General features: G+C 37.8%; 2 protein-coding genes across 5 annotated transcripts; both read left to right on the top strand.

Moving 5' to 3' along the window:
• The first annotated feature begins 11,039 nt into the window (after positions 1-11,039).
• On the top strand, positions 11,040-16,359 carry wu:fc23c09. The gene is made up of 4 exons (XM_067391891.1): positions 11,040-12,666; positions 12,934-13,016; positions 13,348-14,308; positions 14,428-16,359. The coding sequence occupies exons 2-4, from the start codon at positions 12,950-12,952 to the stop codon at positions 15,521-15,523; spliced, it is 2,124 nt and encodes a 707-aa protein (XP_067247992.1). The 5' UTR covers positions 11,040-12,666; positions 12,934-12,949; the 3' UTR covers positions 15,524-16,359.
• Positions 16,360-24,019: 7,660 nt separating this feature from the next.
• dcn (decorin) lies at positions 24,020-68,133 on the top strand. 4 transcript variants are annotated; one of them, XM_067391893.1, is made up of 9 exons: positions 24,020-24,170; positions 49,116-49,250; positions 56,245-56,506; positions 61,958-62,070; positions 63,086-63,299; positions 64,919-65,032; positions 65,122-65,215; positions 66,303-66,441; positions 66,840-68,133. In XM_067391893.1, exons 3-9 carry the CDS (start codon positions 56,260-56,262, stop codon positions 67,038-67,040), a joined length of 1,122 nt encoding a protein of 373 aa, XP_067247994.1. In that variant the 5' UTR covers positions 24,020-24,170; positions 49,116-49,250; positions 56,245-56,259; the 3' UTR covers positions 67,041-68,133. The 4 variants fall into 4 exon arrangements, with proteins under 4 accessions (XP_067247994.1, XP_067247996.1, XP_067247995.1 ...); XM_067391895.1 differs by lacking the exon at positions 49,116-49,250; XM_067391894.1 differs by lacking the exon at positions 24,020-24,170 and having other exon boundaries at positions 48,915-49,240.
• Positions 68,134-72,089: the final 3,956 nt, after the last annotated feature.

The raw sequence follows: 72,089 nt of genomic DNA, 5'->3' as shown, positions 1-72,089 counted from the left end.
GTGCAGTAGGGAGAGTAATGGGTAGGAGAAGCTTGTTTATGTAGTTTTATTCTTTAGTTGAGCATCTGGTTGAAAGTGTGTTATGATGTGTTGTGTATACACTCTGGAAGATGCCTACACACTAAAACATGTTCATGTACCTACAGGAAGGGTCTGGTCTTGTTTAAATTGAAGGGACCAAATGTCTCCAAAGTAAAACCTGATATCACCTGCATTGTGGGGACCACACATGGAAAATGGCTTAATAAATGACCTAATAAAAGTCTAACTATGCACAAGTTTTCTGTTAGAGTTAGGTTTAGGGAAAAGAAAATATCAGTATAGAAATGTGTGTTTGTGTATGTACTTGGCTATAGGGACAACTTTATTTGTGGCCATTTTGTGGCATTCTAAATTGTTATTCTTTATATATATATATATATATATATATATATATATATATATATATATATATATATATATATATATATATATATATATATATATATATATATATATATAAAGAACATAAAGAAAATATATTTTGTTCTTTATATATAGAGAGAGTTAGTAGAACTTATAATTCAAATAAAATCCTTGATATTTCCCTGTTTAGATAGATAAGTAAATGTTTGTGTTTGTGTGTATGCCATTGCTCAGAAGGAAGGTTTCCAGACAATCCAATTTAATCCACTCAAAAGACTGGATTACTACTGTGTCTGTACATAAACAGACACACATATACTCAGTGCATTATAAAATTACATTGGCTTTATATTTCCCCCAAACTGGCACAGCTCATAGGAGATTTGAGGGTCTGGTCTTCACTTTACCACACTATGATGAGAGGGGACAGCCTGCTCTCTCTTCATTATAAGTGGATTGTCTGGGGTTCCTGAAGCAGAACGGACTGGCCCCTCAGTTTCTGTCAAGACTGTGTGTAAACAAACTGTCGAGCATGTAGAAGCAATCTTATATATTATTATAGCATATGTTTTGTTTTAGTGAATCAGTTTGTTCACATGGTTCATGTAAATGAACCAGATTAAAATTAAATTTTCACCTATTTGAAATTCACTGCTCATGTCCATAACAGCAACAGCCAATGACCAGCACTTAACATCTGACCATATCTTTTTTTGGCTAGTAAAATTGGCACATTTTCCATCAGTGCAAGCAAACAAGCCGAGGCTCTACAACATTAATCATCAACGTGTCAGCCGGTGGTTCGATCTGAGACAGGTTGACATGGAAACACAGTAACTTATCTAGATTGAGAGAGACACTCATCTAATTTAAACACCCTTCAGGATGGGGAGAAAGCAGCCTTTGTTAGGGGACAAACCAATTTGACAGTGTTATTATTGAAATTCCCTCAACAGGTTGGATTTGACAGTTATTTATATTTTGTATCCAGAGTGAAAGACAGTAGATTGCTGGTGGGGATAGGTTTTGTTCAGATAGGTATCAGTACAGGCTTTAATATGTGTACATTTTAAGCTGAATAGGCCCTTGGTTTGCTTGCAGAATACTGTGTACACTGACCTCATAAAAATGATTTCCAATAATGAAATGATAAATAATAAATCCCATGTGTTTTAACCTTCAAGTAAAAAGTTTTTTCATAAAAATGTATATTTTTAACAAATGTTATTCAGAAATAATGTTTTTGAGTCACACCACATGACATATACAACCTTAACTAACCTTGCTTTGCCATAAAAAGGTCAAATTACCTGAAATTTAAAGTTGTTTGGACCACATAACTTTGGATGCAACACATGATTGTGATTTATTTATTTATTCTTTTAAATATTAATAAGCAGTGAAAGAGATGTATTAACATTTTTTTTTGTCTTAGAAATAATCAAAAATGACTTTTCATTCTTTTAATGAGACTCTATTTTCAGTGTGATATATGGGCAGTTGATATCAACTTCCCTAGCATTTTGTTTGAAAATCTCATTACATGTATGAATTAATAGCTAAAAGTAGATATAAATGATATAAAGATATAAAATGTGTAGAGTATAATTTACACACAAACACAAGAGTTTTCTGGACACTGAAAGGGTTAACATTGATCTTTCCTAACCCTCTGAAATCAGTTTTATCTGCTTTTGTACAATTCAGTATGACCTAAAAACATATCATCATCCGTTCGAGAGAGACGCAAGCTTATGAAATGAACATCTGTACACAGCAGACATGCTCCTGTAAGCCGTACCCAGACGTATTGTTTTCGAAGTTTGCAAGGAAAGCTTTTAAAATGAACCCTTGGGAAGGGTGGAAGCGTGAAGGTGGTTTGCTTTTGAAAATGTGCATTTCAAGCTCTATTAAAATGCAAATATGATCTCTGAACTTTTGCATATCTCCTTTTGTGAAACACATCACAGCACCTTAAGAAAGATGAATTGTCTTTTGGGAAACTCAACTCGACAACTTGAAACCTCTCTCTCTCTCTGAGAGAGTGCACTTTCACACAATGCTAAGCATCTGTTTTTTTCCCTACTCAAGGGACTGCATGATTGGTTAAAAGAGCCACTATGCAGCCAATGAGAGGTCTGTTGTCATGCAGTCTTGGTCGTCTTTGGCGTCACCTATCAGCCCCCCCACAGCCAACCTCCTTCCTCCCCCAAAACACACAAATACAAGTGTGCCAATGAGAGCTGTCATGACATAATAACACGTCTCGCCAACCTTACCCCCCTGCAGATACGCACGGTTTAAGCCTAGATCTCACCACCAGACAAATCAGCAGTGTCTCTAGAAGTCTGCCACATGCTTTCCTCTAATGCGCTCATGGGTGGCCCTTTACCCTTGTTCTCTAGAAAAGTACACTGCAATGTATAGTATATGTGTATTTTATATATTATTAAGTTATTGTATAATTACTGTAGTTGTGTCATGAGTTTTCAAACTTTTTGATGCCACTAGATAAGTTTCAGTCCACCTATTTTTATACGAATTTTGGGATATCACATAAAAAAAAAAAACCCTGGATGGAAACGGCAAGTTGCACATAAATTCTAAAAATGTGCATAAAAAATGTACACGCTCCATTGAAGTGGATACATTTTTTATCTGTTGAGAAAAACTACGGTGAAAACATTTACAGAATAATCCCTCGATGCACCACAAAAAACTCACGTGACTTTGTGGACTAAATAGTGGATGGGAAATGCTTGAAATCTGAAATGTCTGTGCCAAAGTCTATCAACAGAATGATTTGGTATAATGACCTTCCAAAAGAGTCTCACACGATTGCGTTCCCAAACACCAGCATCCAAACGCAAGAAAACATGACAGCATTTATTGCATTTCAGCTGTGCACTCTGAGACACAAGTCATTTATGATGAAGGAAAAAAGAGCCACAGTGGCGATTGCAGCAACTTCCATTTTTATTACGGATGTTTTTGTGTCAGTTTTCCAGGAAGTGACGATTTGTTCTCGTGAACACATGGGATGAAAATGCTGCTTTATTCGCAAACATTTTATGCGATATTCTAGTTTTGCGCACAAGCTAAATGCATAACTTTGGATGGAAAACATAGCTACTGATACTTTCTGGTCCACTGTAAATCTGAATAAGTTGGGTTAACTCAAAAAATTTGAGGTAATCAGTGAGTTATGATGTTCTCAATTTTAAGTAAGCAGAACTATCAAGTTTTGAGTTTGTAGTACTCATGCTAGGGCTGACCGATATATCGCATGCGATTGTCACGTGCATTTCGTCTGTAAAGCCGGTTCCCTGATTACTGCTAAATCGCCATGACCTGCTTTCAAACGGAGCGGCATTTAATAGACAGAACCGTAGATCACTGACAAGCTACGCAATATCGTGTTCATATCGCAGATGAATCGCCTTCGATAATGAACGCAATATTGCGTAGCTTGAGAGTGAACTATGTAAGTTAACTTTTTTATTTTGAGTTCTTGCAAATCAAATGTGTTATTTATTTCACTGTAAACCCCGAGTAAGTTGTCAAAATTCGAAAAAGATGAATTTTAAGTTTTAAAAATTCTTAGAAATTTAAGAAATTTTGTTCAGTTGAGTACTTACAATATCCCAAATGTTTCCAACTATTTGTAAATTGTGAGAAAATTGCTATTTTAACCAAGGATCCGGGATGTGTGTGACTGAGTCGCCTGTCAATGGCATCATATCGGCGTTAACCTCGGTTTCCAGTGATACTCTAACGCCGCCGTTATTATAAAGCGACGAGAATATTTTTGGAGTGCCAAAAAAACAAAACAAAATATCGACTTATATAGTGATGGCTGATTTCAAAACTGCGTCAGGCAGCATCGGAGCATAAATGATTCAGTGTATCGAATCATGATTCAGATCGCGTGTCAAACTGCCAACGGCTGAAATCACGTGACTTTGGCGCTCCAAACAGCTGATTCGACACACTGATTCATCTGTGCTCCGATGCTTCCTGAAGCATTGTTTTGAAATCGGCCATCACTAAATAAGTCATTATTTTGTTTTGGTGCTCCAAAAATATTCTCGTCGCTTTATAATATTAATATTGAACCACTGTACTCACATGAACTGATTTAAATATGTTTTTAGTAACTTTATGGATCTTGAGAGAGGAAGAGTCATTACTCCCTATGCAGGCCTCACGGAGCCATCGGATTTCAACTAAAATATCTTAATTTGTGTTCTGAAGATGAACGAAGGTCTTACAGGTGTGGAACGGTATGAGGGTGAGTAATAAATGACAGAATTTTCATTTTTGGGTGAACTAACCCTTTAAGGTAGTGTAAATTAAAACAAATGAGTTCATAAAACTCAAAACAGTTGAAATAGAGTTTGAACTCAAAAGAAAAATAAAGTTCAAAAAGTTAATTTGACTGAACTAATTTCTTTAATTTAAGTTTGTCCTACTCAAACCAATTAAGTATTTTAAGCGTCAGAGTTTACAGTGTAATATGATGCTAAAATGTATAAAGCTTTAAGCTGTATAGCAAAATATGAAGGCAGCTATGTATTTTCATTCATAAAGATGCATTTATAATTTGAAAAATAAAAATAGTATAAATGTGTACAATATTATCTAGATATGTAACAAAGTTTACAGAACACTATTTTATAACTACCATTAGATGAATACATTTAAAAAATAAACATAAAACTATGGCTGTCTGTAGAATAGACAATCCTTAAAGCAAAATGAAACGGTAATGCTGTCAAATTTGGCAAATGTTTATTGTATTATACTTTGTATAATTTACATTTAAATTCTAATAGTTTTAATAGAGCTTCTCCTCTGCTGTAGCTCTTAATTCAAAGATGGTGCCATTAGATGCATTGTGTAATATAGTTAGCTTACTCTTAAGATGATCAGAATTTTAATTTTGGGAGAACTTTTTCTTAAAATATTTATTTTCTTAGTAAAATCACATCTGTTCTGAGTGCATATTTTAATCATTGCACTCTGAGGTTGTGTGTGTGTGTGTTTGATTGATCGGGAAATGCAGCATTGATACATGCGTCATGAAGCATATGGTGTGCTTCTGTCAGCTGAGTCCAAATAAGACGTGCACACACACACACACACACACACACACACACACACACACACACACACACACACACACACACACACACACACACACACACACACACACACACACACACACACACACACACACACACACACACACACACACACACACACACACACACACACACACACACACACTCTCACTCTCTCTCTCTCTCTCTCTCTCTCTCTGTACATATGGTCCTTTGAATATTCATGCAGTAGGTTATAGCCAAATTTAAAATCACAGTCTAACTTGACAGGCTTTTAAACAGCACTCTGGAAATCTGTCTCCATCTCTCTATCTTTGTATTTTGCATTATCATCAGAAGATCACCAGCTGTGTCTTAGTCTCTAGCGTCCTACAAATGTGCACAAATCAATACAATGCCTACATGTGTCTGTCTGTGTGCATGCTTTTAATAATCCTCGCAGATAGAGAGCTCCATTACTGTTCTTTTACATCATTCTCATTCTTACATGTTAAAGTGGAGCCAGGAATGCAACTTCCCATCATTGTTACAAACCTTAATGGTTGTCTGATTCGATCTGGCTATATATATTTCATGTTTTAAGCATAAATTAAATTCGGTTATATTCTTAACAAGTTGCTATTCCCAAAAGATAAACAGATATATACATGTATATAAATAGTATTTTAAAAATATAATGTTCTCTGACCCTGCAGTTTATATTGTTAGGAGTCAAGTTATAAATTTCCCATTCGTCAACAACAGGACGCATGTATCTCATTTTTTCTTTTAACACATCTCCTCGCTTTTTTTTTTTTTTAATTGCTTTCAGTGCTTTTCAAAGACTTTGAGCTCCTCACATGTTGACCGATCCACATGTCCAATGAAAACATAAAGAGGGCAGTAATACGCTGAGATATTCTAGGCAGGGTTAAGACAACAGGGCAGAGGCCTGTCGGGGCCCCGCTTCAGGCCTCATAGATCACATGAAAGAAGGACGAATCCGTGAAAATATTTGGATGTTCTAGACGAGCGAAGTGCCTGAAAGTCTATGTTTGTGCTGGTGTGACTGGCAGCGTGCGGTCAGTTTCCGGTCATCCAGGAATAAAGTGAAGTGCTTTTCAAAATCGGTTCTTCAGTTTCTACTTTAGATACCTTCTGGTGATTGGCTCTAGATTGTGAGACCGAGCCACAATTAGCGGTGAGCTGTGATTAAACATTTACACAGGCTTTTCTGACAAGAGACATGGACAGCAGACAGACTGTCCTGTTGTTAGTGACATCACAGTGACAGACGGTTGATAAGGCTTTATATGCGTATAAAGATAAGGCAAGCATAGAGTTCATTTGCTCTGTACTGTATGAGCGTGACACAAACAAATTGATCACTGTCTGCGACCTATGACCTTTTAAACCCCTGACCCCCAGCAGACAGAGAAAAGGGCAGATGGGTCTTTGGTTGAGGGGAGGGGATATCCTATTCTCAGTCAATGTCATTGTGTTCTCACTCTGGCTCCTCTTCCTGGGTTTCCCTTCTGTTTTCAATAGAAGAATCACTAGTTTCAGCAGAAACTTGACAATTTCTTTTGAAAATAATACCACATTCCAGTCAGGTTGTATTCAAAACCAGAAAGCATGTCTTTGGTGGTTAAATTACTCTGTGAGAGAGCCAGGTGTTCCTCAGCATCAGGTCATATTGAGCTTTGAACCACCTAAGGTGGACACGATCTGGAGTGGGAAGGTTCCTTTATGGGCTTTTTGACCTCAAACATTATCCGTCCATCACTTTATGTTCAATAACAATTGTGATACTTTTGTATCAGCACAAAAACCTGCATCTTATAACCACTTAACACTGAATGCACTAAAAACTTTTTCACCTTAGAGGGCCCTATAATACACCCGGCGCAATGCGACGCAAGGCGCAGAGCAAGTGTGTTTGCTAGTTTGCGTCCGGCGCTGTTCGCGTTTTCCCGTTTAGCGCCACGTCCTTAAATTAGTAAATGCATTTGCGCCAGTTAGTGTGCCCATGGGCGTGCTGGTCTAAAAAAGAGGTGTGTTCAGGCGCATTGCCGGCGCATTGCTATTTTAAGGAGCTAAAAATAGACTGCGCCATAGACCAACTCAAACCTGGTCTAAAGTCTAAAGTCAATGGCGCAATATTTTTTTGTTAGAGCGCGTTGGTAGAAACTGCGCCTCTGGGCGCGTCCACAGTGCGCGTTAACTTTGCTTATTACACACAGGGATGCGCATCACACAAACATGCCAAATATTAAAAACAAAAGGATTACAGTGTAAAAGAATATTATTGTGTAGGCTACAGAAATAAAAAATGTAATGATGAATAGTCATTGCGTGTATTAGAATTAGGCTACCTATTTTCAATTCAGCCTATTACTTCTTATAATGATGAACGAAATTGGCTAATTAATTGAACAATTGTGCCAATACACACACATATATATTAACTGACTCATCGCGCGGGGCTATTTGAAAGTCTGCATTTGCAAGCCCACTTTAACTTCGCGCACGAGCAGATCGGTTTCTTCACTTGAAAAGCGTTCAGCTTTTCCGCCAACAAATACCGCCATGTAAATGGCAATCCGCCATGGCGCGAGCGCATCTCGCTCTTAAAGGGAATGGGAGATGACACTCTGATTGGTTTATTGAACGTTACGCCCATTACTCATTAAGAGAATACGGACAACCCATTTAAAAAATGCGTCCCGGCGCATAGACCGTTTTTCCGTCGTTAAAATAGCAAGAGTGGATTTGGACACGCCCTGAGTGCACCTGCGCCGTGCGCTTTACACTTTGCGTTTAGATCGTTAAAATAGGTCCCAGAGTATTTGTTCTTTTCTTTTTGTGCAAACATGTTTTTTTTTTAAATATCAGAATGTAGTGTTATAGTATCATCAAAGTCCCTTTAAGACAAGTCATTTCACTCGGCGGCCATCTTTGAAACGCCTCTCGGGCATCCTGGGCATTTAGTTTCTAAACGCCCGAATCATGACAAAAAAAATAATAATTTACAGGCTGAATCAAGCTAATGCGCATGCGCAGACCTTCTTCGGAGGCGTGCTTCTGACTGTTTCTATAGAAACCGGTGATTCTAATTGACGCGATGACTTTACCAGTCGTCGATTGGCTCTTATTTAGAAGGCGGGACTTATTCCGCCATATTGTGCATTACACTTTCTCCCATTCAAAACAATACGAGTGACACGTCTTGTGTTATTCTATAGTCTTTGGTATCATAAGTATTATACTTAAGTTTTATTTACCGTAATCAAAAAAGGTGCTATTACTGCATACAGAACTGTCATTAAAAGAGATGTTTGTGTATATTTTTATTAAAATTGACAGCAGTGGTTCATCAAATGATGATACAGTGATAGAAAAGAGCCGAGCATATTCAGAAACATGGTGTAGTGATGTAAGTTTTCGATATTTTAAAGACCCGACTTTGGTGTTGAGAATTGTTGTTTGAGCAATACTAATAAATCCCAGTAAAGTATGCCAGATATCGATGGTCTGCTGTGTTCTCCATAGCCTATCGCTCAGAACTGGTGGGCAATTCTAGTTTAAAGTAATTTTTAGCGGTCATAACTTCTGTAAAGAAATAGCACAGACACTGGACAAAGACGCACTTTTCTAGTGTGCATGTGTCAAGTTCTTGAGTTTGTGCATGCTATCGTGTTCAGTACTAATCATTCGCGTCAAAACCGAAGTATTCTTTGGGTTTACATGTTTGACTATTCGTATATGCTCAGCGTTCCCGTCAATGCTGAGTTATACTCTGGGCTTATGTGTTTGGCTGTTCGCAAAAGCTATGCATTTGCGTCAAAACTGTAGTATACTCTGGGATTTAGCATTTAGCTGTACACATATGCTAAGTGTTTGTGTCATAATTCGAGTTTGGACTTACGCGTTTGGCTTTATGTATATGCTAAGCAATAGCATCAAAACTGAGTTATACTCTGGGCTTATGCATTTGGCTGTACGCAAACACTAAGCTAAGCGTTCACATAAAAACTTAAGTTTACATTGAGATTAAGCATTTGACTACATATACACCAAACGTGTGTTTCAACTCAAGTATGCTTTGGGCTTATGCATTTGGCTTTATATATAAGCTAAGTGTTCATGTCAAAACTGAAGTAAACTTCAGGATTAAGCATCTGACTGTATGTATTCGCTGAGCGTTTACATCAAAGCTGAGGTATACTCTGGGCTGAATTGTTTAGCTGTATGCATACGCTAAACGTTTGCGTCAAAATTGAAGTATACTTTTGGCTTAAGCGCCTTGCTGTATAAGTATACGCTAAGCGTTTGCATCAAAACTGAAGTATAATTTGGGCTAATGTGTACATATACGCTAAGCGTTTGTGTCAAAACTGCAGAATACTTTGGGTTTTAATGAATTCACCTACATGAGTCTAGCTGATTAACCTTCAGGGTACACATTTAATAGTGAGTTGTTGTGGAAACTTCATCGCAGTGGGGGTTTGGTTATCGAGTGGATTGATGGATAAGTGTTTATGTAGCCTGCACACACTCAGACTCACACAAAGTTCAGTCAGTTAGTCCATTTGAATGCTAAAACATTTGTTTTTGTTTCAAATCTAAACTGTCGAATTGGAAAATCATCCATGAGGTTTCTATTAGCTGTCTTCAATTTGATCAGGTAAAGTATAGACTGTCAGCTTTAATTTTAGGATATTTGCATTCATAAACAACAAGCCTTGTTGAAATTACAGTCCTTTGAGACAGCTGGCTGTTCAGCTGTCTCCTGACCAGGTGTGTGTCATTACAGCGTTAGCACATGCACAAAGGAGAGCTAACAAAAGGTTTAGTGTTGAGTCTAGGTGTGTCATTGATGTCTTTCAACAGATGTGAAGTGTTTACCACTGACACCATCTTAAATGAGTAGCTATAATGGTATAAGGCCTACAAATTCATGCTCTAATATATGCTCTTCTTAAGATTGCATGTGAGATGACAACATTTATTCTACTCCCACACTGTTGCCATTTTCCAAACAGTTAATTGTCACTTTTCCCAAACAGGTGGTCTGTCCCGGACAAGCTGCCCCAGGTTCTTTCCTCATCCCAGCAGATAGTAAGACTAACACTATCCTTTCTTTTCCCGAATCTGTGTTGTTCCCTTCCTCTGTCTATCTAGAGCTCAGGGCTCCTGCATCAGTAGTATTGACATATTTCTCAGTGTCCTATTGTTTTCTATTTTTATGTGTGCTGATTCCAGTAGCACTTCATAAACAGGTAGCAGGAAAAGTTTGTTGGAGAAACGATCCGCTTCTATATACACTTCTGACCTGAATTCTTATGTAACACAACAGAGTGTTCAGCCTTGGTGAACATTGAAAAAGTTAAATGGTCCTCTACCATCCCCTGGTGGTTGTTTGTAAGAACGTCATTCATTTCAACAACAAAAAAAATTGCCTTTAAAAAAAAATTCTTCTTATTTGTTATATATAAAATAATAATTATTATTTTTATAACTTTTTTAATGTTTTAATGGATGTGCATATATTTTTTATATATATGATGTGATGGGTAATTTTTTTTTTTTTTTTTGTCCAAAGGCCTTAATAATAATAAAAAACAAAGATATGACATCCAAAGTATGTAAGGTAGTACAACTAGATCTCTTTTACTGAATCCAAAAGGTTTAATTATATTTTGCAACATATAAATGTATTTTAAAGATTTTGAGATGTCAAAAGGTAATTCGGTTTAACTGACCAAAGGCCAATACAGCCATTTCATCTGTGATTAAAATATCTTAAAATGTAATAAATGTATGTATTTTATATTCTGGCATGATATAACATCATATATCAACATAGTGCAAAATGGTATTCAAATTATGTGTAGAAGTCGTTGCTTTGTTATGAGAAAGAATGTCCAGAAAAATGAATTTCATTGATGTCATTCGGAGTAACCAATATAAAGGGACCATTTTGGATCAAGTCATGCGGTCATTATCATGTGACAGGATGTGACATCATTCAGATGCCTGCAAAGGACCATATGGTTGTGAAGCAAAGTTACTAACTCTCTTTTAACTATTTGAAAAATTAATGTTTTCACTTGTTCATACACATGTCCTACGGTGTAACTAAAAGTATGGTGACAAATTTTGTCCATATTGTAAAAATCCATTACATTATAAATCTCCATTACGTTTTTTTTTTTTACACTTTTAAAAACCTTATTTGTCAATGACCCATATATATATTTGCCTGCCAGCTCACGCGCTCCTCTCTTGCTGCTTGGTAGTGACAGCAAACATCTTATTTTAATCATATTTTTATTTTCTCATCTGCATCTGATAAAGCTCCACTGGGACAAACAGTGGGAGTCAAGAGTCTTGCAGAAATGCCTCAGAATTTCTGAGAAAAGTTTTTGCACCATTTGTTTGCACTTCTCTCTTAGTTGGACGTTTTTTTTTTTTTTTTATCTATTGCAATGAAATTTAGAACAGTGGTAAAAAAAAAAAAAAAAAAATGTTTTTTACAGTGACAGATTCTTAAACTTTTACATTTTAATTCTCAGTCTTGAATATTTTATGCCCTTTAGCTTAACTTTCTTCAACCCAAAACTTTTGTCTCACCTCACACAGCTCTATGTGAATAAATATGAACCTATTGTAAGGTCAAATGTCACAGACCCTTTTAGTGAAACACTTGTCATTGTGGTGCCAGTGGGTCGGGACTGGTGTCTGTGAAAGTAAGACAAATAATGTGAATCCTAAAATGAATCCTGACCTTTGACCTCTCTATCCGGTATGTCTATCTCCATTCCCCTGAAATGATCAGTTTAGATTTTTCTGGATCTAGTGTGTGAGTGAGAAAATTCCTGTAATGATAAGTGTCTTTGAAGAGAGCTATTGCTCAAGAGAGTATAATTTTCCTGAGTGTGTATGGGGAATTTGCATTAGGGAGAAGGAGAGTCTTTAAATGCATCCATTAGTCCGTATGCGCATCTATTTGTTTGTGTATATGCGTACTGAGTCCGTCTCAGTGGTGTAAAGACAGTCTGTGCAACACAGGAAGCCAGCATGTCTTCCATATCTGAAAAGTACAAGGACTTATACATCTGAAGGACGCCACATACTCACCTTGAACACACTCCAGGTAAGCTGTGCCTGCCGGGCCGATCTCATTAAAAAAAATCTTTAAGATCTGGATTTATTGCTCACACGATCAGTTACGGCTTGTAAATGGAAGCCATTCAGATGCTTGCTGGCACCTTTATTATGGTTGTCAGCCATTTCATGAGTGTAACATTTTTATTTCAGTCTCCAAGTGCTTGGTTAATCGCCACAGACCTTTACGGCAGACGTATAAATTTAACGATCAACTTTTTACATGTTAATTAGAGAATGTTTTTTTTCTCCTTAGCCATTTTTAGCCAAAAATGAAGACCCTAATGCTGCTGTTTTGGATTTTTGCTGTGCCTGTACACACTTTTGTGATTCAGCCGAGTAAGTGTTCCTTCTTTTAAATGGATATTTACTCATTATTAAATGAATACTTTCACATATTATTTTGCTAGATCTGTTTTTTTAGGTTCGGTACAGAATTCCAAAATGCACGTAGACTAATAAACATGCATTATGTTCAATTCATATATGTAAATGTATTTGTGTTATGAAAAAAAAAAAAATCACTCACAGTGCAGTTATTTAGTCTGAATGATCCTTCTTTTTTAAAGGTATTATAGTTGGAAATGTCCTAAAAGCAACTGAATCATTTATTTGTTAAGGGTATAGTGTTCATAAAGCTCACAAAGGTGTATTACTTCTTATACTGTAGGTGTAAATTTGACAGTCCTGCAGAATGTATCTTCAGAAGGTGACCTTTGGGCAGAGCAGAGACTTGATCGGTTTATGGAGAATCTCAGCATTGAAAAGGATAAAAGAAGTGAGCAAGAAGCCACGATCCAAGAGGCGGATGAAGATACAGTCACGGTTCACAGTAAGACAACTAAACACCATGGTATGAAGAAAACAGAAATGGAGAAACAAACAAGTCGGCAAACAGAAAGTGATGTAATAAAGAAGGAAGTCAAACAAAAAGAGGATCAGCAAGGACAGAATATGTCAGATGCAATCTTAACCAAACCCATCCTCACTGCATGGAATACCACCTATTCACAAGAAGTGGAGGGTAAGGAACATCTACCTCCAACAGTCAATCAATATACCACTCCGCCTACCATGGCCACCACCTCCCAACCTGTCCTGCACTTGCTTACAGAGTCAGTCACTCTACTTCCATCATCCCCGTCCACATCACAAAGACAAGCAACTGCTGAGACCGAAACTACAGTTGAAACCACAAAACTTCACATTGTAAATTCAACTGCTGAGGCAAAGGGAACCACCTTACTGGTAAATGAAAGCAGCACAAATGATGACCTCAGAGTGGAACTCCATGTGATGAACAGCTCTAAACTCCACCCACTAGAGGAAGTGAGTGTTGATGTCAGAGTAATGGCAGCAAGGGCAGGACCCACTGCAAAGGCCCCTCCTAGTACTTTTATGGCCAAACCAAAAAACAAAGCAGCAAGTGCCAAACTTAAAGCCAATAAAACATTAAAAGCGAAGAAAAAAAAGGCAATCAAAGGAAAGGTGAAGAAGACAACCAAAGTTTTGAAAAAAGCAAAGAAAGTGAAAAAGTTAAAACGAGAGCGGAAATTGAAGCCAACAACACCTTCGTATTTTCCGTACTTTGAAGATCACTATTGTCCCTCTGAATGTTTCTGCTATGGGAGGTATGTTTCTACTCAGTCTTAAACCAACATGCTTAAGAATTTTCCTACTGAGTATTGCACTGGATAACCTCAGTTAATATGCTGTAATTAGACATGTAATTTGATCTCTTGTTTTCTAGGGTTGTGCAGTGTTCCGACAAAGATTTGGACAATGTGCCTTATGGAATTCCTTACAACTCCCGTTACATTCTCTTAATGAACAACCACATCGATAGCATTCAGTTGAACTTGCTCTCCGAGTACGACTCCATGGAGTTCCTGGTGTTAAGCAACAACCGTTTAACAGATGCGTCGATCGAAGGTGCCTTTGAAGGTATCCAGAGCCTTAAGAGACTATACGTGGAGCGGAACCTTCTCGGAAGCATTCCCACCGACCTGCCAGGTACTCTTGAGGAGCTACGACTGGACAGGAACCAGATAAGTGTGATGTCTGATGCAGCTTTCGGACGCTGCCCAAGCCTTCTGATCCTCAGCCTGAGCAACAACAGCCTAGGGAACAAATCTATCCCTCCGGGAGTTCTTCTTCCCTTGGGCAAACTTCGAATACTTACGCTTTCCTACAACCAGCTTTCCTCTGTTCCGCTGCAGCTGCCCCTCAGTCTTCGAGAACTCTATCTTAGAGGCAACCGCATTCAAAGTCTCCAAGGCGACATGTTCTGGGGTGAGGCGGAGCTAGAGGTTCTGGATCTAAGTGCAAATAGATTGACCGATAAAGGACTTGGGAAGGCAGCGCTACTGAATGCCAGTAACCTTGAAAGTTTAAATCTAGAGGGCAATTCTTTGAAGCAGGTTCCTCACCATCTACCCCGCACCATAAAGACCCTCAACTTGGAGGGAAACTTCATATCTAGCATAAGTAAGGATGCTTTTATCTCAATGCCTCAGTTGGAGCACCTAGGACTGGCAAGAAACAAGATTACCAAGGTGGCCCTTGGTGCCTTCCGGGTTCTTCCACTTCTGCATCAGATAGACATGAGTCACAACTCCTTACAACAGGTACCACGGCAGCTCCCATTGTGGCTGCACTCGGTAACATTTGCGAACAACAAGATCCGTGCAATTCCACGTGATGCTTTCTGTTGGGGTCGAGGCAACGAGTCTGCCCTTAGCGGCCTGGTCAATGTGCATCTGGAATATAACATGATAGATCTGGGCCACCTGGACACGTTGGCCTTCCGATGTCTCCGAGGCTTTCAGGTGGTGCAGTTTTACTAAACTAAACTGTTCGTGAAGCCCTGGAAATGGTCATCATATGGCTAGAAGTGGAATTTTTCTTTCATGTCTGGACAGAAGATTTTTAACAGAGCCAAGAAGCTGCATCTGGTACCATGATGGAGAAAAGTGGTGAACTTGTTTTTTGATAAAGACAAAAAGTCTAAATGTGATGAGGAAACAATATAGACTGCATACAGCAGAACCTGATTTCAACAAGTGCAACATGTTCCTGGATCAACATCTTTGTCAATCCAGTCAACTTGAGGAACAAGTTTACAGTTTATGTCAAGTTTAGGCTTACAACCAGGGTTATGTGCTTCTACATCAGTGTTGTTAACCTATCATTTCCCTCTGATTGTAGGGATTATTTATGGGTAAGGTTAGCTTTAGGGGTAGGGACATAGTCAGGATTAAATTTTCAGACAGGAATGTTGTTCCAGTATCAAAATATGTTTACCCAGGAACTGGTCTAACTCTGCAAAATCAGGACATGCCTGCAAACGTCATATAGGGCACAAATTGTATCCAGGCACTGATCTATAGGCCTTACAAAACCGGATTGAGTAGTGTGTTGCTTCTGAGTCCGACACATAAAGACTGTTAGTGCTTATGGGGACATGGATTTGAGTCCGGCCTAGGTCACCATCCATTCCTGGTGCCCAATTTCTTATACCTTCCTGTTGCTGCTTCACTGATTTTTTTTTTTTTTCTTCAAATAAAAGCCAAAAAATAACCAAATTTTAATGTCTGTGTCTTGGGTCATAGTGTATTTCATAAAGTGTATTACCTAACAAAATTGACAGTCTACTTTATCTCTCTTTCTCTGGACAATGTTACATCAGCCCTGATTTGCCAAAGTGATTCTTGACCTTTTATAGCTCAAGGTCACGCTGCAAAGATAAACTGTTGAAAATTCATGCTTTTATAGCTTTCAACAAGGAAATTCATCATGACAAGTTGATAAAATAGTGTCAGCATGTTTTGCATTATCCATAGTAAAAAAATGTTTTTCTGAAAATTGCTTGTTTTATTTTTCTTAGTAAATGCTTGGCAGGGTTTGCTGCTTGGCTGTGGTTATTCTTGCCAGATTTGAAGTGAATAAAAGCACATTATTCAGAATTTGGCCTGAGGTTAACTTGGCTGTTTCTTTCTCTCTCACAAGGGACTTATACAGTCCATCTATGCCAATGACAATTGCGTAGATGGATTGCGAAGCAATTCCAAAATGCGTGTGTGTGTTTAGGAAAGAAATACACTGAAAACAAACATGGTTAGTTGAAAGTTTTTGAGTGTTTTCTTGACTGCTCGAGTTTATGCAGTCAGGATGAATCCAGAATTAAGGAGAATACTACATTGTGAGAGACATTTGTACTTGGTTGTATTCACCAATAGATGGCAGAAGAGTATATTTTTAAAAATGCTGCACGATACATAACTTTGCATCATGCTTTTTTTTAAGTATTTCTCCTGGTTATACCAAAAAGGAAATGCAGTTCATGTGTTCTATTAAAACATTTGAAAGTAGAATTTTACATTTGCATCTCAAATCTTGAATATTTGTGGATATTCATTTCCACAACTTGTTAAAACAGGTATTATGTGCCTGGTCAAAGATATGACAAAATTTGACAGGGTGCTGCCAAAGTCTTGAGGTTACTTTCAATTAAGTGAGACTATTTAAGCAAACCATATGAGTGTGTGCAAGTGGAGAATGAGTCAGGGAATACAAAGAAAGAGAGGTGAAGAGGGGGAAGGGGGTGACAAATTGAGAGAGAAATGAGATGGAAAAAAGCAAATAGCAGCTTCATGTGTAGGGTTGGTGAATTCCATCTGTCTAATAATGCAGGAAAGCTACGTGGCACAGGGAGACAGCTGGAGAAAGAGAGAGAGGGAGAGAGGGAAAGAAGGGAGGAAGACAGAAAAAAGAAGGTTTCTAGGAAGGTTAAGGACTCTTCCAGAGCCTCCCTACAGTCCAGCAGGACCCTGACCCCTATAATTTATCTTTTTGTCTTTTCACATTTTTAATTTGACTGTTTTTCTTTATACTTGTTCAGTTTATCATACTATAACCAGCCCAATGTGCACTTTTTTTTTTCTTTTCTTTTTTTTTTTACTCTTTACAAATAGAGGGTGGGTAAGCTGTGACATGTTTTACTTAAGCTGTCCACTAAGCAAGGAAAAATGAGATTGCTGATTCTCGTAATTATTTGTCAGGATGTCTTCTATAAAGAATCATCTATAAGAAATATGACTTCTTAGTGACACAGTTTACCAGATGTGGTAAGATGAATCATTGCTTAATATCTACAATTTGTATTTCAAATACATTTATCAACATAAAAAATGATAACAAAAATATGATTGAGTAATGCATCCCATTCCAAAATCCCACACTATTCATATATTTATAATTTAGCCTGCAGGGAATGGTTTAATATTCAGAATATTTAAATGTATTGAAACAATATTCAACCTTTCTGTGTAAAATATAATATATTTTATATATTTTTGTGGTGTATAGATACATTTTAAGTCTGGATAAAGAACAAAACCCACTTTATCTGCCTTGAAAATTTTACGATTTTTATGAATATGCTCAATTTGATAGATCAAGGCGATACAATTTACCTGTCACTTCTTACCCCGCCTTTCCCCTACAAACATTTAAAATAAACACAGACATTTCTTTAATTGTCACTCTTTCTCCATATTTCCAGGTAACATTTTGAATGTTTGAATTACAGTGTTGGATCTGGCAGTCCACAATGCATGTAGGTGTGTGTGACTGTGGCAGTCCTTGCATAATGTGAGCTACTATAGGAAATATAGGGACAAACAGGTTCTTGGGATCTGGCCTCAGATTGCAGACATCTTCAAATCTTTTGAACCCAATCCAGGGTAGGACACTGACTGTTGCATTGCCTTAAAATTCCATTGCTTGAAGTAGATCAGCATAGTAAATATAAAATTAAAGGAAATTCTGAAAACTGTGAGGATCACAATAACCACAAAAGTCTCTTCTAATGCTAATGCTAGCATCTGTGATTCCATTAGGATTCAGTCTAGCCTGTGGCGTTTAATGAACAGAGGACCTGAACTTAGTTACCAATGAAGAATGTCTGCAAACACAAAGGCAGGAAATGAAACCCCACCCTGGAAAAGGAAAAGGAATAAATGGATAGAGACAAAGTGTCTGTCCAGGTCAATAAACAGAAAATCAGGTCAACACATGGTCAGGAGGACCTATAAGATGTGGGTCACATGGAGCTAGGGAGGCATATATGAATGAGCGAAAACTCTTAGTTTGACCAATCTTTCTGTTCTTTTGTGGTGTTTCCAACTTCCAATGATCTTTTCTTTAAATTTTCAATTATTTGCATTACTGCTAATATTGTGTATGATACATTTCTTGGGTTTGTCCTCATTATTTAAGTCGCTTTGGATAAAAAATGTCTGCTAAATGTAACAATCAGATCATACTTTAACCGCTGGATAAAACTCAACTGTAAATTTTATTCGTCACTTTGTTTATTAAAGTAATCTGATTACTTGAAAAGCAAAAGATAACTGTAACATGATATAAAATCACTCGCCATACATAATGTGCCCGCTTGATTTATATAAATGAATGACTTTACAAATTTGTAGTGTGGCCCTTGAGATTGAGCAGAGCCCCTGCTCAAGTGACCTCTGAACAATCCAAAACTGAGTAACTCTGCTATTACTGCAGCCGAAGTGAGGTGGCGCTTGAGTCAGTGGAGAGGAAAAGGAGAGAGAGAGACCGAACAGAGGGAGGAGAGAGAAAGGGGGAGGTGGCGACTGAGCAAGAGTCGAAGACAGGACCATGGGAGCCAGACGGACCTCTGTACACTCACACCCACACTTGTACATATGGACACATGTATGTATTTGCACTTACAGCCCCTGATCTCTCTCACCATTACTTTTCCTCATCATCCCTCTATATTATTTCACCCTCATCGAGACAAACACTTTGGTGTGGACGCAACGTGTCTGCAAACGGGCAAATGGAAAGTCTCATTTAAACATGTACAGGCTCCACAAGAGGGCCGCTGTGTTTACTATCTTTCAAATTAGTGGTTCACATGTGGTTTTACATAGAATATATACAAATGCATGCAACTATATACATATAAATGAAGCAGTTTTCTCTGTCCTGGAAAGCTCCATGCAGGCATGTGGTCAAGCCACGCCTCTTCTCTTCTCCACTGTGTCTGTATGTGTATGATACAGGATTGGTTCGTCTCAGGTTATTTGTACATTTTAACTGAACAAAGACATTAAAAGACCTTTTTCTTAGCTTGATCATGATTAGCTACGAAATATGTAATTATACGCTATGCCTAATGTTTTATCATCTATTCTCACATATAGCAAATGGATATTTTCCGGCCTTAGAGCCATTAACAATGCCCTTAAAGGGTCATATGACTGCCAGTGTTAAAGGTCAAAGGTCAGTATGCTTGTTTAACACCCTGTCTGGTTTTATCCCTGAATGTTCTTTGTGAGGCCGGATTATGAGACCCCTGAGCATTCAGGTGTTGTCTTCAGGGTTTTTATAAGAATTCCATGTTCCTATAGTGTATTTCCAAAGCTTTATTATGTTGTTTTTCTACTAAAGGATGGTACTATGAAGAAGAAAAAAAAAAAAGAAAACCAAGAAAAGGTACTTTTCAATATAAAACTGATCAGGACAGGGTTTTGTTTGACCATGTTTGTCTTATTTTCTTTGTCCCCGTCCATTTTTTATTTATTTAGATATTCTCCCCTGTCATCACATTTGAATCATACAAAGACCTTTTAACATGCAACACATGGTGCTAGCTAAGGTAAGAATCATGATTACAGTTACTTTTTACTTTTTGTGCAAATTCTTAAAGTGGTTTCTTAAAGCTTCATGATGTTTATATGTCTATGTGGTGCTTTTAATATGTCAACGCCATTGCGGAGTATTTTCTCCTTAAAACTGCAGTGAAAAAAGAGTCTCAAACCTGTGGTTTGAAATTGCTGGTGTTTGTGACCTCACAAACTATCTTGTAACCAATCACGTCAACGTACCGGCGAGCTTTAGCATATCATTAACAGCGAACTAGCAGAGGAGTCTCGAGAGAAGCCAGGTTTTTCTCGTATATTTTTCTGTTGATATGAAAAATTGTGTAGATTTGGCAATATGGCACATGATGTATATTACGATGTTATGATGAACTATATGCCTTTCTCCACTGATGTTCTGAGTTGTTTAAAGTGTTTGTAAGGACACTGATTGTTAGAAGGCAGCTGACTCTGACATGGCAAACAGGAACATGGTTTGTGTAATATTAGCAACAGATTAGCATTTTGATAACGTAGTCAAGCAAAAGGCTAATCAGCGATACCACTGAGCGTTACCATTGTGCAGCGTTTACCTCAGTAAGTTGACCGAGTGGATCTCTGAGCTCGTGCGAGTGAGTGGAGATGGGGCTAATTTAAATATTCATTGATCCACGTATATTAAATGAGGCAAGGGTGTAGAGTTACATTCAAGCTATTTTAAAGGTGCCATCGAACGTTTTTTTACAAGATGTAATATAAGTCTAAGGTGTCCCCTGAATGTGTCTGTGAAGTTTCAGCTCAAAATACCCCATAGGTTTTTTTTTTATTAATTTTTTTAACTACCTATTTTGAGGCATTATTAGAAATGCACCGATTCAGGCTTCGGCCCCTTTAATTAATCGCACTCTCCGCCCCCTCCTGAGCTCTCAACTCTATCATTGCTTAAAAAAAGTTCACTCAGCTAATATAATCCTTAAAATGGATCTTTACAAAGTGTTTGTCATGCAGCATGTCTAATCGCGTAAGTATGGTATTTATTTGGATGTTTACATTTGATTCTGAATGAGTTTGATAGTGCTCCGTGGCTAACGGCTAATGCTACACTGTTGGAGAGATTTATAAAGAATGAAGTTGTTTATGAATTATACAGACTGCAAGTGTTTAAAAATGAAAATAGCGACAGCTCTTGTCTCTGTGAATACAGTAAGAAACAATGGTAACTTTAACCACATTTAACAGTACATTAGCAACATGCTAACGAAACATTTAGAAAGACAATTCACAAATATCACTAAAAATATCATGTTATCATGGATCATGTCAGTTATTATTGCTCCATCTGCCATTTTTCACTGTTGTTCTTGCTTGCTTACCTAGTCTGATGATTCAGCTGTGCACATCCAGATGTTAATACTGGCTGCCCTTGTCTAATGCCTTAAACATGGGCTGGCATATGCAAATATTGGGGGCGTACACCCCGACTATTACATAACAGTCGGTGTTATGCTGAGATTTGCCTGTTCTTCTGAGGTCTTTTAAACAAATGAGATTTATATAAGAAAGGACTCACTGTATGTCATTTCCATGTACTGAATTCTTGTTATTCAACTATGCCAAGGTAAATTCAATTTTCAATTCGATGGCACCTTTAAGGCATGAAGACATTTTTTTTTCACAGGAAAATTTTTTTAAATATGTCATTTTGGTGATCAAAGATGAGTTTTAAGAGATAAAATTATTGACTAAAGGGGGACTTTACTCTTAAGTATTAAACTTTGAAACATGATGTGTACTGGACCCTGAATCATAAGTCAAATTGTACAGCTTTTTGGGTGGTAACTTTGTAAGTGATCAGACATACAGTTTTTTCTTGACAGACAATCAACTTTTGACTTGGGCCAGTAAACAACGACCTAGCAAATACCCAAAACATCCTAGCAACAGCTTAACAATGTGCTAACAATCAATCTGAGCATTTTAGCAAGCATTTAGCAAAACTTTGGCATTGTGGTGGCGAGTTTTTCTTCAGGAAATGTAAAAATAGACTTATAAAATAGTCTTGTGCAATTCCTGTTTTCCCCTCTCTCTCTTTTTTTTTGTTTTGTTATTACCCTGACTGGACAAAAAAAAAAAAAAATGTTGTAGAACACAATGTTTCCTCCTTGAGCAGACATTACCTAAGCACTCCAAAGCTGATGCTTGTCCTCCCATTTTTCTGTAATTTTTTCCTTTTAATGCTCTCTTGTGTACGTCAATGGGAATAAGGACGGTGGCTTCATTAACTGAGGGGGAAATGCTGGTGTAGACACTCATATGGTTTATCGTATGCCACTAGGAAGTTGGGTAAGCGTTCATGACGCAGCTTTTTCTAGGCCTGTAGACGTTCAGTAATATGATCTCCAGCTGTGGCAGACCAGTTTGTAAACTTTACTGTGCTGTTTGCTTGTGAGGAGGTTTACCGCACTGCACATATAGTGATTCATAACACTCCTCACAACCTACAGCTTTCAAAACTGTGACGTTCAAAGATGAAGCCAAGAAATCAGAGACTTCGTAAACACGGACCCGTCAGCGATGATGAGTTTACAGCACTTTTTATTGGTGCATCCCAGAGTGTATTACAGTTTCAATAGATGCATGAGTTTCTGTTTAGGCAAGTACGAATCCTTCAGAAGAAGGCAGGATGTGTTCTAGAAGATAATTGTTGTTTTAATGCGTTTTCTGCATCACATCGAGGCAGCCTGGAGGGCTCTTTAATAATTGTGTGTGTGTGTACAGTCATGTTGCGCACAGAGGCTTTGATATGCCATCTGGCATTTAAAGGTGATTTTAGCAGACTCATCATTTTTCATTTAGCTTTCAAACCTCTCAGCATGATCCATCTTGAATCTTTGACTCTCCTCTTTTTAAGTGCACCCCCTTTTGTTTTTTCAATAATTCAAAAAAAGAGTCTAAGGTCATACCATTCAAAAGTTTGTGGTCGGTAAGATTTTTTTTTCAATGTTTTTAAAGAAGTCTCTAGTGCTCAACAAGGCCACATTTCTTTGATCAAAATACAGTAAAACAGTAAAGCGAAATATTGTGAAAGATTCCCTGAAATCAAGGCATCATTGAGCTACGCCTTTGTTTTGAATAAGCGACCTCTAGCGGCAAAAATCTACATATTGTGCCTTTAAAAAAATCTTTAAAAACCCCAAATGTTTGAATGGTATTTATATATAGCAAACCATGGTCTGCTATTGCAGTTACACTGCCGTGCTGCTTATGTGCTGCATACGCATGCATTTTGAAACAGACCTTATTCTTGAGCTCCTCCTTTGTGGACAGGAAGCCACATCTGTTTACCGTTATCACTCATTAGGATCACATAAACAAGTGAACTCAAGATGCTGATCAGTTCGTGGATCAAGTGTCTGTATTAAAACATGTTGAGCTGAACCTTTCTTTGTGCTGCTTTGAAAATTTAACACTAAACACATGTTAGTTTAATCCTTAATTTGGCTGCAGCATTAATTAGAAATTGTATTAATCAATATTTTTGTGTTAAAAAAAAACATTCTTACAACAAGATAAATTTACAAGTAATCTCAAAAAAATATTCCGAGTTTTCAAACAAGATACAATTTTGATTAATTTTTTTTTTTTTTTTTTTTGCGGGCTCAGATGGAGAAATAAACAGAAGCAGATGTGTTGTGTGTCGATATGAGATCAGCCTCAGGAAACAGAGCCAAACGGAGATGAGATGAGAGGAACGGCAGAAGCGCGCTTAAGCAGGCACTCTGTCACGCCAGACACGCCGCTGGAGTCGTAGTGGGTAAGCAGGACAGAGTTCACACACCGATCAGTCGAGATGAGAGTTACACTGCCAGCTTGAGAACTTCATTGAATGAGCTGGAACACACACATGCGAGCATACGGTCTTTCATACGCGGATTGAAACTTATAATTGGTGATGTAGAACAGAAACAGAAGATCTATGATTCATCAGTCAGCACAGCCAAAAGTACTGGGATCCAAAGTGTCAAAAATACATGCACACATACACTGACAAAAAAACTGGTGTAGAAACAATTTTCAACAATTTTCATATTTTCTGCTAGTAACTTTCACACACAGTTATAACCAGCAAGTTAAATTAAACATGATGAAATTTTGAAGTAGTAAGAGTGAAAATTTTTTTACAGTGTATTCATTGTGAATGCCAAAAAAGTGATTAGATTTGCAGATATGTTACTAAGAAATCATGTATAGACCTTATTTAGAGTTGCACCATGACAGAAAGTAAGGCTGTGAGGGATAGACTTACCGTGTTTTCAATGGCATCTGCTGTAAAAAGCTGTTTTAATAATTTTCCACAGCTCATGTCTCCTGGAGTTTTTTGCATACTGATATTTCTACTGATGTTTCATCAGCAGAACAATTTAAAAACACATTAAATGACAGTACAACCCACTGAAGATATGTATGTCTATCCCTCACAGCCTCGCTGTCATTCTCATTAAAAATCAAAGATGGCGCTGCTCTGAATACGGTCTATAGAGTACCCCAGGGATGACGCGTTTTTGTAGGCCAACCCGGAAGTTAGCGGCGCACGGGTTCCCTCGGTTGAAAGCCTATGCATTTTTCCCATAGACTTTTGGAAAATTGCAGAAAATAAGCTCTGTGTTTAACAAAGGGTTATGACACTTACACGTTTTATCTATCAAGATAATCTTTACAAGTTAACAAAACATTTATAGATTTTGAAGCCGAAATAAAGTCGTCAGGTATAAAAGGCTAACAGTAGGCTATAAACGGACTACAGCACACCATGGTCGCCGATCAACGTCGTCACCACCAAGCTTCCTCAAACTGTATTTAAAAAACAACTCTATTTAAAAACATGCTCACTGATTATGATCTGCGCTGTTATGAATACTTATCCACTTTTTCACGAGAAATGCTGTCCAAATGTCCCGTTTTTAATAATGACGTCTAAAGTCCCCGCCAAAGCAAGTAGTCCCTTTTAGCAATTTGTTAGCAACCGCCGATTTTAAGACTTCACTTCGATTTTAAAAAATCACCAGCGGGTTATAACTGGAGTGTTTTATGTCATAGATCAAAACGTGAAAGTATTTAGAGGCTTTGTTAACCACAGACCTTATTTCAGGCGATTTAGCAAAAACCCATGGATTTTACAGCGTTAGAACCGGACGTCCTAAAATGCTAACTCGCTTCCGTGTTTTGCCTACAAAAATGCTTCATCCCTGAGGCACTCTATTAGCACTCAATAACATTGTGTCTACTCTGGATGCGGCGCGACACAACAAATTCCAGACAGTAAGTTGATGCCCCATTCTTTTGGCGGACATACTTCAAGTGCTCATGCTACTTCACCAAGTTGATTTGCAATGGCCACTTTGTCTCATCCAGTGTAGACAGCTAAAGCTTTTGCATCTGGTGTAGACATGGTGTAAGGTTACTTTTGATAATACTTTGATTTAGGGATTCAAACCAACCCCTAGACCAATCTTAGCAACTGAATAGCAACGTCCTGGCAACCACTCGCAGTTTTGCATGGTGAAAACCACTTTAAAAAAATGTGAAAATCTAGTTTTATTACAGTTAGGATTCATCTCTGTTTCTCAGACTCTCTCTCACACACACTCAGTGTGAGTATGGGTAACTCATTATACAAAACTCTTTAGTGGCAGCAGAAAGCAAGCCACAGGCACTTGATCTTAGTTATGAAAATGTGAAGCATTCAGCTGAGAATATATGCGAACTGTAGTGCAAACACACGTACGTCCAAAAGAAACAGACTGAGCTGCTATTATATTCACTGGAGGATGGTGGGAAACCAGCCCCACTGGGCATGTGAGAGGATTCACAGTGACATCAGGTTTTCATTCATCCCAGAAGACAAATTTGTGTGACGGTAATGTAAAGGTGTGACAAAAAATTATTTCTTTCTATTTTCTGGGATTTTGTAGATCAAGATAATTACCTTGTTACCTTCACTAATTTAGGCCTGTCGTTGACAGCTGACTCCCAAAGCTTTTCATATTCTGTGCGGTGGTTAGTTTACAGATGTGACAGAAATTAACTTTTTCCTTTCTTTCCATTCCATTTAAAGGGTTAGTTCACCCAAAAATGAAAATTCTGTCATTAATTACTCATCCTCATGTCGTTCCACACTTGTAAGACCTTCATTCAACTTAAGAACACAAATTAAGATATTTTTGATGAAATCCTAGAGCAATTTAACTACCACTGTTAAGGTACAGAAAGGCGCTAAAGACATTGTTAAAATAGTCGACGTGACTGCATTGGTTCAACCTTAATCTTATGAAGCGATGATAATACTGTTGTACGCAAAAGCGAATTAAAAATAACGTCTTCTGTGTCATTCTCTTACGCTGTTTACGTCCAGCGCTTCCAGGTTCTACGTCAGAATGCCGACTCATTATTGGCCGGCTCCTGCATCGACATCACAAGCAGGCGTTGTGTTGCTAATGTGAACAGCATCTGCCAATATTGAGTCATGTAGTACCTGGAAGCGCTAAACGTAAAGAGGCTAAGAGAATGACACAAAATTGATTTCCAGGGGCATTGTTTACAATGATATGGAAATTTTTTTCTTGGATGTCATTTTTTATGTCAAAATTCTTACATTTAACCAATAAATTCATTTAAAATAATAAGACATGATAGGCTATTAGTGCTGTCGCCTTTGGCTTGCTTAGTTGGGGACACTTGACATTTGATATTCAACAGTGCTTTGATCTGCCTGCATTGACACTATTCTTTAAGAATAAAATAATGTACCAGTTATCAATGTAAAGCTGCTTTGACACAGTCTATATTGTAAAAAGCGCTATATAAATAAAGGTGACTTGACTTGACCAGTCAAATGAAACCATGAAGCTGCATCTAAAGCAGCATTTATAAGTATTTACACTGCAATTACAATTGCACAAATAATGCTTTGGGATTAATGTGGTTCGCAGTTGATTTCGATATGGTTTCGCATGTTGCTAAGCTAACAAGCAAACTCTAATAAGCATAAAAAGCTGTTGGAAAACATGGCGTGGAACAGGGTCCCTTTAGGACAAGTCATTTCACTCGGTGGCCATCTTCGAAACGCCTCTTGGACTTTCAAGTGTGGCTCTTATATCTTTGAATGGGAAACATCAAATTCTCCAAAACTGTTTGCCAAGCTTTCGATTAAATTTCATATTTGAAATCACCAATGAAATCTAACAACAACTGTCTCATAAAGTTTGTTTCTGAACACTCGAATCATGACAAAAAACTGTATTTTTATATAATATATATAATATATGTATTTTTATATATATAATACTCTTGTATTCACAGATTCTTTGGCATTGCCACAAAATTCACACAAGTTTTCAATATTCAAATGGAAACGTTCAAGCAACTCCTTGACGGGAAATTCTGTGTAAAATTTTATAGGATACTTCTTTAATTTTATTATTAATAAAAAACGTATTTGTTATTGACCCAACTCTTTTCCAATTAATATTTTCATATTTAGTAGACCAAAACACTGTTGAACAAGGCAAATAGTTTGTTTTAAAAACATTTCTTATATATTTGTTACTGCATTTATCTATTACAATATTAATATCCCCAATAAATATTGTATGACTACAAAAACTGGTTTGACGATCAACGTTTATAGGATAGAATCCAGGATTTTGTAATAGTGATACAACTCTGCCAGGGATTGCATCAAAGATAATAGCATGTTCTTTTGGCCTCACAGGAATCATAAATTTGTTGAGAAATTCAGAATATGTTGAAAGTAAACCTTGTTCATTACGCAACTGACTAACAGTAAAAATTCCATTGTCGTTCCATGTTTGATTTTTTTGGACAAGATATCTTTGTTATTCCATATAAAGTATCAATGCGGTGAAAAGTTGTTTATAGATTAATTGCCAAGCCAGCAGTGCATGCTTATGAAAGTTTTCCAGTTGAACTGGGTTTTTTTCAACTGAAAAATTAAATTTCAAAAGAAAATTAATGCCACCCAAAAAGTTAAATATATAATTGGGGAAAACATTCCATAAACTAACTTTATTTTTAATAAATTTGATTATCCATTTTATCTTAAACACATTATTAAGATATGTAAAATTTAAAACTTCAAGGCCACCAAAGCCTACGGAAGAGGATTAGGGCCAAGCAATAATAAAAAATTAAAACCATCTCGAGATTAAAGTTGTTAAATTTCAAGAAAAAACTCGTTAAATTTCGAGAAAAAGGTCGAGATAAAATGTTGAGAATAAAGTCATTAAATTACGAGAAAAAAGTTGTTAAATTACAAGAACAAATTTGTTAAATTATGAGAAAAACTTGTTAAATTTCAAGAAAAAAGTTGAGATAAAGTGTTGAGAATAAACTCATAATTTAACGAGTTTATTCTCAACATTTTATCTTGACTTTTTTCTCAAAATGTAACATTTTTCTCATAATTTAATGAATTTGTTCTCGTAATTTAACGACTTTTTTCTCGTAATTTAATGACTTTATTTTCAACATTTTATTTTGACTTTTTTCTCGAAATTGAACAACTTTAATCTCAAGATGTTTTTTTATTTTTTATTATTGCCTGGCCCTAATCCTCTTCCGTAAAAAACTCTATTATTATTTAGAATATTTTTCCGTAAATAGTGTATTTTCTTCCACCAAATAAAATCATAAAGAATCTTATCTAATTCCCTGACAACATTGTTTGGAACATCTGCTGACTGTCATGATCACTAGTGAGAGTGCCCTAGTCAGCCACTAGAGGGCACTCCATTCCGGACTCTTGTTTTCACCCCTTGGACTACATTTCCCATACTCACTCCTGGACTCATTATCCCACTCATTGCACTCAGCTGTTTTGTGTTTCATCATTAGTGTTTGTCTATTTATACCTGGTTTGTTTCTGCTCTGGTCATGGTGTCTTCATTCATGTTTCCGAGTCTCTGTTTTGGTTTGCTTTGTGTTTTGTTCCTGTCATTGTTTTGTTTGGACTGTCTCCCTGGATTTTTGACTATTGACTGGCTTATGGATTACGTTTCTGGATTTCCCCAATAAATACCTGCAATTGGACCTACCCTGTTTGTCTTCGTGTGTGCCGTGACACTGACATCGATATACACTGCCCTCCAAAAGTTTGGAAATGCCCTAGAAAAGTGGGGTTTTGGACAATATTGGCATGAATCCTTTTTAATTTGTGATAATTTTGCACTGATAAGGGACAACACAAACTACGAAAACAGATTTTATTACATAAACAGTTTATACATAGAAAATTTTCGATTCATCAAAATATCCACCATTAGCAGCATTCTGACCTAAACTGGGTTTTAATTGGTTCATTGTATTCTAAACTTAATTGGCAATCAATTGTTGACGCTATTAAGGTGTGCTGACCCAAAAATCTTTTACAAACCTGGGCCAAGTTTAAACCAGTACCCAGGCATCACAGCTGGCAGAGGGGCATGTCTGACTTTGACATGTATATATTTCCATTATTATGTAATCAAAATGAAAATTATTACTGCTGGTCTTCAATGATAATGTCAAGTTACTGTAATGTATTTGCACCAAAAAATGATAAGGATTTATGCTGATATCGTCCAAAACCACATTTTGCCAGGGGTGTTTCCAAACTTTTGGAGGGCAGTGTATAAACAGACCTCGAAATTCCTTCTGCTTTTGAAAGCAGAACACATCCATTTAGGGACCGATCTCTCGTGAGCCACATATTAAATCTGTTTTTAATTTTCTCAATAATAGGCTCAAAATTTAACTGGCTTCTTTGGTTCAAATCTTTACACACCATTATCCCAAGGTATGTGACGTTATCTTTAATTAGTATCCCACAAATTTCTTTCAATGCACATTGCACTTTCTCCCATTCAAACCAATACGAGTGACTCGTCTTGTGTTATTCTATAGTCTTTGGCGTGGAATTGAGTTGAGTAAAGCTTGTCAATAGCATTTTGCTAAGCTAACAAGGAAACTCTTAATAACCCCAAAAAATACTTAGCGCACACAATTGTTGGGTTAAGTAATGTTTTATTTAAACTATGGCATTCAGTGTAAATGAAATGTATATAATTATAATCAACATGTCATTTTGTATTTACTTTTCATTATAGTGCATTATAGAATGACCTCGTCCACAAAGAGCACATGTGATGCTTTGAATTTGTCTAAAAATCTATGAAGCCAAGATGCTTTTTTTTTTTTGATGCCTAAAAATGTTCCTTCCATAGGTAGCTCACTAGATTTTGGAGCAAAACAATAGACAAATGTACAGAAACTGGCACCCATAATGGAGAAAAAATAAGAAACTGTCTCTTTATATTCTCTCAAATTGCACACAACAAGATAAAAACAGGCGCAGTGATGGCCAGGCGCCGAGGCCTGACATATACAAAGGAAGTGTTTCGTCTGGCAGTCAGTGTTACCAGGCATTCTGGGTGACTGTCACAGAGAAAGGCTGAAAGCTCCATTCAGAACAGAGTTGAAGAAAGATGGCTGACCTTCTATTCAGCCAAGATCCCCGTCAGTCATTCGGCTGGCTAACGATGCACTTAGAAGCATGGCAGCCGTCACGGTGGGTGGGTGGAGAAATACTCCCGTAATCTTGTTGAAATGTGTTCTTTTTTTTGTACAAGTTAGATATTGGTGTTATTTGTTGCCTTTCATTGTAACATATTTGCTTAGCGAAACTGCTAGTTTATATTCTCTGAGCTTCAAAGCGGTGTGTTGTCGTGTGATAAGGCATGTCTTTGAAAGACCAGGGAAGGATAAAAAAAAAAAAAACCCCAAAAGAATAATAGTTCAAGATGTCTGGGACAGAGTAGGGTGTTTCGACCGTTTATTCAAACTTTAGACAGGAGAGCTGAGCCAAGGCCTCGATAAAATCAACAGGATTGCAGAGGTCTGGCAACAATAAGCTGATGGGAACGTTCATTCTCGGCTGACGCAAAGAGAAAAAGCAATAACGAGACAAGCAATCACTTTAAAACACAGCATTTGGAGAAACATAGTTACATCACATGAAGAAATTATTTACTTGTGCTTACTAATAAAATGATTAACTTTGCATCAAGCCAGGAGGAGTATCATGCCTTCTTCTCTTTTTCGGTGTGCGGACTCTTAATCTTTTTCCCCTCCACTGGCCCTTTCCTGACCAGCCAGACTCCAAATCTCCCCTGAATTTGTACATTCCTCTGGTATTGCCTAATACATTTTCTTGTCAGGGTGTGTGTGCATAGTATTGTAGGCTAGAGAATGTGTATATTGGATGTTGTTTGGGGTGTGGGGGTGTTTCTGTGTCATTTGTGTGCGTTCAGGGTGGAAGCATCTGTTTATGTTGTTATCACTGACATTTTTTCGGTGATGCGCTGCAGACTTTTGGATCTCTTGGGTTTCTTAAAAACTTCCATCTTTCAGCTGCAGAGGAGAAGAGGCTTGCTTGTTTTTACTGTATTTTACTGATCCAAAATATGAATGCGTTTGCTGGTGCTGATCAATTAAAACAGTGGAAAAGAATTGTCACTATATTGTTACCTGATTTTTTTTTCTTCAAATGAGTACTTAGTCTTGATTTTGTCCTTAAAACAAGATAAATGTAATTGAGAAGCAACACTGTGTAATATATTAAAGGGTTAGTTCAGCCAAAAAGTCATTAATGACTCACCCTCATGTGGTTCCAAACCCGTCAGACCTCCGTTAATCTTCGGAACACAGTTTAAGATATTTTAGATTTAGTCTGAGAGCTTTCTGTCCCTCCATTGAAAATGTTTGTACGGCATACTGTCCATGTCCAGAAAGGTAATAAAAACATCATCAAAGTAGTCCATGTGACATCAGTGGGAAAGAAAAATACATTTTGGTCCAAAAATAACAAAAACTACGACTTTATTCAGCATTGTATTCTCTTCCGGAATCCTTTCCATTGAATTGATTCCATTGAATTGATTCCATTGAACCGATTCCATTGAATCCTTTCATCTGTCGGCGTTGGTAATGCACTTTTACGTCGCCGTGGTTGTTTTTGGCGATTAGGACATCCGCAACATTTTGAAGCATTGAAAATACATTGTGGTCCAAAAATAACAAAAACTACGACTTTATTCAGCATTGTCTCCTCTTCCGGGTCTGTTTTCACTTCGTGTTCACGGCTGCGTCCGAAAACTGGAAAATGCTGCCTTACGAGGACACATTTCAAGGTAGTAAGGCATCAAGGCATGTCCGAATCCAATGCTAGCTTCACTTCCTCTCTCATGAAATACCTTCATCTGATCGATTTTTGAAGGAAGCATAGATGTGTCCTTAGCTGCCTTTGATATCCCACAATCCTGTGCTTTCCATTCTGTGACAGTTGAGCTAGAAAAATAAAGATGGCGTCCGAAAGTTGTGTTTGCTGCTCAGTTTTTGTACAAATGTACGATTTTGATCAACATATTTCAATTTTGATATCATTTCTATCAAGAAATTACTACTGTAGTCATTAAATATTTTAGTTCTCACCAAAGCTTGTGCTATATTGCTGTAGATCATTAAACTGTTACGCTGCCTCAGAAGTCTGTCCGAAATCAGTTTCGTGAGGTCCCTTCATGGACAAACGCTGCCGTACAAGTCATTCTCTTATAAGATAGCGAGGCAGCAAGACAGCTACCTAGGTTTTCGGACGCAGCCCACAACTCCGCTTCTTCTTCTTCTTCTTCTTTCCTGTTTTATGGCGATTGGCATCCAGCTTATTACTGCATTACCGCCCCCTTCTGCTCCGGAGTGTGGTTCACGACTCTGCAGTGACACTGCTGATGTAAGACGTTGCTGATGTGTTATTTAGTGCGCCAGAGCTTCGTTTACAGTCTGAGGGAGACGCACGCTGTATTCAAGCTATTCTACATTGTTAGTATTTTGGTATTGCTATGTTTTTTAAAATGGTGCATAAGTGTGCATGTCGCGGATGTCTTAATCGCCAAAAACAACCACGGCGACGTAAAAGTGCTTTACCAGCGCCGACAGCCGAAAGGATTCAATGGAATCAATTCAATGGAATCAATTCAGTGGAATCAATTCAATGGAAAGGATTCTAGAAGAGAATACAATGCTGAATAAAGTCGTAGTTTTTGTTATTTTTGGTACTAACCCACTGATGTCACATGGACTACTTTGATGATGTTTTTATTACCTTTCTGGACATGGACAGTTTACCGTACATACATTTTCAATGGAGGGACAGAAAGCTCTTGGACTAAATCTAAAATATCTTAAACTGTGTTCCGAAGATGAACGGAGGTCTTACGGGTTTGGAACGACATGAGGGCGAGTCATTAATGACATAATTTTCATTTTTGGGTGAACTAACCCTTTTTCATATAATATAATATATATCTTTTTTACAGATATATGTTGGGTTTCCATGTTTTATGGGGAAATTCCATAGACACTAACCCTACCCCTAAACCTACCCATGGCAGAAAACTTTCTGCATTTTTATATTTTCAAAAAACATCACTTAGTATGATTTATAAGCTGTTTTCCTCATGGGGACAAAAAATGTTCCCACAAGGACAAGGATTTCTTGTATTGCCATCCTTGTGGGGGCAATTTGACCCCATAACATAGGGTTAATCAGGACCACACACACATATATACATACACACACACACACACACACATACACATACACACACATACACACACACAAACTACTGAAGACATTCCAAACTACGCTTGCAAGCTTGACGAGACTGGTAAAGACATCACATTTTTTGCTGTCTGTCAGGATTTTTCCATAGAGCTTTCTCTCACAAATGCACTCAAATGAAAACTCACAATTATGAGTCTGTGTTTCTCAGATAACATATTTGAGCTTATTATTTTGGCTCATTTGATTTTCTCACACACTTAAAACATTTAGACGACAATCAACCCATGTAGGAAAATTTCCTCCAGCATTTTTCTTCAGCTTTTGGGCCTTAGAATCCAGCCTACTTCTGACACATCACATATCTTTTATAATTGAATACAACATTACCTGATCAAATCTATTTAAAAATTTTTTTTTTAAATAAATGTGAATAATTCAGGCTGTTTAAATCTATACTCCAATCCAACAATAGACCATTTCCGCTATTTTAAATTAATATTTCAACTAATTAATACATTTATTAATTATTATTTATTATTCATGTAGAAAGACTAGCAAAACAATATGTACGTTCAAAAATATTTCCTCTGATCAGTAACTCTCCAGTTTAAAAATTAAATGGCATTGTGGTGAATTGCAATAAAAGCAAAGTCTCACATCATTACAGTTTTTTAAAAAAAATCTGATTTTATTTGTTTTTACTTTGTAAAGGGGTATTATGTTATTGTATGGTCTCACTTTTACAAGGTTTTCTTAGATGGGGAGTGTCTTCAGGATTCAGGTCTCTGGGTTCCTTTATTTAGGGACTGTTGGATTTATAAACAGGTTTGTGTGTGGTTCTGCTGGGTTTTGGCTGGTTTGACTCTGATTTTATGGCTCTGTTGGGTTCTTAAGACTGAGTTGACAGCAGTAAAAGCTGTTTGGTGTCTGATGGAAGCTATAAATCAAAACCAGACTGAACCAGAGAATCTGACTCTGGATCAGCCCACTTGACGCAAAAACAGTCTGACTCGACCACCAACATACCAAATTTTAAGTAATTAATTACATGAATTTGTAGTTTAATAACTGAGGATAAAGTTTAGTGGTTTGTTGAATTGGTTATTGAGTTAATAGCAAGGCGGTCTGTCATCTGTCACATCTTGACCCTCTTGAATTTCAGTAAAACAATATACACTTACAAAGATGCCAGAGATTACACACATCCTGGAACACACAACTGGGTTGTAAAATCCAGTTGTACTGAAATTGGGAAGTCTTGCTAATAAATGTAGAATGCTTGCTAAATGTTTCTGCTATACATATAGGCAAGGATGTAATCATACAAACAATAACAGCACAGATCTAAAAGAAAGTGTGTAGACAGGAGGTAAGAGGACCATACCGCCCATACTTCCACAGCTGTGTTTTGTCTTAAGGCCTTGATTTCAGATGGTCTGTGTGGTTCTTTGGTGATTGTGGTTGGTGATGCAGGGATTAGATTAGAGGAGCTTTTAATGATGGCCTTCATCAGTTTCACAAAACCAGATGTTTTTTTTAAAAATCATATAAATCAGTGAAAGCCTGAAAGTCACAAATATATTTATAAATTATATTTATAATATTTTATTTATAATTAAAGAATAAAAATGTATATATCAAAAGATTAGTTCACTCAAAAATGACAATTAACCCATGATTTAGTCACTCTCAACACCATCCTCCTAGGTGTATATGACTTTCTTCTTTCTTTCTTCTAGACAAATACGATCAAAGTTATATTAAATAATGTTCCAAGCGTTATAATGGCAGTAAATGGAGGATGAGATTTTGAAGCCCAAAAAGTGCATCCATCCATCATAAAAGTTATTCACATGGCTCCGGGGGTTTAAAGGTGCTCTAAGTGATGTCACGCCAAAACATTTTTCGTCACATACAGCAAACATCTCCTCACTATCCGCTAGCTGCCTGTCCCCTGAACACACTGTAAAAAAACGCGGTCTCTTTAGTCGCCACAAGCTCTGAAAACGGCAATAAAAACAAACTGGTGCAGCCTGGACCACGAAACATAATAAACATGCTCCAGCCAATAACTGACAAGAATGATTTTAAATGCGCGTTCATGACTGTTTCAAGAAACACGGAGGGGAGGGGGAGGAGGAGGAGGAGGAGGGAGGGTCTAGCTAGCCTCTATTTTGTTTGACAACACTTCGAGCGTCAACAGGAAGTTATTCCACCCAGGATCACTTAGAGCACCTTTAATAAAGGCCTTCTGAAGCATGTGATGTGTTTGTGTAAGAAAAATATCCATATTGAAAACTTTAAAAACTAAAATAACTAGCTTCCACCAGACAGCTGTATGCATAGATTTGCAGCGAAAGACTGAACTGTGACCTGACACATATGATGCATTGATAAACACGGAAGCACAGAGGATAGAGCAAAACAAAACACCGGTCATGAATTAGAAGTCTAAAACATGAATTTTTAAAGAAAAATGTTGGAGGATTTCGACATAAGAGAAGAGGAGCTTGAGTTTGTTGCCCAGCCCTATTTGTTTGAAGAACGAGAGGCGTCAAAGCTTACGTTCCTCCTACATCGCGTCAGGGGTGACTCTTTTGGCATAAGTCGACGTGCATACGGCTGTCTGCCGAAGCTAGTTAATTTAGTTTTTAAAGTTTTACAGTTTTTTTTCAGTTGCTAACAAGCATTGTTCAATACCGAAACCACATTTTCAAAACTCTTCACACAGTCTGCTTTGCCAGCATGAATGTTGGCCAAACAGTTAATCTCACCTACAAAACTCACTCAGACCAACATAACACTGGCAACAATTCTCATTCAGAGAAAAACACATTTCATTCACAGCACACTGACCTAAAAAATACTAACAACAGGAAGCATCACATAATTGATGAACTTTTCTTTTTTTAAAGTTTCAGTGATTTCCCACATAAATCAGTTCTTCATATAGAATACTGTATCACAATTTCACTTTATTGAAAGCATTTGTAACACGAATGTGTTCCTTTTTTTTTTATATGAATATAGTACTTGAAAATTATAACCAAAAGGTGAATGATAATAAAAAAAGAATAAATAAAATACATTCTACACATTACTGTAACAATATGTGTAGTTGTTCATTATAGTAAATTACAGTGATGATTATAGTCTGCTCTCTCTCTCTTGCATTGGAGTGGGTGGAATTTCAGCTAAAATTGCAATTAGCTTGTAATGATTTTTTTTTTTAATTTTGGCTATAAAATTGAGAATATTTTAAAATAATTACTGCATAAATGCTTGGAATTTGCCATCATTCTGTTTTGAATGTGTTTTTAATCATTTTGAATGCAGTTAGCATTAGAAAAATGTGCTGAAAATACATAGTATTTTGGAAAAGAGTTCCTGAATTTTGAAAAGTGTGGTCACTGAATGCATTTTTTTTGAAAGCAATGAAAAATGGTTCACAGTTTGGTACTACATTGACTTCTGTTTCGCTGACTGTGTGAAGAGTTTTGAAAATGTGGTTTCGGTTTTGAACAATGCTTGTTAGCAACTGATATTTTTCTTACACAAACACATCACTTTGCTCAAGAAGGCCTTTATTAACCTCACGGAGCTGTGTGAATATCTTTTATGAAGGATGGTTACACTTTTTTGGCCTCATCCTCTATTTATTACCATTATAAAGCTTGGAAGAGCCAGGACATTATTTAAAGGTGCCCTAGAATTAAAAATTGAATTTACCTTGGCATAGTTAAATAACAAGAGTTCAGTACATGGAAATGACATACAGTGAGTCTCAAACTCCATTGTTTCCTCCTTCTTATATAAATCTCATTTGTTTAAAAGACCTCCGAAGAACAGGCGAATCTCAACATAACACCGACTGTGACGCAACAGTCAAGATCATTAATATGTATGACCCCAATATTTGCATATGCCAGCTCATGTTCAAGGCGTTAGACAAGGGCAGCCATTATTAACGTCTGGATGCGCACAGCTGAATCATCAGACTAGGTAAGCAAGCAAGAACAATAGCGAAAAATGGCAGATGGAACAATAATAACTGACATGATTCATGATTACATGATATTTTTAGTGATATTTGTAAACTGTCTTTCTAAATTTCAGTTTCGTTAGCATGTTGCTAATGTACTGTTAAATGTGGTTAAAGTTACCATCGTTTATTACTGTATTCATGGAGACAAGAGCCATCGCTATTTTCATTATTAAACACTTGCAGTCTGTATAATTCATAAACACAACTTCATTCTTTATAAATCTCTCCAACAGTGTAGCATTAGCCATTAGCCACGGAGCACCATCAAACTCATTCAGAATCAAATGTAAACATCCAAATAAATACAATACTCACATAATCCGATGTATGCATGCAGCATGCATGACGAACACTTTGTAAAGATCCATTTTGAGGGTTATATTAGCTGTGTGAACTTTGTTTATGCAATGATAGAGTCGAGAGCTCAGGAGTGGGCAGAGCGTGAACAATTAAAGGGGCCGCAGCCTGAATCGGCTCATTTCTAATTATGCCCCAAAATAGGCAGTTAAAAAAATTAATAAAAAAAAAAATCTATGGGGTATTTTGAGCTGAAACTTCACAGACACATTCAGGGGACACCTTACATCTTGTAAAAAAAAACATTCAATGGCACCTTTAATATAACTCCAATTATATTCGTCTGAAAGAAGATAGTCATATACACTTAGGATGGCTTGAGGGTGAGTAAATCATGGGGTAATTTTCATTTTTGGGTGAACTATACATATAAATATTAAAATGAACATGAATTACATTTTTTACCTTTTCTAATGAATCAAATCTAATTAAATAAACTGCGTATTCTAATGAATTACGACAAAAGGTGGCTAACATAAGAAATATTATTTATTATATTATACTTAGTACTATTTTATAGTTTTGAGTCACTCAAAGTGTGGAATGAAGTTCGTTGCGTTCATAGATCACTCTTACAATGTTTCGGTTACAATAAGTTCTTGATGCAGTAGTGACATTTTTAGAAAATCATTCAGTCGAATGAAGATGAATATTTCTAACAATATAACATACATGATGCGGAGAAACAGGGTTTAACTTTAACATTAGAAAATTAGTAAAAACAACAGAAGAATTAATTTATTTCTCATTAGTGCAATTGAACCCCAAACCAAGACTTTCCATTGAGTGCTTTTAACTAATGACATTGGTTTATTTTACTATAGTGGTTTAATAAATTATTGGACTGTGTGTGGTGTGTCAATGACTAACACTGCTGGGAAATTGCTGGGCGTGCCGGAACAGAAATGGCCACACACACATGCTTCACAACATACTTTGCGCAAGACTCACTGTGGACACTTGTAAATAATCTTTGCACTATTTTTATTGTAGTTTAACATCCTTGTAAATATCATTCACCTCACTTAGTCTATTGTAGGTTCTTTTGTTTTTTTGTTGTTTTTCTTTTTTCTCTTGCTCCTCATCTTGTCCCAGCTGTTCAGCATTTCCAGAAGCAGAAAAGGTTCAGGTTTCTCCTCGCTGCTCCATCGTGGTTTGGTCAGCCCTCTGCTTGCAGGTTCTGATGATTCTAACAGACTCTGACCTCCCTTTTCAGATGCATACATCACGTTTCTCGTCTGGTCTGCAGATCGGTATCTATGCCAAGCATAAGGCAGACAGAGCTGCTTCAATCTTGCCACTCTTGAACCAGTTCTGAGATTAAATCCAGATTGCTTGCAAAAGTTGAGTCATCGGTCCCGATTCCACTTTGCATTGTGCAACTAACCACTGAATGGCATGGGATCTCACACAGCTTACTTTTATAACAATGATTCAAAGCCTTTGTCAGGTCAGGATGCCTACAGGACTTTTTAATGTTTGTTCATGGTTTTCACATGTCCAATTTATGGGTTGCTGACATGAAATATTCTTTGGAAAGATTGCATGTCTTGCAGTGTGACATGACATCTAAAACTATTTTAAACTACTGGTTTCACAGACGGGGCTTAGATAAAGCCAGGATTAGACTTTCGTTTAATTATTCATTGAAACTGTTTGGGTTGTGCTGGAGTAGACTTTACAGAGTGCTCACCTCTTGCATTGTCAATACAAGATCTTGACCAAAAATTGATGTACCTCTTGATGGAAATAACATCACAACATTTATGTCCATTAAGAGATGCATCAATTTTTGTCTTTGTCATCCTGAAATATGGCCATGATATGTCTTCCTACATGGTTGTTTAAGAAATGAAAAGAAACACACTCCATCATTTAGTGTTAAAAGAACTGTTGCCAAACATTTAACAAGCTTGAAACGTAGTACTCACTGCAATAATGATCTAGTCATAGACTCTTAAAGGGTTAGTTTATAAAATTTCTGACATTAAGTACTCACCCTTATGTCGTTTCAAACCCGTAAGACCTTTGTTCATCTTCGGAATACAAATTAAGATATTTTTTGATGAAATCCGAGGGTTTCTGAACCACACATAGGCAGCAACGTCATTGCACCTTTCAAGGCCCAGAAAGGTAGTAAAGACAACCTTAATGTTATGAAGTGCCGAAAATACTTTTTGTGCACAAAAACAATGACTTTATTCAACAATTTCTTCTCTTCCCTGTCAGTCTCCTATGCTGTTGACGTAGTGTAAACAGTGCAGCGCTTCCAGGTTCTACGCCAGAACGCCGACTCATTATTGGCCGGCTCCTGCGTCAGCATCATACGCATACATCGTCTTGCTCATGTGTACAGCGTCGGCCAATACTGAGTCGGCGTTGCAGGATTAGTTCACTTCAGAATTAAAATTTCCTGATAATCTACTTTCCCCAGTGTCATCCAAGATGTTCATGTCTTTCTTCAGTCGAAAAGAAATAAAGGTTTTTAAGGAAAACATTCTAGGATTTTTTTTCCATATAATGAACTTCAACATTTTGAAGGTCCAAAATGCAGCTTCAAAGGGCTCCACCTGATCCCAGACTAAGAATAAGGGTCTTATCCAGCAAAAAGATTGGTCATTTTCTTTAAAAAAAAAAAAAAAAATTAACTGCAAATTATCGCCTTGCTCTAGCTCTGCTACGCGCTTTATGTAATCACGTTGTAAAGATTCGTAACGTAGGCAGAAAAATCTCATTTTCTCCTCCAACTTCATAATCGCCTGACATAGTTGTTTTACCTTTTTTTGTAAAGGGCATTTGTATAGAATGGCAGCTGTATTGAATGGACCTTCAACCTGTTGTTGTTACAGATCCCTTGTTTCCCTGGACTCCATTTCCCAGAATCCTCCTGTTCTCCTCACCTGCACTCACTTCCCTCGTCAGCTCCTCATCGTCACTCATCACCTGCACCTGGACTCTATTGTCAGCACTCCCTATATAATGCACTCACTCCCTGCACTCCTGGTCCGTTCACTGTTTTGTTAAGGTGTCTGTCTGTTGTTCATTGCCATTGTTTGAAGTAAAGTCTCTATTATCGTGGAAATCCGTATCTGCCTCATCTCTCTACCAGCCACCCGTAACAGAAGAACGGACCTCTACCGACCGGATTTTCCACGAAAAAAAAAATGGAGACTTTCCCCAGCTCCCTGGATCCAGCTCCTCCATCGCCTCTCACCCTAACAGCCAGCGAACGCATTATCGGGCTCCTGCAGGTAGGACGTTCGCTGGAGAGGTATGTGGAGGAGTTCGTTGAGCTTGCTTACTTGTCTAACTGGCCCGACGCTCAGTTGATCTCCCTGTTTTTGGATGGATTGGATGACGACACTATCCGTTTTGATGAACCTGTTTTTTGTTTCTCCTTAAGCGAAACTATCAATTTAATTTTGTGGTTGAATGGCTCCAAATTCTTAGTGAAAGAGGTTCAGGATCAGTGTTGTCGTCCGGTCCATCCAGAAGCACGGTTAACCGGAGCCAGTCAGTAAACCTCCGGCTTCCTCCGCATACCGCTCCAGCGAACTCCCTGCCTGCCCCAGGCTGGACCCATATTCCGCTACTGGGCCCAGTAAGCGGAGGAGGAGGAAGAAAGCGGCCCCAATGTCTCCAGAGCCCGCTCCAGTATCTCCAGAGCCCGCTCCAGTATCTCCAGAGCCGGCTCCAGTATCTCCAGAGCCCGCTCCAGTATCTCCAGAGCCCGCTCCAGTATCTCCAGAGCCCGCTCCAGTATCTCCAGAGCTCGCTCCAGTATCTCCAGAGCCCGCTCCAGTGTCTCCAGAGCCCGCTCCAGTATCTCCAGAGCCCGCTCCAGTATCTCCAGAGCCCGCTCCAGTATCTCCAGAGCCCGCTCCAGTATCTCCAGAGCCCGCTCCAGTATCTCCAGAGCCCGCTCCAGTATCTCCAGAGCCCGCTCCAGTATCTCCAGAGCCAGCTCCAGTATCTCCAGAGCCAGCTCCAGTCCCCACAGAGCCAGCTCCAGTGCCTGTGGGGATTTTAATTGTATTTGAGGGGATGAAATGGCCCTCAACCCCAGTCTCCTCCGAGCCAAGTTCTCCAGTCTCCTCCGAGCCAAGTTCTCCAGTCTCCTCCGAGCCAAGTTCTCCAGTCTCCTCCGAGCCAAGTTCTCCAGTCTCCTCCGAGCCAAGTTCTCCAGTCTCCGCCGCCGAGCAAAGTTCTCCAGTCTCCGCCGCCGAGCAAAGTTCTCCAGTCTCCGCCGCCGAGCAAAGTTCTCCAGTCTCCGCCTCCGAGCCAAGTTCTCCAGTCTCCGCCGCCGAGCAAAGTTCTCCAGTCTCCGCCGCCGAGCAAAGTTCTCCAGTCTCCGCCGCCGAGCAAAGTTCTCCAGTCTCCGCCTCCGAGCCAAGTTCTCCAGTCTCCGCCGCCGAGCCAAGTTCTCCAGTCTCCGCCGCCGAGCCAAGTTCTCCAGTCTCCGCCGCCGAGCCAAGTTCTCCAGTCTCCGCCGCCGAGCAAAGTTCTCCAGTCTCCGCCGCCGAGCAAAGTTCTCCAGTCTCCGCCGCCGAGCAAAGTTCTCCAGTCTCCGCCGCCGAGCAAAGTTCTCCAGTCTCCGCCGCCGAGCAAAGTTCTCCAGTCTCCGCCGCCCGAGCAAAGTTCTCCAGTCTCCGCCGCCGAGCAAAGTTCTCCAGTCTCCGCCGCCGAGCAAAGTTCTCCAGTCTCCGCCGCCGAGCAAAGTTCTCCAGTCTCCGCCGCCGAGCAAAGTTCTCCAGTCTCCGCCGCCGAGCAAAGTTCTCCCAGTCTCCGCCGCCGAGCAAAGTTCTCCAGTCTCCGCCGCCGAGCAAAGTTCTCCAGTCTCCGCCGCCGAGCAAAGTTCTCCAGTCTCCGCCGCCGAGCAAAGTTCTCCAGTCTCCGCCGCCGAGCAAAGTTCTCCAGTCTCCGCCGCCGAGCAAAGTTCTCCAGTCTCCGCCGCCGAGCAAAGTTCTCCAGTCTCCGCCGCCGAGCAAGTTCTCCAGTCTCCGACGCCGACGAGCCCTCCGCTCCAGCCGCCGCCTACGAGCCCTCAGCTCCAGCCGCCGCCGCCGAGCCCTCAGCTCCAGCCGCCGCCGCCGCGCCTGCCGCTCCAGCCGCCGCCGCCGAGCCTGCCGCTCCAGCCGCCGCCGCCGAGCCTGCCGCTCCTAGTATGGTCTCTGTGATTGAACTCTCCAGCCCAAGGACTGTTTTCCCTCCCTGCCTCCCTCTCCCGCCTCCTCCAAGTCATGTCTATACTGCACCTCCACCTCAAGCCCCCTCGCCCAGATCTCCACCTCGGACCTCTGGGCGATTACCTTCACCCCGGCTCCAACCTCCCTCTGCTCCACCGTTGCCCATCAGTCCTCCAGCTTCACCAGTCTCCATCCTGCCTCCACTCACACCTTGGTCATTCATCAGCCTGCCCTCCCCTCTGGACTTCACTCCTCCGTCTCCGCTCCGTCACTCCGTCCCTCGGATTCAGTTGGCCTCCTCACTCCCCCCGGTGTTCGTTTTGTTGGCTGTCCTTCTGCTTTCACTGCGGCCTTCTGGAGCCCCGGCTGCGCTTCGGTCGGCGGAGCCTTCGGTTCCGCCATCACCCGCCAGTCCTTCAGCGACGCCTGGGCTCAACGCCTCGAAGGCTTCGGCTCCTGACCCGCCATGGCTGCCCGCTGCACCTGACCCGCCATGGCTGCCCGCTGCACCTGACCCGCCATGGCTGCCCACGGCTCCTGACCCGCCATGGCTGCCTTCAACCCCTGACCCGCCATGGCTGCCCACGGCTCCTGACCCCCCATGGCTGCCCACGGCTCCTGACCCGCCATGGTTTTTGGACCTGCCCTGGAGACCTCCACTCCAGTTTACTCCTTCCCCTGCTCCGGTTTGAGGTCTCCAGGGCGCCCGCCCCCCTCCCGGTTGTTACATCTACGGCGCGAGGACGCGCCTACCGGGAGGGGGAGGTACTGTTACAGATCCCTTGTTTCCCTGGACTCCATTTCCCAGAATCCTCCTGTTCTCCTCACCTGCACTCACTTCCCTCGTCAGCTCCTCATCGTCACTCATCACCTGCACCTGGACTCTATTGTCAGCACTCCCTATATAATGCACTCACTCCCTGCACTCCTGGTCCGTTCACTGTTTTGTTAAGGTGTCTGTCTGTTGTTCATTGCCATTGTTTGAAGTAAAGTCTCTATTATCGTGGAAATCCGTATCTGCCTCATCTCTCTACCAGCCACCCGTAACAGTTGTATCCCGGTGAATACCACTATATGATGGAGAAAATGTTTTCCTCAAAAACCTTCAGAAACCCTTGGATTTTATGAAAAATATCTTAATTTGTGTTCCGAAGATGAACGGAGGTCTTACAGGTTTTGAACGACATGAAGGTGAGTACATAATGACAGAAATTTCATTATTGGGTGAACTAACCCATTAAGTATTTGCCCATTTAAATCAAAACAGCAATTTAAAAAAAAAAAAAAATTGTCCAGACAGAGGCAGTGTATATATACACACATATATTTGTGCTTTTTCCTCTTTGGTTTTAAAGCCCTGCATAGCTAATAACTTCCTCTCTTCCTTTGGACTTTTAGTGTAATAGTTTCCACATTAGGGTTTATAGGTTGCGTATGTACGCAGACATGCAGCCAAACAACCATTGACACCAGCAGGGACCCTTGTGTCAACTATCCTTTAGGGAGCGCTGGTGGTGTCAAAGAGAAACTCAAGCAACAGCTGTAACCTGCTTTGATCCCATTGGTTCATTATGGAATGGGCTGCATAGGAAGAGAATTCAGATTTGCAGAGGGGCAAAAATATTCATAGTCATACATTCATTTGCCAGCAGCAACCTCCCGTCAGTGAATATATTTAGCATCTTTAAGAGCATCGGTTTTCAACTGAGTCATGACCCAAAAAAGTTGGAAAAAGAAAGAAAAAAAAAAGTAATATCTTGTGGTGTCAACGTCAAAGACGTCAAACTTTTGACGCAAATTCATGTGTCACTTTGCTTAAACAAATGCAGTATGATCAAGTTGCGTGACATGTCTCTCAAAAACCGAGAACAATACTGAAGGTAAAAGAAAAGAAAATCCAGACTATATTAAATCCAGATTCATGTGCGGTGAGCGGGTTACAGCAAGGGAGAGGAAAAGAGCAAGAAGGACAGAATGTGAAGCGGGTAAATAGGAGGGTGTGGGTCACACAAAAGTGTCTGAGTTTTATGTGGACATTTGGCCTCAGGTTTACTGGCCAGATACGCGAACTCTGAGCTCAGCCCAAGGCAGATGGCCGGAAGGGATGATGAACAGGTCATCATCTGCATCCGCCACGGATCTGACGCCACATCACACTCTCCAGCTTTCCGCTAAATGAGCACACTGTGTCTTCAGGGCTCCACCTGTGCTTAATTGTGAAACCATCGCACTCTTTTTTGCACTAATAAAGTCTGAAAGTGTCTGGTCTAAACTTATTTAGGGGTCTTGATGATTCAGTGATATCCGACCAACCATTCTATACATAATGAGTGAAAAAAACTATTATTACATGAGCAACAGCGACCATTGGCAACACATTTTCAGTAACTTGAAACAATTCTAAGTCAGATGATACTTCCAATAAAAACAGTGGAGCGCACATGATCCAAATCCTTGGATTTGTTACTGTGACCGATTTCATTGTATATATGACTTATTACCGTGATCTCATTAGTAATTATACATATTCATATGTAAATTGTAGTTCTAGCACACAAACATTTTTTTGTATATTTGCATAAACATATACATTATTAACATACTGACACCGTCTAAAATGTACAGATGTAGAAATGTTTACAATCCCTTTTAAGTTAATACAATATTGAATTCATCTGTATATTTAATCAGTGAGATTAATTAAATATGTTAAATCACATTTTAATGCCTTTGAATAACGGTTTCATTCTATTCTATTTTATTCAAAATTCCGGAAATGTTGTTTTAAATTTGAATAAAATGAAAACTAAAAGACTTTCAAATCACATGAGCCAATATTTTATTCACAATAGAACATAGATAACATAACAAATGTTTAAACTGAGAAATTTTACAATTTTATGCACAAAATGAGCTCATTTCAAATTTGATGCCTGTTACAGGTCTCAAAAATAGTTGGAAAGGGAGCATGTTTACCGTGGTGTACCATCTCCTCTTCTTTTCAAAACAGTTTGAAGACGTCTGTGCATCAAGATTATGAGTTTACGGAGTTTTTTTGTTGGAATTTGGTCCCATTCTTTCCTTGATATAGGTTTCCAGCTGCTGAAGAGTTTGTGGTCGTTTTTGATGTATTTTTCTCTATAGGTGAAATATCTGGACTGTAGGCAGGCCAATTCTGCACCCGGACTCTTCTACAGTGAAGCCATACTGTTGTAATAGCTGCAGCATGTGGTTTTGCATTGTCCTGCTAAAATACACAAGGTCTCCCTCTTCTTTAGCCTGGGGGACACAGCGTCCATGATTTCCAACAAGAATGTCAAATTTGGTCTCGTCTGACCATAGAACACTTTTCCACTTTGAAATGAACAGTCCATTTTAAATGAGCCTTGGCCCACAGGACATGATGATGCTTCTGGTCCATGTTCACATATGGCTTCCTTTTTGCATGATAGAGCTTTAGTTGGCATCTGCAGATGGCACGGCGGATTGTGTTTACCGACAGTGGTTTCTGGAAGTATTCCTGGGCCCATTTAGTAATGTCATTGACACAATCATGCCGATGAGTGATACAGTGTCATCTGAGGGCCCGAAGACCACAGGCATCCAATAAAGGTCTTCAGCCTTGTCCTTTACGCATAGAGATTTCTCCAGTTTTTCTGAATCTTTTGATGTTATGCACTGTAGATGATGTGATTTGCAAAGACTTTGCAATTTGACATTGAGGAACATTGTTTTTAAAGCATCCACAATCTTTTTACGCACTCTTTTACAGCTCTGCCCATCTTTACTTCCGAGAGACTCTGCCTCTCTAAGACATCCCTTTTATAGCTAATCATTTTACAGACCTGATATCAATTAACTTAATTAGTTGCTAGATGTTCTCCCAGCTGAATTTTTCTTGGTTTTTCAGCCATTTGTTGCCCCGTGCCAACTTGAGACCTGTAGCAGGCATCAAATTTGAAATGAGCTCATTTAGTGTAATATTTCTCCGTTTAAACATTTATGTTATCTATGTTCTATTGTGAATAAAATATTGGCTCATGTGATTTGAAAGTCTTTTAGTTTTCATTTTATTCAAATTTAAAAAAACGTCCCAACATTTCTGGAATTTGGGTTGTATAATATTTTATTATTTTATTTTTATTATTATTTTAAATTCTAAAATAAATTTGAGAAGTGATTAGGATTGTGGTAGGGGTGCAGTTAGGGTCTCAAAAATATATTTATAAAAAATATATATAGTTCAATGGAAGATTTTTACATTCATAAAGATGTGCATTATGCAAATAATTTTATGTTTTACATGCTGTCAGTACATCCATATTGTATGCGCACATGTTCAGCGTATATATATATAAACATACCAAAATTTGCAATTTGCATGTGAATACCTATGAATATGAATTAGTTTTAATGTATTTATTATATTCGGTAAACTAAATTCTTGTCATTCTGAGTTTAATTTTTTGCATTGATAATTGTTCGTTAATAATAAATAATTCATTAATCATGATATGAAGTAATATAAACTGATGCACTTTGTATAATATATTCCTTCATTGTCAAAATTTAATGGCGTTATTTTTACTAGAAATCTCATTTGTGATCAGATACTCAAAAGCTTTTCAAATAGCCAGTAATGTGGTGTGATAAAATCGCTGTCAGTGTGAACAAGGCTTGAGACTGAAATACTAATCTCTTTCCAAATGTACAGCTTATCTTTCCCGTCTCCTGAAAATGTGCCACAAAAGCCCAATCTGATTTAGGAGGATTGAATCGTACCAATTCAGCAGTCTTTCAATTTCGAAAAGAAAAAAGAGAGAAAGTCAGGCAAGTGTAGAATAACCGAAATAAAGAAAGATACAGAGAGAAGAAAAACTGGGTCTTGATTTCAGTAACTAGCTGAACTCAAGCCAACTCCTCCTTCTCCATTCTGGGTACCTCCATTTGCACATTCAGTGCTCTTCCATGCCTGTTACTCAGTACAAATAAACAAGCCTAATACGGATTTGGAATTGCTTTACGTGTGTGTGCGGTTGAGGTTACGGGTCACCGAAAAAGTTTCTTGTTTCAAAAGAAACAAAAGTATGGTGGGTGGAAAGGAGGGGAATGTTTCCACCACGCAAAAAAGCAGCATGAAGTCCACCGAAAGAGTACGCGAGACGGAGGGAGGGAGGGAGGGAGGGAGGGAGGGAGGGAGGGAGACGCTTTTGTTGTATCCAGAATTCCCTATCTTTACCAGATGACACAGTATGGGAGTATGCCAATGCCTGTATAGTCCCAGCCTCTCGTCTCCCAACTTTTTTCCCCCTCGTTTTTCTTGTTCCAACTGCTTTTGGACCGCTCCAGACCGGGGGAAGTTCTTCTCCAATTGTCTCATTTGAAGGGACGAAGAAATTAACCCCTCCCTCTCTCCTTTTCTTCCCTCCCTCCCTTCACTCGTCCTCTCTCTCTCCCTCTCTCTGTCCTTCTCTCCATCCCCTCCCCCCGTGACAGAGCACACCTGCCTGATCTTGGCTGCAGGCGTCCACACAGTGATCAGCCCTCGGCCTGCCTCGCTGCACATCGGCTCCAGCCCTCTCTGGATTTGCGGATCTTCGTCTGCCGCTCTACGCGCTCCTGTACGTACAGGTAAGATCAACTCACCGCAAGCTTTCCTGTTAACTCCTCTGAGTGCTGAAAAGTAGGGATTTTGATTAGGAGAACAGACTGACCGTCTCAAAGAGAGGTTGAAGGTTTGCACTGATGAAATGTGGGTATTACCCCTCGGGAATCTGCGGTTTGGTGGTTTCTGCAGATCATTAAAGCATGGTGCAGAAATGAGGACTTTGCATTGGTTTGACTGTTTGCTTCAAGCTTTGAAGTGAAGTTTTCAGTGAATTTGATTCATTCTAGATTAAACAATTCAGTGCAACTGAGAGAATACAAAAGCTCCCTAAATGTTTTTACCTTGTTTGCATGTGGATTAAGGTCATGTTTGCATTCTGATTTGAAAACCATCATCTGTATTTCAAGCCAGAAAAGTGTATGCTCATGCAAATTGACTGCCGATGTGATTTTATTTGCTGTTCAGTTTGAGAGTACAGGGCATTTTCTATATTTTCCAAATTGTGACAAGTTTTCCTGCTCTGTGAAATCCCTCACAAACTCACTGTTGTGAAAAAGCCATTAACTTTTCGAGTGCCCTTATTCTCAAGCAGTGAGTCCTGACTTTTCCATCCCAGTTTTTCTTCCTTTTGTGCACCACTTGGCATTTAGAGAGAGTTCATGTAAGGCCTGAAAACACTAGAGGATTTCTAACAGTGCTCTCCTCAGATAGACCTGTCTGGAGAGAAGTTTTGTCCTCTGGCCTCGCTTTGCGTCTGCTTGCCTCCACTCGCTCGAAGTCGCATCCTAAACTCTTTATCCATGGCATGGAAGCCAAAGTGCCTTGAGCCATATTGGCTGAAAGATGAAAGCACTCAGAAGGAGAAAAAAGAGAGATGGAGAGAGTGAGAGTGTGGGACCGGTGTCTCATTAATCTTTTAATGATATAGCTTCCTTCCAATCGTAGGCAAGTTTGACAAGGCACTTCCTGGTAATCCCACCACAAAATTCCCAACTAACTCAAAACATTCGGAGGGGGAGAGGAAGAGGTAGCTGAAGGTTTATGGGAATTTAAGTTTTTAGAAGTGGGTAAATTGGGACACTTTGTAATCTTGAGATGTAACTGTCTCTGAACTATCAATTTGTGGGTGTCATATAATGGAACTACACAGTAATAATGAAAAACTTGTTGGGGTTAGGGGTTGGGGCTAGGTTTGGAAAAAAGGTTACTTCTCTTTTTTTTTATGGCTTATAACTTTCATTAATTGTGAACAGAACCCACGTACACAGTTTGTATCATGACAGGAAACCCTCTCTTCCTCCCTTCAAAGACAACATCCTCAGGCCATGCAATAAATATTCTGTGGAAGCCAAAGGTCTCCATTTGGTTCAAACTATGTGATGTTAGAAAGAGAGAGTCAATAAATGGTAGCCATGCTGGACAGTGTATGCTTTCCCCCTCTGTATTTGCCTTTTAACCCTTTGAGGAAAAGAAATGGGAGATTTGGACCAAAGACAAAGCAGTTGCTTATGACAGATGGCTGGGCAGTTGCCATGGAAAGAGGAAGTGAGAGGAAAGAGTGCTTGTATGTAAATGAGTCACTGAAGTAGGATTGACTAAATTTGTTGTCTTAAATCAAGGACATTACAGTCATGGTCATGGACTCAAAGCTTTTTTTCATTCATTTTCTTATGGGCCGAAATAATCAGCCGTCCTTCAGTATATAATTGCTTATTCAACATCCGAATGACTTTTTGTGGTTTTCGTGGTTGGGTCTTTTGAAGAAAACCCTTTTTTTTGATGGGTTTAACCATGGTTTTGATCTGTGAGAAAGTCTAATTGTGCTCTGGCAGATGCTTTGGATTTTGGTTTAGTGGTCTGGAACCAGTTTGACCGCAGAGGGCAGAGTGGTCAAAGCCCTTGTATGTTGGTGTAGTCCAGGAGTGCAGTTTGTTGAGCTGAATAATAAGTCCACATATTTCGTTTTTTTTATCCTTTTAGTATGATGTCTTTATGTGCTTTTGTTCTGATACATGATTCATTGGAATGAGCAGATAATTACATTTCTGAAACATTATCTCAGTGTTTGGGGAATTAGTGGTATTTTAGAGCTTTTAGTGGATGAATGTTTTCATAAATAAGTGGCTTTTTTAGGGTGCATCGATAAGATTGGACCGTCTATGTGTGTTTTAAAATGAAGGGAGCACATATGTTTCAAATGTCCTGTAGCCTGTAAATACCTTTCTGTGAGTCATTGCTGAAAGGAGCAGCAGGTCAATGAATCTGTGTGTGTGTGTGTGTGTGTGTGTGTGTGAGAGAGAGAGAGAGAGAGAGAGAGAGATAAAGAGAGAGTGAACAAAGAAGAAAATAAGAAAAGTAGAGCTGCATTCTATTTTCTAAATGTAACTTAAACCAAATATATCTGTTAGTCAATATACAAGATACACTGCAAACAATTTTCTTACTCAGTATTTTTTTTTCATGTTTTACAGTAAAATATCTAAACATTCTTAAATCAAGATACATTTACTTTACTTAATATATTAAGTCTTGTTTTTTGATACACACACACACACACACACACACATGCAAAAAAAAAAGTTCTTTAAAAAGATTTTTTAAAGCATAAACTCACAAGACATTTTACAGAAAACAATTATCTTGACTTAAGTCATTTTGTTAAATTTATCTTAATTTAGAATGGAATGTTTAGACATTTTGCTGGAAAACGAGACAAATAATTGGTAAGATTTATTTATTTTTGTACTTAAAAGTGTTATATGTCAATACAATTAATTGCAACAGGTAATTAATGTGTACTTACAAGTTACATGTAGGGTGCATGTTCTACTACACTACTACATAAACAGTAACATCAACATTGCAATCTGCATTTGCTTACATGACCTCATCTCCACATTATCCAATAAATCACTTGTGTTTGGATAAGTCAACCTTTCTAAGACACAATGCAGTCTGAATGATACAGTACAGAACTATAATTACTGAGCAAACTAATGTTACAGATTTATAACATAAACCACCTGTAGTGTATACAGTATATAAACTATTTATATACTGACCTGCTGTGACACAACCCAGACCTCAAGAAAGACAAGAAGGTAGAGTGAAATCAAGGGCAGAAATGGATTGAGTAAGAAAGAACGTGAGAGTTAAAATGGAAATTTTCCTTTCTCCTCTTGATTATTAAAAGCCCACATTTATAAAACCAGAAACAGGCCAGTGCTGATTCTGGATTCTGTGAAACACTTCAGTTGGATCAGACTGTTGCCCGACCCGCAAACGGAGAGAAATCAAAGCCGAGGGCCTGTAACAGCCTGGCAGAAGCTAATAGTTAGGCACAGAACTGTGTCTGTGAAAAATCATATCTCGAGTTTATTTCAACTCAGTCCTGATAATCGTTGTAACATTGATCCATCTGACACTTTTCCATTGGTTCCTGCTGAGAAGATACAGACATAGCATCCTTCCTGTTGAGTCGTCTTTGGCTGCTTTCTCTCTGATGGGATCTGCGGTTCCAAGTAGCGAGTGAATTGAGAAAATTTACCAGCCATACATTTTTCTTACCAGCCATTAAACTGTATTTTGCATTATTTTTATTTTACATTTTTTAATTATGTATAAAAACATAATGTATAGATAAATGTATAAAAGCAATATATTTTAAAATCTAAAAATATACAGATATTTTTAAAAAAATATTATATAAATTAAAATATTAGAAATCACACATAATGACATACTGTTACTGTTATATGTTCACCGTGATTTTGCCAAGTAAGACATGTTCCTGGATCAACATATTTTGTTGATTCTTGAACAACATTCCTTTATGAAAATTTCATCCTAACTTTTCCCCAACCCCTAAACCTAACCCTACCCATAACCTATCCCTAAAATCAAAGGGAAATGATAGTTGAATAACACTGTTGTGGAAGCACCTAACTCAGGTTGTAAGCCTAAACTTGATATAAATGGTAAACTTGTCCCTCAAATCTGATTGGTTGATTGGAATGTTGTTCCAGGATCAACAAAGATGTTGGTCCAGGAACATGTTGTACTTGGTAAAATCATGTTCACCTGTTCCTAATATATTTGTTTTGGTGGTCGGCACATTAAGTTTTATGTTGAAGTTTCTTATAAGTTACCAATTTATTAGTTTTGCATAACCAGACATTTAGACTAATGGCAGAAGGTCTGGACTCCATTGCAGCTTTAATGGGCCAAGGACTGTCTACATCTGACTGACATGTAAACTAACCAATCACAGTTTGCTTTGTTCCTCGTCATTTTTAGAGCATGAAAATGATTGTAGATGTCCTTATGTTAAGAGACTGCCGTGCATCTAATAAAATATTCATTCAATAACGTTGTCCAAGTTTACTGCAACAAAGTCGCCGCAAACTTCACATACTTTTGAAAATCCTGATAAGCATGATTTCCTCTTCCATGAGGGGGTTTGGCTTCATCACAGCTTTGTTTCCCGTTAAAGAAACCGACACACACGTTTCCGGGAAATCCTGTAGAATTTAACCACTCACATGACATCTACTAAACTCCAGAAGTGTTTCCCATTTTGTGTGCCTTTTGCTTCAGATGTTCAGCCAATTCTACATGAACGTGAAATCTAAGACTACAAATTTATTTATTCGCCCAAACCCGAGTACTCCTTTTTTTGTGATTGCCGCATGTGATTGGCGCATTGGACCCTGCCTGCACTTTCCCAACAACAGCACGACACCATCAATCTGTCTTGTCTGTTTGCCTGGCTCTCATAGCAGCCTGCGGTTTGTTGACAGGACGCAACTCAAATGCTTCAGCAGCTTCCCATGATCCCCCTTCAAACAAAATCGCTTGTGGTGACAGCCTGTAATGCTCAAAGGGCTTTTCTTTCTGCTGACCAGGTTCTGATGCTCTAAACTCTTACTATGGCATCATTCCTGCTGGGAATACATATAGAAGGGGTTCATATGGCTCAACTGGTAGAGCATGGCGCAAGGCCATGGGTTCAATTCCCAGGGACTCATGTACATAAAACAACCCTGAAAGCACTGTAAATCTATCAAATACTTAAATGTTAAAGGGCAAAGTAATTCTGCAGTGTGTTTGCTCAAAGCGTCTCATTGCCCACTGGGTCAAAGGTAATTAAAGGTGTCGAAGTGGATGGATATAGGCCTGGAAACGTAACATTACATTAAATAGCATGTCTAAATTGAGGTCAGTAAGTTATTGTTTTGAAATGCCATTGAATAAAACTACAATTTCTTATTGTCTCTCTTGAAACATGGATACTGGTTGTGGTTGAACTGGAGGAACCCTAGAAAATTGTTTCAACATTTTGTCATGTGATGTAAATCACCAGTAACAAGGAATCTGAGGTTGAAGGTCACTTACCATGCTTTTGCCATTAGTGTATAAGGCTTGCAGGAGTTTGAAACTTCTGGTTAATTTTCTTCAGTTTTTGAAGTTGGTCTTTTGAGATGATTTTTTTGGATCTGCACTCTGTTTGCTTGTAGATATTGGCTATAAATAGTGATTATCCATGTTTCCAATTGAAGTCTTTTCGGTTCCAACAATGGAATGTGTTGCCAAATTCATCTTATATAGGTTTGCACTAAGATTAAATGTATGCATCACTGTCTTCTACTGCTTGAGGAGTTAGGACAAAGAAGTCATCTTTTCCAAAAGGTTGTCGAGGTCAGTTCCTGGGTTTCCAGAGTTTAACAACAGAGGCACCGTGGTTATTCATTGTCCAAGTGACGTGGCCGCCTCGAGGATTTGAACTACTGTAATTATGCTGTATGTTGATTACATGGACCTGAGATGACCCTAGAAAGACAAACTGGGCTCTGGGAGTTACTGTACCTACTTTACAATTTCCTCGTCATTCAACAACGTCCAGCTTCTCCTCAGACATATGTTTATGTGCGGGCTCGTGGACAACTTTGTGCACTCTCTCTGTGATGGTTTTTCCTGACTGAAGGCATGAATGAGTTTGGTCAACTCAGATCAACAGTTTTCATAAATATACTGTGCTGGATTGTCTTTTTAACAGTTTATGGTAGGGGATTTCAAACTGGGGTCCAGGGACCCACGGGGGGCTGCATGGAATATTTGAATCTAACACAATGTTTTTAATTACTATAGAATTTGAAATTATTACCGTTTAATTTTGCTTTCATTATTAATTCATGACATTAATCACAATTAATTTATTCTATTGACAATTTATTGATTAATTCTATTCTTCAGCATCATTACTCCAGTCTTTTGTGTCACATGATCCTTTTGAAATCATTCTAATATGCTGATTTGGTGCTCAATAGACATTTCTTATTATTTCTTATTTTTTATAATATTTTTCTGTGAACTGCAATACATTTTTTAGAATTCTTTGATGAATAGAAAGTTCAAAAGAAATGTGAAAATTTGTAACAATGTCTTTGCTGTCGCTTTTGATCAATTTAATGTATCCTTACCAAATAAAAGTAATACTGGCTGAATAAAAGTAACATTTCTGGCCCCAAACTTTTGAACAATACCATATTTTATGCCAATTTGAAGGGAGTCCCTCTCAAGGAGATCATATTTTCAGGTCCTAGGCAAAATGTTTGGTTTACAGCATTTCTTTTGATGGTTTCATTCCCTTCATTACAAATGCCAGTAGTGATTAAAAAGCATTTTTAAGAAGAATGTTAATCTAAATGAATAAAAATACTTTTTATTTCAACCTCCAAGGTTTTTTAATGTAATTTATCTCCTTCTTATTTTATTAAATATATAGTAATGCATTTAGTGGTATAAATCTAACCATCAGTCTAACACCATAAAAAGTTGCAGCCATAACCACCAGAGACCTCTAAACTCAAACATACATTTGACCCCTGACCTCTGCCTAGTTATAACCCACATTGCCAAGTCACATTCATGCACTCTACATCTGTCATTTGACTTTTAACCCACCCAGCGTATCACCCCTCACCTTTAACCCCTTGTCTTCTCCATTTTATCTTCCAGGCCTTCATCAGCAACATGAAATCGGCCTGTCTTTCCCTGCTTTTGGTGTCCGTATGCTGGGCTCTTCCCTTCCGTCAGTCTGGCTTCATGGACTTCATGATGGAGGACGAAACGGGCTCAGGAGATGATACTTTGATTGTCACTCGTAGACCACCCATTAAGTTGCCACCTGTGGAAGTTGATCTAGATTTTGTACCTGATGGACCTTTCTGCCCCTTCCGATGCCAGTGCCATCTGCGAGTGTCCCAGTGTTCTGATCTAGGTAAACACTTTATGACACTAGACTAGACTGCTTGATGAAAGCTGCATATGTTTTATGTGATATTTTTTTAACCAGTACCACTATGTTTCTGGCTGGTTTTAGGCAACATGGTAAAATGATCAGTGGCAATAACAAACTCTGAGTAAACCCAGAGACCAGCCACAGTCTGTTTGCTAACTGTCTGGTAGCCTACATAATGTTTATAAAAACTGGAAAGTACTTTCTCTATCTGAAAAACTGTAATTTAATACCCTAGCAACCATCCGGAACACCCAAGCAACTGATTTGCAATGCCCTAGCAACCATGCAGAACACTGAAGCATCTGTTTAGGAGAAAACCAAGGACAACCTTGCAGCCACCTTACAATGTTCTAGCAACACATTAGAAACCACTAAGAACACCATAGAAACCACCTAGTAATGCCTTAACAACCACCTAGCAACATGCTTAGAACAACCCAAAACAACCTTGTAAAGCCGTAGCAACCATCTGGCAATTTATCTGATGGTCTATTTGCCTGACTTGTAAAACCTTAAAACTTTAAACTGCCTAGCAACGCCCTAGCAACCACACAGGTCACCCTTGCAACCTCTTAGAATACGCTAGCAACACACTAGCAACCACCCTTTGCACCATAGAAACTCCCTAGCAATGCCTTAGCAACACCCAAGCAACATACTTGGAGCCATCCAGAACAACATTGTAAAGCTCTAGAAACTGTCTAGCAGTCTATCCGATTGTCCATCTGTCTATTTGTCTGACCTACAAAACCAAACTTCAAAGCAGAAACTAGAAACCAGTAACTCTCAAACACCAGCCTAGCAACCACCCAAGACACCCTTGCAACCACTTTGAAATGCTTAGCAACCACTCAGACTAATGCTGAAACATGCTAGCAAACACTCATAACATCATAGAAAAGTAACACCTAAGGAACTGCATAGCAGCACATTTGGAACCACCCAGAACAACTTGGCAAAGCCTTAGCAACCACCCAGAATACCCTAGCAACCATCTAGTAATCCCCTGCAAAACATTCAAACTTTGTTTTAAATTATTTTAAACTTTCAAATAAAGGCTTTAACAAGCCAACATCAAAACTTGTCTTTATAAACTAGTCCTGTCAAATCGATTAATCGCAATTAATCGCATCTATATATATATATCTATTATATATCATATATATATATATATATATATATATATATATATATATATATATATATATATATACAGCTATGGAAAAAATTAAGAGACCACTTAACATTGATTTCTGAACTAGGAGTGGTCTCTTAATTTTTTCCATAGCTGTATATAATAATCAATAATCGCGATTAATCGATTCGACAGGACTAAATAATATATTTCATAACTTTCACTGTTTTCCTTGAATGTGTTTTTTGTCCTACACCTTATGTCAGTTTTTTCATGGCATAAACTGTCAAAGGCCAGGCTGCCATAAACAAAATCTCTTTCTTTGTTTGATCTGCCCATTGTTGAGTCACCATCGAATTACTAATGTCACCGTTTCAAAACCACTTTAAATGTTTTCATATGCTGTTAACTGCTCTCACTTCCGTAGACGACTAGGCACTAACCTCCAGACGGCTGCCTCATTTTCCTAATTGAATCCCCAGGCGTGTGTGTGTCTGTTAATGCTTGAGAAAGTCTGTTCTTTTATAAAGTTACTTCCAAAGATTTCCACATGTCTTCCTGAAAAAGCTACACTGTCCACCAAATCACTGTGATTTACACAGAAAATAGTAATAGAAACTAACATATAGTTACAAAGAGTTGACTGATCCTCCTAAATTGTTCTGCGATAGTTTTAACTAAGTTTTATTGTCTGTGTCATCAGATCTCTTTTTATTTCTCCACCCTTCTATCCTGTAATGCAATGTAATTGAGTTGCTGAAGCACATTGTCTCAGTTAGCACAGCTTTTTCTAACAGGAAATTACTCAGAGGTTTGTTTGATAGGCAGAATGTCTGTTTGGAAAGAAATACTGTTGACCAGGCAAAACGAGAACAGCAATTCTCAGTAAGGGCCAATTCCAGTCTTTCGTAACATTAAGACTTAACTCCAGTTGAAATGGACAGAGAAAGAACGAGAACAAAAATGGGATTGACAACAAGGGCAAATAAGAGAAGACCAAATAGTTGAGGCATCCAGCTCTCATCTGCTCCGCAGCTCTTTTGGCATGAAACAGACCTGGAAAAGAATGGAGGGAGAGGGGATAGGTGTGCCGACAGGGCTGTTCTCCATCTAACTTCACCTCTTTTCAGTGAAATATGTGACCCAGTTTATACAGCTCTGCAGCTGCAGGGAAAACCGCCTGGATATAATGCCAGGACCCAAGAACAACCAATGGCAAAATTGAGTTTGTTTGTCTAGGAAAGTTTGATTAAGAGCCTGCTTGTGTTTTACTTGCTATCCACTTTTAGATATCAGTTTAGTACATGTATTTCTTTTTAGAAGTGTACATTATTCCTTAGGGACTTTCGCACCGGGTTGTTATAGGAACTAGCGACCAGGGTGGTTCCCCAAGAACTAAATGTTCCCCTAGGGTTATTTTCCTGGTTGCACTCGCACCGCCAGTAGTAACTCTGAAGTGTTGTAAGATGGCTGACAGCGACGTCAACATTTAAGCCCATCATTCAACAAATTCAACAACTTGAGAATGGGGGACGCCATGATCTGAACTGTGTTATTGTTGTGTGTCGTGGGATTCATGATAATGTAGATGGAATGTAGACGTATAGTTTAAGCGATGGAAAGAGCAAAAAGGAGAGCTAAGAGACAGCAAACAGACTATCTAGATAATGTGGTGAATGTTTATATGGTTGTCAGTGAATGGGATGCTAAATGTCATTTTGGCTTTTAATAAGTTTTTTCCCGATAAATAGGCAAGAAAAAACCCGGTGTCCTCCATGATCTTCCGACAATAAAGCACTTAAATGCGTCAAGATTGTAATCACAACTTCACAAGTGGGAAGTAGGAAATTTACGATAGTTCTTGAAGACAGTTCTTGAAGACCGGAATGCCACTCAAAGCCGGATATTCGACCTGTAAACTCGGGGTACCTCGATCAACCCCAACCTCAGCGAGATGCTTCATTTGATGTCACTTTCAAGATGTCGGCAAGTCCTGCTTCCAATGAGCATAAGTGTAAAAACAAACTTTAACATTAGATATTAAGTGTATGTAATTATACCTTTTTGCTTTTCGTCAGCTGTTTTCAAAGCGATTTTATGTTTTCATTCTGTTTTTGCCATAACTGACACAAAAACACTATATGCTCTCATTATGTCATGGTGACATCATGTACAATATGATCTCGTTGTGTTGTGTCATGTGGTCAGCATGTGAATGTGACGTCCGATTGCCTGGAACTCACTTAAGTCTGAAGTGGGACATTTAATTTGGGATTTTCACACGTCCAACCTCGTCTGGAAGACCCTATTCTGAAATAGGAGATAATTTGGTTTCACCAAAAGACTTTCCTAACTAAATTTGCTGCGGTGTGAACACGCCAAAAAGTGGGTACTTCTGCCATTAGTTCTAGGAACTATGAATAGGTTCCTCCAGTGCAAAAGACCCTATTTTTTGAGTGTAGAGAAACATGGAAGAGTGACTTACATGATGAGAATCTTGGGGATAAAATGGCATCTCAAGTTTTTATTCTTCTCACCAATAAAACTAGCAGAAATGAAAGAAATGAGTTTAGCATCCGTGGGCCTGTTAATGATGGTTTTGTGTTGTTCTCTGCTCTTGATTTTGATTGAGTTGCTGATTTCAGTGGTTAAATAATATTTTTTACCACAAAGAACAGTTTGTTTTTGAATAGTTTCATGTGTTTGTTCTATAAGGGTTGCCAATGAGCTGCACGTCCTGAATATCTTATTGCCATTTGGGTTAAATGTTAAAATGAACCCTGATTGTGCTTCTCCCCCAAAGATTTTATGATGTTATTATTACTGCTTTTTGGATTATATACTGATAATATATTCCATAATAACACACTTTTTGACCTACACTGATTACTGAGGTTTTGGGTGAAATGTAGAAATGAGACTAAACAGAGGAGAACGAAAGGACCATGTGTGAGACATCTCAGCAGCAGTGATATGTCCAACTGTGATCTCTGTGTCCTCTGTCCTGTGGTTATATAATTAACAGGGACATATTCTTAAACTGTTTATACACATGCACTGATGAGGAAACTCACCGCAAAACAAAACCAAACAATGTTTGTGTGAGGTTCTGTCTAAAGAGCTTTTAGAGTTGGTAGAGCAGATATATTTATGTTTATGTATGTGAATGTGTGTTTACCTTATTTTTCCTATGTTTGAACGCTATGATATACTGTTAAGTGGACCCAAAAAGCTTTTTGGCTTTTAAATTTAATTTGTTAATGATGCCAAGTTTCTGAGCAAACTTTTTTTTTGGGAAATGTTTTGATTCAAACAAAGTGTGTTTGTGCTAAAATAAATGTAATTTGTTTTCGATATTTTTGCTATATAATGCAAAGACATTCCTAAATATTGATACTTTTTTGCTTCCATGTAGCTTGGTTTGCAGCACATTAAATGAAAGCTGTGTCATATTGTCCAATGTTGGCAAAATCAAATTCCCCTTGTGTGGAAAAGTTATGTCAGCTTTTGCTATTGACAGCATCGTACAGCATTTATAATCCTTCCAAGAAAAACTGTGAGATATCTGGCATAACAGCTGTCTATGATCAATTCAATGAACTTTCAGAGCTGTTTCGAAACACTAAAACTTATGTGACCCATCATCATAACTCACTGATATGCTGCACTCCAACCCTTTTTTTTCACTGTGTTACTTAAGCTCTGGCCCTTACAATTGATTGGTCCAAAGTCCAACTGCACATTCATCATTCATTTATGGAGCCCTCTTTTTTCCCCCAATTTATTTTGATGCTATTTTCAATGTTTACACTGTTTTAGAGTTGTACCTGACGTCTCAGACCAAATAAATTAACTCATGCAATTCTGTAGGAATGATATTATGAGAAAGATATATGAGAATTTATTTACAATTAAGTTTTAGCCTTGGTCCATGCAGACATTTCTTAGGAATGCTTCTCTTATTACACAAGTAGAATGGTAGCTCATTAAAGTTCATAGAAACGTCTATACAGTGACAACTGGAGCTCATCCAAAACCAAGACCAGTCCACCATTCACATTCTTTCTGCCATTTAAACATTATCCAGGAATGTAGCTGCTCGATTTAGTACCAGGATTTACCCTTGAAGGATTTTGTTGTTGTTTTTAGCAAATGAGTGTGTTGTGTTGGTGTTGGATCAGGATCCATATGTCTACAGTTGATTTGATTTCAAAGTAGAATCTAGCCATAAAAGCCCAGATCAGCTCATATCCCATTTCATCAGTGTCATTTTTCTTACTACTTGTGTTTTTCAGGTCTGAAGAACGTTCCAGAAAAAATTCCACTTGATACCACTCTCCTGGATTTGCAGAACAACAAGATCTCAGAGATCAAAGAAAATGACTTCAAAGGCCTGAAGTTTCTCCAAGTGAGATATTCAATTACTCTCTCTTTCGCTTGTTCTCTTTTTTTAACCACATTTTCTTTAATTCCCTAAATTGGATCGTAGAAGCAATGACATTTCTCAATCCCCCTTAAAGTCCTCACAGGACAAATCCTATTTCACTCATTTTAAAACCAATTGGCTCCTCTCATCCTGATAACTGGAAGTGACAGCGTGATATTTTTGCTATGTCCCTGAAACCAGCTATTTAATAAAGAGAACATAATGTCCAAATTTTCAAATCAAAGCCATTTGTGAGCCTCGTTTTACATAGAAGAAATTCTACACTAAAAGCAATTCTTTTCCCAAAAACAAATGCTTGAGCAGCACTCCAGAGAAGGGTGCTAAAACTATGCGTTGCAACCACAGCGATTTTTGAAGGCAAATGTCTGCTCCTATTTTTCGAAAACACTGCAAAAATTCTCTGGAGATCTTCAGATACACTTTACAGAATAGCGCTTGAGGGAAACTCATGATCCGGAATGTGAAATCCTCTGTGTTTCCAATCCATCCCTTTCCAGAAAACAGCTCTCAGTGTGAGAAATGTGTCATTCCCAGGTGCACAAGTGTAATGATTCAATTTTGGAGCGGATCCATTGTTCAGCCTCCTGAACTTCAATAAATATACAGCCTCCCATCGAGGGCCCTTTGCTATTTCTCGCTTTCCAAGCTCAACATCCACACGGAGCCTGGATCTGTTAGGCGCCAATGAGAGATGAATGCAAACAGAACAGAAAGTGAGAAAATGGTGCCAAAATGCTATGTGAGCCATCGCTATTTAATTATCACAGTGAAAATAAATGAAGATTTGTATGTGCTGGAATGTTATATAGATTATAGAAAGTAGCTAGGGACCTTTTTATGACTAAATATCAGGGGTGAAAGGCATATTACTGATTTAAACACAAAGACCAAAACATTTAAACACTGATAACTACTATAATTAAAGTTAAGTTACCTTTAAAGCCATAAAGTTCCTGATTTTTTTTTTTTTTTTTAGACACTCATCCTGGTCAACAATAAGATCACCATTATTCATGCCAAGGCCTTTTCCTCTCTGATCAATCTGGAGAGACTCTACCTGTCCAAGAACCTTCTGAAGGACGTTCCTGCTAACATGCCGAAAAGCCTCCAGGAGCTGCGCATTCACGAGAACCAGATTAACAAGATAAAGAAGTCCTCCTTCGCCGGCATGGCCAATGTCATCGTCATGGGTAGGAACTTTTGTCTGTGCTGAGCCTGACTAGACTATTTTACTATTTTATCTTTTTTTTTTTCTTTTTTGTAATAAGATGACCATAGATGTCGGTTTACAAACTTATTGCAATTGTGATTTATTCTATAACATTAATTTATTTTACTTGCTCAATTTATACTTTATTTTTGGAGTAAAAATTCATTGTTACTCATGGCTTTTTGAATCAACACCTTTTGTTTTCTTGACCCTTTATTTTATTTTATTTTATTTTATTTTATTTTATTTTATTTTATTTTATTTTATTTTATTTTATTTTATTTTATTTTATTTTATTTTATTTTATTTTATTTTATTTTATTTTATTTTATTTTATTTTTCCTGCACTGAAAGGAATATCACATATATAAATTAAAATATCAATCATCAGTTTTATAAATATTATGTATATGCAGGCGCGGTCTGAGTCTGATTTTTTTATTTTATTTTATTTTATTTTATTTTATTTTATTTTATTTTATTTTATTTTATTTTATTTTATTTTATTTTATTTTATTTTATTTTATTTTATTTTATTTTATTTTATTTTATTTTATTTTATCTATTTTATTTTTCCTGCACTGAAAGGAATAGCACATATATACATTAAAATATCAATTATCAGTTTTATAAATATTATGTATATGCAGGCTCGGTCTGAGTCTGATTTTTTATTATTTAATTTAATTAATTTAATTTTATTTTATTTTATTTTATTTTATTTTATTTTATTTATTTTATTTTATTTTATTTTATTTTATTTTATTTTATTTTATTTTATTTTATTTTATTTTATTTTATTTTATTTTATTTTATTTTATTTTATTTTGTTTTATCTATTTTATTTTTCCTGCACTGAAAGGAATAGCACATATATACATTAAAATATCAATTATCAGTTTTATAAATATTATGTATATGCAGGCTCGGTCTGAGTCTGATTTTTTATTATTTAATTTTATTTAATTTTATTTTATTTTATTTTATTTTATTTTATTTTATTTTATTTTATTTTATTTTATTTTATTTTATTTTATTTTATTTTATTTTATTTTATTTTATTTTATTTTATTTTATTTTTCCTGCACTGAAAGGAATAGCACATATATACATTAAAATATCAATTATCAGTTTTATAAATATTATGTATATGCAGGCTCGGTCTGAGTCTGATTTTTTATTATTTAATTTAATTTAATTTTATTTTATTTAATTTAATTTAATTTAATTTTATTTTATTTTATTTTATTTTATTTTATTTTATTTTATTTTATTTTATTTTATTTTATTTTATTTTATTTTATTTTATTTTATTTTATTTTATTTTATTTTATTTTATTTTTCCTGCACTGAAAGGAATAGCACATATATAAATTAAAATATCAATCATCAGTTTTATAAATATTATGTATATGCAGGCTCGGTCTGAGTCTGATTTTTTATTTTATTTTATTTTATTTTCAAAGGAAATAGCACAAATAAAAACATCAATCACCATCAAATTAGCAGTGTAAAAATATTCTATTAATTTTCAAATATTCATTTTCTATGTATAGCTAACCATGAACTAATGCACATTTTGCCTCTGTCCCATTCCAGAGCTTGGCTCTAACCCTCTGAGCAGCTCTGGAGTTGATAATGGAGCTTTTGCTGATCTGAAGAGGGTCTCTTACATTCGAATTGCTGACACCAACATCACTACCATTCCCAAAGGTACAGAATCATCCCTATTGTGAATAATGATGGATATCCCTTTCATTTCAATGAATCAATACACATTAATCTGTGTCAAAAATGTCCAGGTCTGCCCAGCTCTCTGTTTGAGCTTCACTTGGATGGAAACAAGATCACCAAAGTGACCGCAGACAGTCTGAAGGGCCTGAAGAACCTGTCCAAGTAAATGCATCTTTCTTCTTAATATATTACTCATTTGTTAGGCAAACAACCAGTTGATTTTCCTGCATGGCAGACTTGATGAGGCTGGACACAGAAACAGCTAAATATGTCTCTGAAAACCTCAGCAAAATCTGACTCAGGAGGTGTGATGCAGAACAGAGGAAACAATAATTCAGATTTCGTTAGATGTGTTTAGAATTTGCGTGAGAACAGCTTAGTTGGAGGTGATGGTTGGCTCACGCACCTTGTGAGACTCAAACACCATGACATCATTGCATGGATCAGTTTGCTTTGGATCACACAGAGAAATTAGAACATTCATATTACACAGATTTTCCACTGTACATGCCGAGACTGAATCACAGCTGGGTTCTTATAAAAGGGTTTTGACTCTAACACTAACCGCTGTATGCAAAGACGGGAAGATTGTTTTGCTGTTAGTCTCGTAATTCTGATATTTGATGAGGGAAATGAATAATATAGGTAGAATCGTTTCTCCATTTAGCAAAACAGCACTGGGAATGTATCTGTGTTTTTTTTTTTTCTTTAGTTTTCACTTTATTATTGTTCATTTTTAGTTTTTCGCAGTTTTCTAGTATATGTTTATGCAGTTTTTAAAGAAATTAATCCTTTTATTCAGCAAAGATGCATTAAATTGATCAAAAATGAAATGTATAATGTTACAAAAGATTTCTATCTTAGATAAATGCTGTTCTTTTGAACTTTCATTAAAAATGTACCATGATATTCACAAAAATATTAAGCAGCACAACTTTTTTCAACATTGATAATAATAATAATAAATGTTTAAATGATTTTTGAAGGATCATGTGACACTGACGACTGGAGTAATGATGCTGAAAATTCAGTTTTGCCATCAGAGAAATACATTACATTTAAAAATATATTCAAATACATAATTATATAGAAAGTCATTTTAAATTGTAATAAAATCTCACAATATTATACCGTTTTTACTGCATTTTCAGTCATCTGACTTCTTTCAAAAACATAGAAAATGCCATTTGTTTTACTTTTGGCTTTCATTTTAATTTTAGTTTTCATTAATAATAATATGACTTTTCAGGCTTGGTCTAAGCCATAATGAGATCAGCGTGGTGGAGAACGGTTCTCTGGCCAATGTGCCTCACCTGAGGGAACTTCACCTGGACAACAACGCGCTCACTACTGTTCCTACCGGCCTGCCAGAACACAAATACATTCAGGTGAGAGATATCACACAAGTTAACACCATTTCTTTAAAGTCAGCATGAAACCGAAGTTGCCATAGCCTTTTTTTCCCTTGTAAGATCATATATCCAAGTGAGATGGCTTCTAGAATAAGAAAAAAAAGAAAGGGAATTAATTTTATCCATTGGGAGTTGATTGGATGGTTTTGCAGTTGAGTGACAGGTTGTCCCACCCTCGTGCCAGTAAACACATCATCAGAGAAAAGAAAATATGTCGCCCCCAAGAGGAAGGGAGAGTTATTTTGATTAAACATATATGAGGGCATATGTGTTTAAAAAAAAAGAGAAGATGTTTATGCGTAAATTCATTCCATTTTGATTTCATTATGACTTAAAGTCGCACATTGTCATGCTGTCATTCCCATGAATTACAGGTGATCTACCTTCACGCCAACAAGATTGCTGCTGTGGGAACAGAGGACTTCTGCCCACCCGGCTATAATACAAAGAAGGCCATGTACTCGGGCATTAGCCTGTTCAGTAATCCAGTGCCCTATTGGGAGGTCCAGCCGATCACCTTCCGCTGCGTCTTTGACCGCTCGGCCATTCAACTGGGCAACTACAGGAAGAAATAGAGCGTCCAATCAGACGGCTCAGTCACTGTTTTCATCCCGCCCCTTCCTGTCTGACCTAATCCTTTCAAGCACATAACTTAGTCTGAATGTCATATCTCAGTTAACTCGAAAAATAAACTACAATTCCATTTTCAACATGCACTTTACTGGACAGATGTCACATGATACTTTCAAATAGCCAAATGCATATCAGTATTGTACTGAAAATACATATTGTGTTGCTATAAGTGCAGTTTATAAAAAAGGAAATGTATGATTTTGAGAAGTTTTGCAAAAGAAAGAAAATGAAATAAAGTAAAGCCATGACCACTTAGAATATCCAACAGCGCAAATCGCCCAGCTGAAATGATCTTTTTCGAAGGTCCGTTTTGGATCTTCTGGACCTAAGCCATGTTCTTCTATGTTTTTCGCTGGCCTGTGGAGCGGGCAGCAAGGGGTTAACAATTAACAAAAGCTTGTATGCTAGAATGTACTCAGTTATTACTTTCCATGTAGCGCTACTTCAGATTGTGCTGTTAAAAATTGTTGTTTCTCTCGGTATCAATTGAAATGGGAGAAAACAGGGAGCTGGGCTGTACGAGTTTCTCTTCATCTCAATTCAGATGTTATGGTGACATTTGTGTTCATTAGTTTCCTTGGATCCCGTCTGCTCTGGCCAGGTGAACATAGCGCTTCAAGATGTAGAATAAACTATTGTCATTGCGACGAAAGCGATTCCCCGACGTATACGCATGCTTTTTCTACTCATTGACTGTGGTGTTATGTGCGAGTGTGTATGTGTGTTTCTTTCTTTTTTGTGTTTGTTGATCGTCTGTGTTTCAGTCTGGAAGGATCGGGAGGGTGACGGCGGACATGGACACCTCCTGCTTTCATGAGAGTCATGAATGTCTCTTGTATAGACGCTGTATATAAATGCTGTATAAAAGAATCCTATCAATGCTTTGAAGCACAAGCACTTACAGTAGTTTGGACTTTAATATATCGGCAATAAAGGTAATCCCTTTCTCTCTCTCTCTCTCTCTTTCTCTCTCTCTCTGTCCAATGAGGGCTCCGACACAGGTGTCTTGTGTACCAAATAAACAGTCAAATCTCTCACCATGCTTTCTGGGAACTTTCACTGGGTGGTTTAATGGGCACAGGGTTGGTTTTCAGGTAAATTAATTGAATCATACCTCAAAATAACACTTTCTTGGATGGATGCTACAGTCGCAGAAGACCTTGAAAAGCTACGGTAAAAATGTCACGGTTGGGTGCTAGTTCTGGTTTCTTTTCTCTACCAAAACTGTTTAAACTCATGTGTTTGTGTCATTTATGAATTATACAGCCTTTGCTCAAGTTGAAACACTAAGCACAAAATTTGAATATTATATAAAAAAGTCAATCCAAGGAACAGAGGTTTCCAGAGCCTTTCATGTGGGTGTTTTATTTTCCAAAGACATAAAATATAAAAGAAATTACGTTTTATATAGGAGGGGAAAAAAAAAAAAATGTTCATTTTAAAATCCTTTTAATTGTGCGGTTTAATTTCTTTTAATTCATCTCAATGTGCTATTTTGAACTGAAATATTATATTTACTTTGGATTTTGTTTCTCCGATATATATAAAAATAGTTGTTTTTAAAAATATCAGTTCTAATTGTGAGTCATCTCAGAAAAAAGGTTTCTGGGTCAACCATAAACAGATTTTATGAAAATTATAAAATAGTCATGAGTCTCTCTAAACACAGGGATTACCTGAGGATGTTAGTTAATAGTAGCCTTTGTGAAGATGATGAAAAAAAAAAAAAAAAAAAAAAAAAAAAAATATATATATATATATATATATATATATATATATATATATATATATATATATATATATATATATATATATATATATATATATATATAATTTCCTGATTGGATAATGACAGTCTCTAGCCAATATATGCTTATAAAATCAGACACTTCAAAAGATGTAATGGAAATGCTGAAAATATAAGTGAAGATCATTTTAATCATTAGGTAATTATGAAGGGCACAATGAAATGGCAATTCACTAAACGTTAACTAACAACAGCAATAAAAAAAAACCAATTCAAGTAGGTAATAGCCTACTTTTATACTGTTATACGTTCAAAGCTATATGTTGAGGTCATTTTCAAACAGCGGAGGTGTTGTAAATTTATTACAACACACAGGTGTCTTTTCATTCATCAGTTTCATAACATAGCCACCAGGTTCTCTCTTGTTTCTCTATAGTGCCCCCTTGTGGACCATTTTGTGCTGCACTATTTTAACTCATATGAGCTTTAATAATCAAGCCCCTCCTCCAGAACTCAATGTTAAAGTGCAATGTATGTGTATGTGAGAGAGAGATGGAGAGGACACACTGCGGGATTGTGTATGTGTAAATATATTCATGTGTGTGTGTGTGTGCCAGAAAGCTAAGTGTGTGAAAGGTGGTATATTTAAAAACTGCAGTTTAAACCATCTCTTCCTTCTCGAGGGAAAGAGCTAATATCAACTCACTGGAGAAGAGTTCCAAAACTAAAAGCTTTCAGAGGAATCTCACGGAGGAGAAAATATACTATCATCAGTATTAGTAAATACTGTCAGTTTAATATTATTTTGTTATATTTTTATAAATAAAATCCAAATTACACATGAAACTGAAAGCAACTTGCACTGACATACACTTTATTGCCAAAAGTTTTGGGATGCCTGCCTTTACGTGCACATGAACTTTAATGACATCCCATTCTTAATCCGTAGGGTTTAATATGGAGTTGGCCCACCCTTTGCAGCTAGAACAGCTTCAACTCTTCTAGGAATGCTTTCCACAAGGTTTAGGAGTGTGTTTATGGGAATTTTTGACCATTCTTCTAGAAGCGCATTTGTGAGTTTAGGCACTGATGTTGGCGAGAAGGCCTGGTTCGCACTCTCTGCTCTAAATCATCCCAAAGATGTTCTGTCGGGTTGAGGTCAGGACTCTGTGCAGGCCACTCAAGTTCCTCCACACCAAACTCACTCATCCATGTCTTTATGGACCTTGCTTTGTGCACTGGTGCACAGTCATGTTGGAACAGGAAGGGGCCATCCCCAAACTGTTCCCACAAAGTCAGGAGCATGAAATTGTCCAAAATGTCTTGGTATGCTGAAGCATTAAGAGTTCCTTTCACTGGAACTAAGGGGCCAAGCCAAACCCCTGAAAAACAACCCAACACCATAATCCAAATGGACTGGTGGCAACCTATCAGGGTACCACGTTCGAATTCACTGAGCTCCTGAGAGCGACCCATTCTTTCACAAATGTTTGTAGAAGCAGTCTGCATTCCTAGGTGCTTGGTTTTATACACCTGTGGCCATGGAAGTAATTGGAACACCTGAATTCAATGATTTGTTCCAATACTTTTGGAAATATAGTGTATGTTAAAATATTCCAGTGTCATTGTTTTGTTTCTTGATGCACATCAGTAATGTTTTTTAGGGCACGTTTATAAAAGTTTCTTAAATGACCTAATTGAACTAAGGCCTAATCCTGGCTTAGTCTAAGACCTGTCTGTGAAACTGGGCCTTAGTCTTTGTGTTGAGGGATTTAATGTACTGAATCTCGACAAGTATGAATATAACCCATGAGTCATAAAACTCTCATCCTCACAAACTGATGATCTATATTTAATCTTCTGTGAAAGCCTGTTTCCTGCGTAAACAAATAAATAATAATAATAAAAGCACATATACACTAATACTTGAACTAAAAATAATGAAAACTGAAAAATAAAAGCTAATTCAAAATATTAATAAATACTATAATAGTATATAAATAATGTTAAAATAACCCTGATAAAAAGTCACATTGTGAAATATAAAGTTTAAATTGTTTTATTTAAAAAAAAAAAATACAAAAATTATGAGATTAATCAGGCTTAGACTAGTTATTTTCATCTTCTGATAGCACTAAAATTTAAAAAGAGACCACAAAACCAGTCATAAGACGCACGGGTATATTTGTAGCAATAGCCAACAATACATTGTATGGGTCAAAATTATCGATTTTTCTTTTTTGCCAGAAATCATTAGGATATTAAGTAAAGGTCATGTTCCATGAAGATATTTTGTAAATTTCCTACTGTAAATATATCAAAAAAATATTTTTGTGAGTGGATATGCATTGCTAAGGACTTCATTTGGACAACTTTAAAAGCGATTTTCTCAATATTTAGATCTTTTTGCAACCTCAGATTCCAGATTTTCATTGTATCTCGGCCAAATATTGTCCTATTATGTCCTACCCTTATGACTGGTTTTGTCATCCAGGGTCACAAATTTAAATCAAATGTTTGGGTTTGTCCACATTTGACCCAAACATGGGTTGAAACAGCATTTTTAGAGTGGGTTACCTTGGGAATTAGTCTATGGTTAAAACATATATAACTTTTTAATTTTTTTTCGAGAAAATGACAGATCGTTTCACTAGTTAAGACCCTTATTCCTTGTCTGGGATCGCGTAGAGCCCTTTGAAGCTGCACTGAAACTGTAATTTTGACCTTCAACCATTTGGGGCCAATTGAAGTCTACTATCAGGAGAATAATCCTGGAATGTTTTAATCTAAAACCTTAATTTCTTTTCGACTGGAGAAAGAAGAAAATGAATATTTTGGATGACATGGGGGTGAGTAAATTATCAGAAAATTTTAATTTGAAAGGGAACTAATCCTTTAAGACATTCCTGTCACAATTAGAGCTGAAGCATCGTGCATCACATAATGACAGAAGTGACGTCATTCTCAGAATGGGAGACGTTTATTCTGTAGTACAGGGCATTGGTGAAGCCCTGTGTGAGAGCTTTGATGAGCTTTCCGTCTCACATGCCTCCACAACATGCAAGTGTATGAGCTGTGACATCTTAACTAGCTTGCAGGTATTATATTAAGTGGATAAACTGAAGTCTGAACTTACCTTTGCAGCCTTTCTGTGGCACATGCACTTCCATGTGGGTGAGTGTGTGTTTGCAAATGTGAGGCTCAGTGCTGAGTCTGTTTGTGGCAGTACTGAGGTGTCTGAGGT

This window comes from Chanodichthys erythropterus, chromosome 8, assembly GCF_024489055.1.
Source record: "Chanodichthys erythropterus isolate Z2021 chromosome 8, ASM2448905v1, whole genome shotgun sequence".
In the NCBI taxonomy this organism is placed as follows: Eukaryota; Metazoa; Chordata; class Actinopteri; order Cypriniformes; family Xenocyprididae; genus Chanodichthys; species Chanodichthys erythropterus.
Note: the sequence above shows the minus strand (reverse complement) of the source record. Positions and strands in the feature narration are given on the sequence as shown.

Bases quoted from the DNA above. Each gene is read 5' to 3' on its own strand.
- wu:fc23c09 (XM_067391891.1), top strand. From the start codon at position 12,950: ATGAAGACCCTAATGCTGCTGTTTTGGATTTTTGCTGTGCCTGTACAC. The intron at 13,017-13,347 runs GTAAGTGTTCCT...CTTATACTGTAG, and splicing joins CACTTTTGTGATTCAGCCGA to GTGTAAATTTGACAGTCCTG. The intron at 14,309-14,427 runs GTATGTTTCTAC...CTTGTTTTCTAG, and splicing joins GAATGTTTCTGCTATGGGAG to GGTTGTGCAGTGTTCCGACA.
- dcn (XM_067391895.1), top strand. From the start codon at position 56,260: ATGAAATCGGCCTGTCTTTCCCTGCTTTTGGTGTCCGTATGCTGGGCT. The intron at 65,033-65,121 runs GTACAGAATCAT...AAAAATGTCCAG, and splicing joins CATCACTACCATTCCCAAAG to GTCTGCCCAGCTCTCTGTTT. The intron at 66,442-66,839 runs GTGAGAGATATC...CATGAATTACAG, and splicing joins CAGAACACAAATACATTCAG to GTGATCTACCTTCACGCCAA.